This window comes from Spermophilus citellus, assembly GCF_964194105.1.
Source record: "Spermophilus citellus genome assembly, chromosome: 1".
Classification (NCBI taxonomy): Eukaryota; Metazoa; Chordata; class Mammalia; order Rodentia; family Sciuridae; genus Spermophilus; species Spermophilus citellus.
In genome coordinates, this window is record NC_138182.1 from 27,214,553 (window position 1) to 27,286,641 (window position 72,089).

Below are 72,089 nucleotides of genomic sequence, written 5' to 3' on the forward strand. Positions count from 1 at the left end.
TTTAAGTGCACAGTTCAATGAATTTTAACAAATGTATTATAGTTGTTTAAAAATCATTCCATTAAACAATGTTTTTGTCACCCTAGAAAATTATGTCGTGTCTCTTCCTTGTCAATACCAACCCCTTCCCCCAGCCAACCTCTGTTCTGATTTCCCTTTACTGCAGCTTAGTTTTTATCTTTTTCTACAACTTCATATAAATGGAATATTGTACAATGTCATCTTTTTGTTGACTTCTTTTTGCTCATCATAAGGTTTATGAGATTCAACTATGCTATAGTTTGGATCTGGGATTCCCACAAAGTCCCATGTATTAAAGGCTTAGTCCTCAGCTTTGTGCTATTAGAAGGTGGTGGGGACATTTACGAGGTGGGGCCTCATGGGAAGAAGTTAGGTCATTGGGAGTATGCCCTCAAAGGCGATTGTGGAATGTTGGTCTCTTCCCTTCTCTCTTTCCTTCCTGGCCACGAGGTGAATGGACTTCCTCTTCTCTGCACTCTTGACATTTTGCCTTGTCACAGGGGCAATAGAGACGAGGGCTACTGATCATAGACTGAAACCCCCAAACTGAGCCAAAATAACCCTTTTCTCTTTATACACCGATTACCACAAGTATTGCAAAGCTGCCTAACACAATTTGTGTTGTTGAATCCATCAGCAGTTTTATTTTCCTTTTTATTTCTGTGTAGTATTACATGGAATAAATATACTATAATTTGTTTATTCATTTATCTATTGATGGATAATTGGACTGTTTCCAATTTTTGTCTATTATGTATGAAGTTGTTAAAAATGCTTGTACAAATCTTTCATTTTATATGTTTTTCTAGGGTAAATAATCGTAAGTGGAATTGCTGGGTAATAAATAGGTACATATTTACTATTATGAGAAACGGCACAACAGTTGGTCAAAGTGGTTTATACTGTAAATGGCAATGTACAAGAGTTCTAGTTGTTCCACATGTTGGTGTTGCCAGTTTAAAAACTTTTTTACTATTCCATTGATGTGAAATCTCACAGTGGTTGTAAGGATTATGTTTCTCTGATGACCAAAGATATTGAGCATCTTTTCATGAGCTCATGGACCATTTCTGTACCTTCCCTGTGACATGCTTATTAATGTCTTTCACTCATTCTTTTAAAAACATTGGGCTATGTTTTGCTTGCTTTATTTTTCATCTATGGCATATATTTTGTGGATACGAGCTCTTCATCAGATAAATCTTATGAATGTTTTCTTCCAGTTTTTGGTCGCCTTTTCATGTTCTTAATGTCTTTTGATGAGTGGAAACTTTAAATTTTGATGAAGTTCCAGTAGATCAAGTTTTACTTTTATAGCCAGAGTAAATCCATTTCTGGGCTCTCTGTTCTGTTCTACTGATCTATTTGTCTACCTCATGCCAATTTTCTACACTTTTGAGTCATACTCTGCTACTATTATTATTATTATTAATAGTTTTCAAAATGGATGGCTCCTGCCGGGCACTGTGGTACATGCCTTAATCCCAGCAGCTCAGGAGGCTGAGGCAGGAGGATCATGAGTTCAAAGCTAGCCTCAGGCACTAAGCAACTCAGTGAGACCCTGTCTCTAAATAAAATACAAAATAGGGCTGGGGATGTGGCTCAGTGGTCGAGTACCCCTGAGTTCAATCCCTGGTACCAAAACAAAACACAACAAAAAGCCCAGGCTCCCCCAGTTCTCTGTTCCACCCTGTTTAGTGTGTGGCTTTTGTTTTCCGGGAAGCGAGATGGCCACTCCATGTTGGAACTCACATGTTAGCCCCTGGTAAAAGGGAATAGGCTAATAATCTGGTACAGCCCAACTTGCTTTAATAGAAGAAACACAAAACTAAGACAAAAACACCATGAACCTCTCTCCTAGCAGCCCCAACCAGAATTCCATTTACATCCCTGAACTGATCACTCAGTCACTTCTGAGTGACAGTGGAGACCGGGGAGCTGGGTATTTTTTCGAGGTGGCACATCCCAGAGAATCGCTATGCACACTTGGATTAGTGAATAGCTTACTGGGACAGAAAGGAGGGATTTTACTGTTAGCTTGGGCAAATCAGAAACCACTCTCGAAAGTATAGGTGGGTCAGTCTCCCCTCAACAGAGCAGACTGGTTCCATATTCCATGCTCCTAGCCCCGGCACCAAAATAAATTCTTAGGATAGAAGTTCTCCTCCTCCTCCTCCTCTTCCTCCTCCTCCTCCTCCTCCTCTTCCTCCTCTTCCTCCTCCTCTTCCTCTTCCTCTTCCTCCTCCTGTTCCTCCTCCTCCTCCTCTTCCTCATTTTCCTTCTCCTTTTCTCCTCCTTCTCCCTTTTTTCTTCTCCTTGTCTCCTTAGCCCCCCCTTCTCCTTCTTCCTCCTTCTCTTTTTCTTTCTTCTTCTCCTGTTCCTTCTGATTGAACCCAGGGCCTTGGACATACTAGGCGAGCGCTCTACCGCTGAGCTACATCCCCAGCCCCTATAGGCCTTCTTTTAAATTGAGACTTGCTCTTGTAGATAGGATCAATAAAACTTCACGAGAGTTCATAGAGAGTCATAGAGCTTGTATGGCATTTGTGTTCTATCTGGATGACACACTTGTGACTTTTGTGTATTGTGCCACCACCAAAGTGAGCAGAACTGTGACTTCGGGGTTAGTGTGGATGTGACGGATTTCATTTTATCTGCCTGTGAGGTTGGGAACTGTGCCCCTCCTCCCTCCACTCTTCAGGTCACCACGTTAGTAAATCTAAACGTCCAACTCTCTCTGTGAACATGCAACATGTTGTCATGCAGCCTCACTGCGTCAGGCCTTCTCTTGGGCCGTTTGACATTTTTTCCAGTTGATGGCACCGTTAGCAGATTTCATTATGGCCCTCCCATTCAATGACATCTCTAATGCACAGAGTTAGGACTGCAAGTGCAGCCTGCAGTTAGGTAGGGCTGCCAGGCCTGGCAAATAAAAATACGCTCATATTTAAGGAATCCTTATACTAAAAATGATTCATTGTTTGCCTGAAATTAAAATTTAATCAGGTGTCCTGTATTTTGCTGGCCAACTGTATTTGCAATATAAACAGCAACCTCCTACTTAGACCATTGATGACATTTGCAAATTTTGAATCTCTGAACAATAGTTACCGCCTTAATACCTTAAATTAATCAATGTCTCAGAGACTCAGATCCAAAGCAAGCATGATGGCAGATGTTGGTTCCCAGAGACATCCAGGAGCACAGCAATTAGCTCAGAGCCTGCCCTTTTATTTGCTTCAGGACAAAGCAGGGGACCCCTGCATGTTGATTAATATGAAAGTCTTCAGGGGTCTCCAAGCATGCATTAGCTCATTTCTCATATGGATACCATACCGTTTCTTGCCTGTAGTGTTTATCAATCCGTTTACACTGCCTGCTGTTGAGTGATTTGTTTTGCCTCTAATGGTATCCTATCCTTGTTCCTAGAAGACATTGACTTGGGTGACAGTAACTGGGAAAGAGCACAGCAGGCGCACCCCCAAACAATTTTTCATTTTGGTGGGATGAGTTGAAACACAAGTGCCTTCTATTAGGGGGAGACATGGGGGAGGTAAAGAATCTGTTTGAGCTGGTACCACTGATGTGGGCTGTTGTATTAGTTTCCTGGAGTTGCTGTAATCAAGAACCACAAACTGGGAGGATATATACTACAGGAATTCATTATCACAGCTCTGGAAGCTTGATGTCCAAAATCAAGGTGTCAGGAAGAGAGGAAGGTGTTAGGCCCCTTGGCACCATGCTGTCTCTGAAGGCCCCGGGGGAGAACTTGCCCCTCGATTTTCTCCTAGCTTCAGGTGTTGCCAGCAATCCTTGGTGTTCTGTGACTCACAGAGTACCACAGCGGTGTCTGCCTGTTATCACGTGGCTGTTTTCCAGCGTGTCTGCCCCTGTGTTTCTTCTTATAAGAACATGAGTCATACTGGATCAAGGCCCACCCTACTCCAGAATGACCTCATCTTAACTAATTGCATCCACAATTACTGTTTGCAAATAAAGTCACATACTGAGGTTCCAGGCTTAGAACTTGAATTTATCTTTTTAGGGACATAATTCAAAGGATAGCAGCCCCTAAAATGTGTCTTGGGGATTGTAAGGTTGATCCAGGCCTAAGATTATTCTGTAAAGTCCAGGAACAAAATGTTATTAAAGGAGAAACTTGTTTTCTCCATGTCATATGGGACTGGGTGCTTCCTTAGATGACAGCTGAAGAGGTCCCCTGCTGAGATGACTGTCAGCTGGGGAGTTAGCAGAAACACCTTCCACCCCCGTGGATCTTGCATGAGAGCCTCGTGCCAGGTAGAGAGAAATAAGCTGACCCACAGAGGCAGAGCGTCAGGCAGGGAGTGTCCTGAGGGCATTTGGTCCCTGGTTCTGGACAAGCCTGAGAATGACTTTCCTCCAGGACCTGAGCCCACAAGTCTTCTTTGGCCTTCTGTTTTCTCCAATCCTAAATTGGTAAAGCTTGCGCAGAGGGGAGGCTCCATGTGTGTTTGAGCAGAACCTGAGACGTTGGAGTTTCCAAGGCAGAAGAAGGGATGTGTTTGGGGGTGGGGATGGGGTACTAGCGGTGATGGAGAGGGGGGGTGTTGTTTCCTAAGAGGGGACGGTACTAGGCCCCTAGGTCCCAGGGCCTTAAAGGAGAGGCTTGTGGAAGGAGATAGGCCAAGTGAAGTGACAGAGAGGTTGGGAAAGAGGAAGTGTCCACACAGGGTGCCCTGCCACGGCCCTGAGTCGTCAGGGCTTCCTCCTGCATGGTACAAGGAAATGAGCCAGTGAGGCAATGTCGCAATTTCGAGTCCTCTCTGATGGCAGTGCCACCCACCCCACAGGTAGAAAGCTGCACCCAGCCCGATGCTGGTGTGGGTGAGTTTGGTCTGGGAGGCTGACGAGGCACGAGGCACTCAGGAAAGGAACAGGCACGAGAGAGGAGGGTGTCACTGCTCTGGTGAAGATCACGCCGAAGGGGCCCCGGCTCCAGCCATGGTGTAGCTCTGCGTTTCCCCATCTCTTCACCCCCATCTCCCATTTTAGGGCTCCATGGAAGGAGGAGCCCTGACCCAACTGGATAACCCCCCAAGAACCACAGTGAGCTTGCTTCACTGTGAACCAGATGTCTAACAATGCTAAGAGGCAACAGAAACAAAGTGCTCACATTCAACTACAACTCTCCTTGGACTCCACAGGAGACTCTACAAACTTCTGAATTGGGGAAACATTATATACACCGGGGAGCCTTGGGAACATATAAACTCTTGGGGCTGGTGTGTGTGTGTGTGTGTGTGTGTGTGTATGTGCGTGTGTAAGCATGTGGGTGTATTATGGACGTTTGAGTCTTGGATGTGAGTGTTGGATGTGTGTGTATTGGGAGTGGTGTGTGTCGCGTGTATGTGTGTTTGAGTGTTTGAGGAGGTGTTCTGTGTGTTAAGTGTGTGTACATGTGTATGTACATGTACATGTGTATGGAATTCTTTTTTGCTTTGCATTAAATAACTGATCCCTGGAAAGTGCCCAGTGGCCTAACTCCCAGCCCTGGCTCTTCAAAACATGCATGTTAAATTAGCACTGGGGAAATGACAAATGTGCTGACCATCAGGGAAGAGGCCCAGGTTGGGTGTTCAGAGTCACACAAAGCTCAGGGCTAGGTACCTTGGAGGGAGGAGCCAGCTGGTCCTTTCTGATCTCTCCTGAGAAAGATACATGAATGCCCTCTCCCTCCTCACAGAAGCAATCCAGGAATGAAGGGGACTTGGGCCAGGAGGAGTAAGTGTGAGGTGACATCCACTTGAATGGGTACCAGTGATTTCGCCATTCCCAGGGGCAATGATCCATTTTTGGAGGTATCACCCGTTTTGTTCTGGCTCTCCCTGACTGCCCCTGGCTCCTGATCAAGAGAGGCAGCCACCTGGCCACAGGGCTTGGTGTGAGGGCTCCTGTCGGCTGCTGGCTGCCCCTGAGCTAATGCAGCTCTCCCAGGACCCAGAGCTGATTTCCAGCCTGCTAGTGGCTCTCATGGATGCATCAAAGGGGAGGAGATCCTGGATTTTGGAAATATTGGTAGGTGGTTCTTTGGGGCCTTTGTGGCTTGCCCTTGAGACTTGGGATATTTCTGCTTAGCTTATCGTCTCTGGTTCCTGGTAGGAAACTCAGGGCTTGCTAAGTGTTCGTTGTCCTTTGTGGGCAAGCCCATTGCTGGCCTCTATCTTATAACTTACTGGAGAATTGGGCTGAATTCTCCTCTGGAGCTTGTGTCAAGGTCATGAGGGGCAGGTGTTTCTCACCTGGTCCTGGAGCATTGCAGCCTGTAGAAGGACTGTCCTCTTCCCTGGGTTTGTCACCTCACTCCTATTCCAGGTTGACATGTGGCCTGGGACCCACAGCCTATGCCTCATGGCTATCCATAAAACGAGTAGGTTTCACTGGCTTTGGGTTTGACACATGTGGCTCTGAGGACCATGTTTTAACTTGCTGTGGCTGTGGCCAAGTTATGCGGCTCTTTGAGCTTCACTCTCCTCTTCTGTGAAAAGGGGGATAATAATGACTCCTGTCCTACTGGGTTATGAGTGTATTAGATGAGACCTTGGATACAAGGTACTCAGTATACTTTTACTGTACATTTACTGTGCCTGATATATATTAGTTTTATTATTATTAAAAAGAATACTCTATGACTCTGTGAGTATAGTTCTGCCATATTGCACTGGCCAAGGTGACGGTGAGGAGTGTCTTTTGGGGCTTTCCTTGGGGGCCAAGATATCTCCATGCCCACTCTTGCTTTCTCCCAGGTCTGGACACTTTCTGCTGGTACCATGCAGGGGGAAAGTGGTTGTAACCTCTGAAGCCTACGGGTTGGGCAGGGAGGCAGGAAGAGCACTGACCATGTGAGAAGTGACTCAGGCTGCCAGCTGCTCCCCAGCCCTAGTGGCTCCTCCAAGGTCAAGCTCCCGTGGAGGCTCCCCTTGTGTTGGGAAGGGCCTTCCATTAGGCGGTGTTCAGATGCCTAGGATATTTAGAGAAAGCCCTCTGCTGAGTTTCCGTCCATCACGTTAGCATTCCCTTGGATTATTGGGACTTTTAAAGGAATTTATGGTCAGGCAAATGGCCCATTGATCTCTAGGGTGATCTCTTTCTGGACATCAAATCCAGCATCCAAAGTGATTATAAAGACAGGCTTAAACATACACACACACACACACACACACACACACACACAACATACTCACAAAAATACGCACACACAAGAGTTAGTCATAGTCAAATAAGAATTTCAGTTCTAAATAGGCTGATAAGACATCATGCAATTGAGTTTGGGGAAACATCTGTTTACTCTGCCATTGAGGCTGGGCTCCCCTTTGGAGATGAACCATCCAAGAGGTTTGAATAACTGGAGCATGGTAGAGCTGATTGTGGACACCATGTGCTAAGAGACCATCACAGGTCAGGGGAATCTCACATGGAGATACCTGCTCCTTTGCCAGAATTGCAGGCAAGGTTTTTATTTATTTAGTTATTATTTCTCAACTTCTTAAACAGATAGGATTGAACTTATCAATCTGGGGTTGACATGAGTTTTTAATCAAGAGCCCAGCCTGACCTTGGCCTAATTGCAGCAAACACTCTTCTCCTCCCTATAGTCCCCGCACCCAGGCCTCTGCCAATACCTGCAGCCACCAAGGAACACTTGGCCCCACACCACTAGTGCTAAATCTTTCCTCGAAGTAACAACTGGATTCTGTGTGTCTCAAGTGTCTGCAGATAGTGGTTCTCAAACTTGGCTGCACATTGGAATCACCTGAGCAATTTCAAAAATAAGGCTGCCTGAATCCCACTCCTAGAAATGCAGATTGATGTGCACCCTGGGCGTGAGGAGCTTTAAAATCTCCCCGGGTAATTGCAATGTGCAGCAAAGTTAGAGAACCATGGATTCAAAACCTTATTCCAGCATGTGGGCTCCATGGAACAGTAGCATCAGCTTATCAGAAATGCAGATCAGGCCCCCTTAGGCTTCCTGAGTCACAATCTGCTTCTTATCAAGATTCCTATATTATTTTTTAAAATTCATTTTACCATTTTTATTCCTTTTTAAAAAAGATTCCTATATTATTTGCATGCACATTAAAGCCTGAAAACTATTATTTTTAGATACTGGGTTGGTGGCGGGGGTGATGGGGAAACTGTCTAATCCACCTCTTTAGCATGGCTATGTTCCTTAGTTATTGCCTAAAGTCTCAGCCCCTTCGTGAAATGTCTACTCTCCTGCATCCTTCCATGCACATGCAGGGAGAACAGAATCTCCTCTACCTAAGAAGAGTGTGCATCCTAAGGAACCTCTCATAAACTGAAGACACATTTCATCGGTGTAACCTGCCGTACATCCTAGCTTAGACATGCAGCATACTGCAGAATGTTGTTTCTTTCCCTGGTGATGATTGGGCTGATTGGCAGCTGTGATTACTGCTGCTGCCTAACATTGTGATCCTGGACACACGAAGCTAGCCTGAGAAAAGGATTCCTAGTGTGATTCCTACTGAATGCATATCACTTTTGCAGTATTGCATAGTCAAAAATTGTAAGTAGACCTGTGGTAGTTTGGAGACCATCTGTATTGCTTACAGGGGAAGCTCCCTTGAGCTTTGGATGTTCAGAGGCTTTATTGAGGCTCCATCATGGGAAGCTCAAGGCCAAAGCCAGAATTCTTTATTGCTCAGTCCTTCTCCCCAGGTCTCTGACCAGCCTTGTCCCTTCCTCCACCCCTCCTCCTTCCCAAACCTTTCACTGTGTCCTCTGGAACATTCACCCTGTGAACCACAAACTCTTGCATGCCTCAATCATTTCTCAGAACATTCTTTGATGTTGCTGGAACCTGGCATCCCTGCACTCTTCTCAAACAAGGCCTTTTATTCTCTGCAGCCCACAACCTCAGGATCAAAAGGTGGGGTCCACACTGGGGCTCAGGTCACATCAGGATGTGGGATAGGGCAGTCCTGCCTTTCCAATGTGGCTTCCTAACCATGCATCCTCCATCCTGCTGGAAAACTCTTGACCTCTGAGGTTAGAACAGCCCTCTCTCACTATGTTCACCCTGTCCACTGACCACCTGGCTGTCCCTCCCCCAAGCTCATGGAGCATGTGGGTGCATGCCTCACAGTCCTCCCTCGGTCCAAACTCCTGCCCTCATCCTCAGTGACAGCAGCGTCTTTTGGACATCTTGGCCTACTCTATTTTCGTGCTCAGTCTATTTAAATTGAAAGAAATTTCTCTCTTGCCATCCCATTGCCATTTCTTACTGCTGCCATTGTTTCTCCTTCTGGTTGTCCCTTCTCTGTTGGTGCAGTAAGGGCTGTGGTGAAACCTTAAGGGCTTGGGGGTCACACTGTCCAGGGTCTGAGGCTTGTCTCTGTTGTTAGCTAGTTGTGTGATGGCGCATAAGGTACCTCTACACTTTTCAAGCTCAAAATCCCTCCTCTCTCTCTGAGGTGACAACAATGGAGTTTTTTTTTTTTTTGTAAAAATTAAGGGGTATGATGGAGGTGAGGTGCTCAGGACAGTGTATGGTACATGTAGAACACTTAATAAATATTGGTAATTATTGTTATGGTTAGAACTTGAGCTTTACCATATGTTGTATGACCTTCTTCTATATTTTTCTCTGTAAAATGGGGACAATAATACGTCTTCATAAGGCTGTTGCAAAGATCAAATAAAGTAATGTGTTAAGATAGCTTAGATTTAGTTGCATTCAACAAATGTTCTCATATCCTTAGTCTCATTTCCCTACTCTCTTGCTTATTCTCTGCTGCAGGTATAGACTTCAGATCACTAGGCTTGTTAAAATCATTTTAAAATGACCAGTCTCTTCAGGGCATTTCCAAGAGTCAAATGCTGTTTAATGAATATTCTGAAATAAATCTATTTTGATTGCTTGGGGTCATCTTTCGTGATGACACAATTGGTTGTTTGTTCTAGATAAGTGGGTAAATGGGGTTATGGACACGTTCCAAAGGAGTGAGGTGACATCAGGGATGCTCCGGGATGCTCTGGTGATAAGCTTGTGTCGGTTCTAATTTGTGAGTGTGATTCAAACACAGCTTGAGAACAATAGGACTGAGATTCAAATGTTTTGTTTTCTTTTTGTGTGAGAATACTTTGAATGTGTGTGTTTGCATTTGGAAAATGTGACTGGCTTTTATTTTCTAATTTTACAATATTATATACTCTTGGATGCTATAGATTAAACTCCCTGGCTACCTAAAAAAAAGATCTCTAAGTGGTTCTCAACAAGCTTCATATACAAGGTAAATTGTATTATCTTTCATGATATGTGAGAACATCTGGTTTTCTTTTAATGCAGTAAACATATAAGGGTCTCTTGGGATATCTTTTAAATAGACTTAATACAACATTCAGGAAGGATAAGCAAAAATATAATCACAGGCATAAGGGAATGTGAGCATTTCATATTAATAACATTGGAACCTTATGTTTAATGCAGTGCTAAGAGTTGACAATTAAACAAGTCGGAGTCAGGAAATTCAATTAAAATGATCACAGCAATATGAATTTAGCCACATCCTGTATTAGTTATGAAATCCATTTAACACAGCAAACAATAATGTCTTCAGCTAGTTTATTCGAAAGGAAAACAGGAACAAAAACACTTTAATGCTATATATACTCCACTAATGTGGTTAGGCTAATTTGCTGGGGGAAAAAAAAAAAACGTAACATTTGAATATTCAAATGCATAGTCATTTAATATGAGTATTCTGTCTCCTTGCTGGCTGCATAATTTCTGTCAATAAAGGAAAGAACCGGCAAAGCAGCTTCTCCTCTCCCTGCCCTTCTCATCCCTGAGAGAATGGCTCGCCTGTGCCCTGGAGCACCATCCTCGGAGCAGACAGCTTTTCTAATTTTTCTCCTCCCTTCTCTGTGGGCATAGATGCTTTTGTGGCAGAATCCAGTCCCGAGACGGGGTGTGTATGCTGCACCCCTCATCCTTCTTCTTTCCCTATCAGGAGGCCATAGGAGATGGGCATTCATTCTTTTATTTATTTATTTTTTTACATACATGACAATAGTGGAATGCATTACACTCATTATTACCCATTTTCATTCTTAATATCATACAGCTGCATCAAGTCCAATTTTGCCATGTTACAATAGCACTGCTGGATGGTCTGGGGGCGGGGCTGCAAGGCTTATTCACTCAAGAATTGTCAAAGTCAATCAAGACCCATAACTTCAACCACACCCCCAAGTGCCCCCTGACTAAGCACTGTGAGAAGGATGACAGCAAAAAGGTCCTGAAGGGATTTCTCAGGGAGTGGCACCTGTATTCGTCCAGTGGTGTAAGTCAGAAATCCGAGAGTCCTTCTATTGTGACAGTCCAGTTTTCTGTGGACAGCCCTCAGATCCACCAACTTCCACCTCATGCCATCGTCACCACCCAAGTCTTCTCCACCATCTTTTCTCCATGGTCCTCTGGCATGGGACCCCAGCTGCTCTCCATTTCCCTCCAACATGTGCTCCACGCTGCAGCCAGAGCCACCTCCTAAGATGCAAATTCAGTTGTGAGACTGCTCCTCTTGAAGTCCTCAAGTGGCTTCTCCTTGCCCCAGAATCATTTGGAAACTCCTGGATGGGACTAGCAAAGCCTTTGTGATGTGGTTTCCTAAGTCCCTTCCACACCACACTTTCAATCTCTTTTCTAGCTAAATGAAAAAAATTCCAGTTCCTCAACTGCATCATGACTTTCTTTCTGTTTAAGATCTTCGAACATATTATTTCCTCTTTCCTCATGTCTTTGTCAAGACCCGACATCCTTTGGGTAGATTTTCCTGTTACCCTGTGTGAGAAAGACTGTGATAACGGCCTATTCAATATCTTTTCCCCATTCATCTCAGACTCTATTTGAACAAGTAATGTGTCTGACTGAAAGGCTCTATTTCTGGTTTCCTCTGCAGCTAGGAATGGCCATGTAACAACAATCTGGCCAGTGAGAAATGAAAGTTCAAGAGTGGTATTTCCAGGGAAGCTCTTTGAAGAGGTAATTCTTTTTTTTTTTTCCTCCTTAATCTTTCTCTTTCATGCTTCCTAAATTCAGAGCATATGGCAGATACATCAGAAGTCATTTAAGACAATCAGGTTATGTTAAAGTCATATCTTATGATGGCGGGAGAAGAAAGAAGTCACCCAGGTCCTTGATGGCCTTCAGGTTGCCCACCAACCCTGGTTTGCTTACCACTGAAGTTCCTTTACATGAGAGAAAATAAACTCTCATTTAATGGCTTAGATGTCTAAGTGTTTAAGTCACTGCTCTTTCGTGTTTTTTTGCTTGTAGGCAAATAAACTGAAGTCTAACTAGTATTAACACTGACTGGATTTATTGCTTAATGTAAAACCAGTGCACATGGTATATATCCTTGGTGAATGAGTGAATAAATAAAAAAACACAGAAGATATAAAATGTTTAGTCCTCTTGCCTAATGTCACCTGATCCTCTTTAGGGTCTGGGTTTATAGAACTGTGTCTAATCCATGATTCTTTTAATAGATCAGTGGGAGATGTTAGATCACTTCTAACTAATTACTTGGAACTCTTCTAATCATACATGTTTAAAAATAGTTGCCATGTTGAAGATTCTGTAAGAGCATGATTTGTTTCAGATCCAATGATACATTGCTAAGAGATAAAAGAAGTAGAATATGTAGACAGAATAATGTGTGGTAAATTATGTATTGTGAAGGGCATATGATCCATGTCTAGTGTGTTTTTGTTTTTTTTTTAATGTGGATGTCTGGTTCCAGCACCATTTGTTGAAAAGACTATCTTGGTACCATTATATTTTTGCTTCTTTATCATTGATCTATTGACTATAATAGGTTATATTAGTTTATTTTTAAGATCCCTGTCCCACTGATATATATTCTTTTGTTAATATCAGATTGTCTTGAATTCTCTTTTTAGTAATTCCTGAAGAAGTCATTCGTCTTCTTTTTTCTTCTTCAATATTATTGGTTCGTCTAAGTCTTTCGCATCTCCACATACACTTTAAAATCAGTTTGTTGATATCCACAAAATGACTTTCTTGGACTTGATTGGTATGGCTTGAATCTAATGTTTAAGTTGGAAAGAACCGACATCCTGACAATATTGAGTCTTCTTATTGATGAACATGGGATATCTCTTCTCTGATTTCTTTCATTAGAGTCTTTTAGTTTTCCATATCTAGATCTGTATATATTTTGTTAGATTTAGGACTAAGTATTTTCTTTGGGGTGGATGAAAATGTAGGTGGCACTGTGATTTTAATGAACTTTTTTTTAAAGTTCAGATGCTCATTGTTGGTATATAGAAAAGTGATTGTTTTTGTATACCAAACCACTATCCTGCAACCTTGCTATAATTGCTCACTAATTTCAAGAGTTTTTGTTTATTCTTTCAGATTTTTTATGTAGACAATTATGTCATTGGTGGAAAAGGAGTTTTATTCCTTCCTTCCCAATTTGTACAACTTTTATTTCCTTTTCTTTTTCTTTATCTAGTACAATGTTAAAAAGAAGTTGTTTGGAGAGAGTTCCTTGCCTTCTTTAGTATTTTAATGGGAAAGTTTCTAGTTTGTCACCATGAGTATGGTTAATGGTAGGTTTTTTTTTTTTTAAAGTTTCCTTCAATTCTTAGTTTGATGAGAATGTGTTGATAATTGAAAATGCCCATATTTCATATTAGCAAATTGAAAGGAGAGCAGAGCTCATAAAAAGTGAAAGCTAGACCAGAAAAAAGACTCAATTACCGTTTGCTAGATGGTAAGTTTGGGCAAGTTACTGTGACTCTCAGTTTATATCTTGACAAAGTGAACTGAATAAGATAACGTATATAGAGTGCTTAGCATGGTTCTAGGCAGAAACTCAATAAATGTTATCTACTACTATTCAATATTGGGTGGGGTTCCTTTTCCTGTAAATATTACTCTGATACTCTAGGATTCAGGTTTAAAATATGACCGTTCCATTTGATTTGGGATAGTTGGTCCCTTCAAGTTTTGCTTGAGATTAAATTACACAGTGACAAAATTTCATGAAGACTTTTCTCCAAATTACTAACAGAATCAGCTAAATTCCTGTCTTTTAATTGATTGGCTCATTATTTGAGCTCATTTGTGTTTAATGCTTTCTTTTTGATGCTTTTTTTTTTCTTTCCTGTCTACATTTCTTCTTTGAGGATAATAATCCAACTTCATAGTTGGGTGGCTTCTGGCCAAAGATAGAAGATGATCTGGATGAGAGGCAATTTATAGCCATTTCATTGTTTTTTTTTCCATATAGGTGAAATTTATTTATTGTTTGGACTAGTCCAGGACATCTGATTACCTTAGAATCACAGATGGGTGATCATACCATGTAACTACTTAAGATAGAAACCAAAGTCTGCAGAAGAACAAGGGATATACAATAAGGAATGAGTGCAAGTGGTTTGACCCCATAGGCAGTATTGTTGGTCTGTGTAGGAAAAAGGCTAACAGAGCTTTCCCTACCTGATCTGTCTTCCTTCCTTCCTTCCTTCCTTTCTCTCTTTCCCTCCCTCCCTCCTTCCCCCTCCCTCCCTCTCTCCCTCTCTCTCCCTCCCTCCTTCCCTTCCTTCCTTCCTTCCTCCCCTCACCCCTTTCTTTATTCCAAGGATTGAACCCAGGGACACTTAACCACTCAGCTGCATCCCCAGCCCTTTTTATTTTTTATTTTGAAACAGGGTCTTGCTAAGTTGCTTAGAGCCTCTTTAACTTGTTGAGGATTATCTTGAACTTGCAGTTCTCCTGCCTCAGTCTCCCAAGTCACTCGGATTACAGGGATGTGCCACCACACCTGGCCTCATCTGATATTTCTAAACTAATGCAAAGCCAGGAGATCCTATATCCCATATATTACATAATGTAGTTAATATAAATTCCTTTGTTGAAACTTTATTAAATAAAGTGATTCATCTTCTGTGCAATTCACTTTAACTTGTAAGTGAAAAATGCTTCTGAGGTGACCACACATCAAAAATTTTTTTGAAATGCTCTTTAGAGTCAATTTTATTGAGATATAATTTATATACAATAAAATGTACCCATTTAAAGTATACAGCTGTATAATTTTTGACAAATGTGTACTTCCATATAATCGTTAGCAGAGTGAGGATACAGAATATTTCTGTCACTCCAAAGAAGGTTCTCTACTGTTCATACCCAGTCAAAACCCAACTCCAGGTTCAGTAACTACTTATCTGTTTTTTGTCACTATAGATCATATTTATATTTTCTAGAAGTTCATGCAATGGAATCATACAACATGCTCTCTGTTTTATTTTGTCTTTTTGATTCAGCATAATGGCTTGAAGATTCATCTATGTTGTAAGCATCAGTAGTTTGTTCCTTTTTATTACTGAATAATTCCATTGTAAGAATATACCACAATTTGTTTATTCATTCACCTGCTGATGAACATTTGGGTTATTTCCATTGTTGGGCTATTTGAATAACGGCTACAAACATTATAGTACAGGCCTTTGTGTGGACATGGGGTGGATTTGTAACACACACACACACACACACACACACACACACACACACACATATCTGAGGCCTGCCTAGGCTGAGAAATTTCTCTGGAATCCAGTAGTCTGGATCATGGCAAATTATTCATCCCAAGATGAAGGATAAGGTTTTGCTTCTGATCCTCCTGCCACAAAGAAAAAAGCTTAATGTGTAGAAGATCTATGTGAATTTTGGAGGCAGCCTACATCTCATTTGAGCATGCTATTCCCACCCATTTACTGAGTAACCTACAAAGCTTATCGTTTTGAGTGACACCAGAACAATGAAGTCTCTATAGATAAGTTCAGTCTATCCTGCAAACTGCTTTGTCACTTACGCTTTAAGACCCAACTGATATAATAGACTCAAAGTGTCGGGATAGATAGGGAAGTTGCTTGCAGCCTTTGGCAGGTTTTTCTAGGTGAGTTCCAGCCTAACCCCTAAGGATTTTGGAGCAGAGATATATCATCCTCTGAAGATAAATATTCTCTTTCTGAGAAACACCTGGCTTACTATTAATCATAAACACTGAATGTATCACTGTGGGCCACCACAGTCTGTGACCTGAGCTGTCCATCATCAACGAGCATCATCTTACTCAAGCCAGAAAGTTGGGGGCACACATCAGCATTTCAGCATCAAAGGGACTCAGGTAGGAACTGCAAGAACAATTCTGTTGCATGAGCAAATAGCACCTGCCTTTGTCCATTATGTAGCCATGTTGACTGCTCCCTCTCAATTTGCTCATAGCAATTTCCAATGACTAAGGAAGAAAAAATTGGGCTGTGTTTTCTTGGTGTCCGCACATATACTAATACTGACAAAATAGACAATTGCAGCACAGGTCCACTCTGGGGTGCCCCTGAAGGACAGTGGTGAAGAAAAATCCCCTCAAGGGGAAGAACTTTGAGCAGTACCAATAAGTATTCATTTTGCCCAAAAGAAGAGATGGTCATAAAACAGACTAAATAACTGACAGTGGCTAATAGTTTAGGCTGATGGTTAGAACTTAGAATGGACAAGATTGTAAAACTGGTGACAAGGTCTGGGTAAGAGACATATGGGTAGAATCATCTGCACAACCAAATGCGAGAGTATATATTATGCATGACTACTCACCGTAAAACAGTAGAGAAAGATCTTAATAATCAGGTAGCCAAGATCATCCATGCTGACATCATGGTCAGCCTCTTTCCTCATCATCTTGGCCCTTGTCCAATGCGCTAACAAATAATGGCCATGAGGTCAGGGCCATGTGTGGACACAGCCACATGGATTTTACCCATCAAGGCTAATTTGGCTCAACCTATTGCTGAGTCCTCAATCTGCCAAAAGTAGACATCTACACCAACATGGCACCGTTCCTGGGGTTAGGGGAGGTGATTAGAAAGCCACCTGGTGCGGGTTGATTATACTGGAGCACTTCCAATCCTGGAAGAGGCAGGGCTGCCTTTCTTCATGGGCATAGACATTCACTCTGGGTATAGAGTGGCTTTTCTCATTGTTGCTTCTGGTTGCTGCAGTGAAGATTTCCTTCCCATCTCTGAAACTTTAAGCTCTGCTCGTATAGAAATTTTAGTTCCTAGGGGGGATGTTTCAATCAGGGAACACAGTGACAAGTCCATTAAATGAACCAACGGGCAACGAAGGGGAGTTCCCTTCTTACCTGGATTGTCCTAATCACTAAGGGGAGGTTGGATACTCCATGTTCTGGATTAATGTCAACGGACAACAATAACAACCCAACACATGTAGGACTGATGATTCAGACCCTTCAGGAACAAAGATTTGGGTCACCTCACCAAGTAAGGATCTTTGGCCAACTGAGTTGCCTGCTGAGGGCAAAGGACTGTAGAATGGTTTAGGCTGATGGTTAAAACCTAGAATGGACAAGAGTGGAAAACTGGTGACAAGGTCTGGGTAAGAGACATATGGATAGACATATGGATAGTCAACAACCACCTAACCAGTTCTGGAAACAATGACGATGATAGTATTGAACATTTCTTGCTATATTTATATCTGTGTATATATTAACCATTTTTTTTTTCAATTCCTCTATTCAATTCCCTTCCTGTGTAACATAATGTGTTGATTACTATTAATTAATATTGTATCTCAGTATTTAAGTTACCATCTATCAAAAAGGGAAACTGATTCAGTTACAAGCAGAAGGAACATCACCCAAAGGTGAATGAGATTTGTACCCTCTCTTGGGAGAGAAGGTAAGTGTTTTGTTCTGTTGGATGAGGGAAGGTTTCATTAGGTTAGATGGAAGATGATTTTGCCATTGTCTTTTCTGGAAGTTAACTTTGGCGTGGTTACAGCCATGTACCTGGCTGATCAGTGCCAAGTGTGGTCAATGGCCGATTGGTTTTGTGCCCAATTACCTATGTGGGATCTGTGTTTCCTGAATTCGCTTCCCTGCATAGTTCTGGGTTAGTGTGGGACGTTTCATATGAGCTTAGGAAGGTGGAAGTGAAGGGGCAGCCATCTTGCTATGCTCAGCAGGTGTGGCGGGTACTCAGTTCTGCTGCATATTGTTGCTAACCTGCCAATTCACTGGGTTGGCTCAGGGCAGTGTCCTGCCCCCTGCTTATCCAGCTTCTGCTGGAAACTCCTTCAGTTTCTCTGATGGTTCAATAAGGGTCCCAGATTCTCTGGCAGAAAGTGCCCAGCATCAGCACTGGCTGGGTCTTTGAGTCAGTGAGTGACAGGCATGGATGGTTCCAGCCCATTCTCCTAGTTTCCAGCAGATTTCCACAGCAGCTCAGCCTCACAGGCTTCCGTTTGTCCTTGCTTCCCATTCTTCATGTCCCTTTTCCTTTCCTAACAGCCTGCCCTCCAGATTTTAGGGTTTAGCAACAGCCCACAGAAACAGCAGCCTCACTGTTAGGGAATCTAATTCTGTCCCCCAGCAAGACAAATCCTAACCCCCAGTCCTTCAGAATGTGGCCTTTCTTTGCAAATAAGGTAATTGTAAAGGTAATCAATGAAGAGGCCATACAGGAGTAGGGTGTGCCCGAGCAGAAGGTAACCCGGTGTCCTTGTGAAGATAGAGATAGGAGGGGAGAGTGCCAAGTTACCCTAGAGGTGGAGACTCCAGCCAAGGAACAGCAAGGATTTTCCCCAGAAATTAGGCGAGGGAGCACCCTCCTGGCAGACTGCCAGTGGGAGCCAGCCCCGCCCACACTTTGACTTTAGGCTTCTTTGACTTTGACTTTTGTCAAAAAAAGTCCATACTTTGACTTTTGTCTCTAGAATTATGAGACAATCAATCTCTGTTGTTTTAAACCATTCAACTTGTGGCACTTTGTTACCGTGACTCCCCAGAGATAAAAATAAAAAAGTTGTTTAACTAGCTCTCCTTATCACAAAGGTCAAATTCCTATAACAAATACCTTAAAAGTACATGCATTTATAAAGATAGATATCTAACTATATATATTAAAAATATATAATATCTCCAAGTGGTTCTGCTTCTTTAGTCAAACCCTGGCTGATACAAGATAGGTATTTTTATATCTTTTGAAGAAATTCCAGATGGAATTGCTAGATCATATTAGTAAGTAGAACTTTTTGAGAAACTGGCAAACTTTTTCCAGTGTTTGTATTTAGATGTTGCCATTTTTACATTTACCATTTTACATTCTTACCAGCAATTAGAATTCCAGTTTCTCACACCCTTGCTCACGATCCTAATGGTGCACAGTGTTATCTCATTGTGGGTTTAATTTGTATTTCCTTGGCCATTATCGATGGTCAGTGTTTTCATGCACTTATCTTCTTTTGTGAAAGGTTCTTTCAAGTCATTTACTAATTTATTTTATTTTTTGGTTGTGGAGAGTAGACCCAGAATTGACTGTGCAAAGCATACACTTTACCACTGAGCTATACCTCCACCCCAATTAAGCTATTTTAAAACGGGATTGTTTATCTTGTTATCATTTACTGGAAGTAAATTATTTATATATTCTGGATGTAAGTTCATTGTCAGATTTATGTATTGCAAATATTTTTCTCCCTGCCTGTGGCTTGCCTTTTATTTTCTCAATGGTATCTTTTGAAGATCAGAAGAGCCTTAAATTTGGATGAAGCCTGATTTATTGAATTTTTTGTTACATAGCTTATGCTTTTTGTGTTCTCTAAGAAATATTTGCTTTCTTCACGATCACAAAGACCTTCTCCTATGTTTCCTTCTAGAAGCTTTATATTTTTAGCTTTTAGGTTTAGATTTAAGACTCATATCTAGTTTCATTTTGTGTGTTTACAGGGAAGGGTCAAGGTTCGCTTTCTTTCCCATATGAATATCTGGTTGTTCTAGGGCTTTTTGTTGAAAAGACTTGCCTTTCCCCTTGAATTACTTTGTCAACAGTCAACTGAGCAGATATGAACATTGTAACTATTTTCTTTTCCAGCTCCCGCAAATGAATTCAGGGCCTCCTTCATGCTAAGCGTGTGCTCCACCATGGAGCCACATCTCCAGCCCAAGCACCACTACTTTGTTTTAAAAATGCTTTTATTAATGCATGATAGTCATACATAATAGTGGGGTTCATTTTGATAATCACACATGCATGGAAATTTAATTTGCTCCATTTCAGTCCCCAGTGCTTCCTCTTCCCTCCCTCCACCCTCCCCCTAGTCCCCTTCCTCTGTTCTGTCCTGGTCTTCCTTCTTTTTATTTATTTGTTGGCTAAACACACAATTTTTAATCCTACTTGAACTGAATGCTCTCAAGGCAGGTCATGCTCATTACTGATCTCTTCCTTAGAGGTACATGAGTTAGCACGACTAACCTTCGATTTTGTACACAACACAGTGCACACGTTGTTTTCCACACTTATGGGTCATTTGTTTAATTTTTTCTACAAACTCATGAACACCATTGTGTGTGTGTGTGTGTGTGTGTGTGTGTGTGTTTGATGGGAGAGGAAAAGGGTTTTGTGGATACTCCTCTGTTCCTTGCTGTCTGTGTGAATGCCCACGACTTGTAAAACGTCTTGCTTTGCACTGCTGTGATCAGCTTATAACTGGAGACACCAGAGAGGGGAGGTCGCACCTGTATATACCACTTTGATTTGTAAAGCACCTACCTCAGTGCCCTGAGCATGCATGGGATTTAGTCGACAGCATTTCGGGTTGTAGCAAATTCACTCTCCGTTTCCTCATCTATAGAATGATGTGAGGATTCATCTCAATTTGGTTCAATTCAATTCAGAACCACAGACTGTTCATGGAAGGAAAGGGTCTCTGATAGCAGTCAGAGAAGGAGAAATGACACTCAAAGAGTGTTGGCCTGAGACATCTGGAACAACTGGTTTCTTTGTTCATTTACACTTATCTTTCAGATCAATATCAATTTGAATATTCTTTAGCTCAACGGAAATGAACAGAAACGGTTTTGTAACTATGGGTGGTTTGTGCCTGGAGACCTGGGCTGCATCTTTACGCCTCACCTAGGGTTGACCCCACTTCTTGTGTCCCCTCTGTCACTACCTCTGGGCGGGTATGTCCTCATCCTAATGAACACTGAGGGCACCTTGAATGGGAAGTGAAAGGAAGAGATCTCATGAGATGGTAGCACCCACCCTGAGGTGAGGGTGAAGCATGCACCAATGTGGTCTGACAGGCAGGCGGAGTGGCTGCATGTTGCCATGGTGACGGATGTGCTTAGCTCTAAGTGTATGAGCAGCCTCCCTGTTTTTAAATAGCAGCTGGTCAGTGCCACTGCCGTCCCTGGGTTGCTGCCCCCCCTGAGTCACTGCTTGGCCCCAGCTGTCCTGATCTCTGTTGACAAATGGTTGTCCTTCACAGTCAAACTACTAACAGTACTCTAATTAATGAATGTGCTAATTATCCTTCCCTACTCCCGGCACATTTGTCTAACGAAGCTGTCATACACAGACAAGTGCAGCACAGGCCTCTGTACTGAGGGTCTGGGAGCAGGGGGTGGGCAGGAGAGGGGCAGGCCCACAGCCTTGGAGCTGTGGGATATTTCTTGTCAAATTATCTTAACGAACAGCCAGGTGTCTTGGGGATATGTTATTTCCTGTGATGGGTGTGTGTTTTCCATTCCTTCCTTTAAAAAAAAAAAAAATCTCTCTTCAAGAGTGGAGAGGCCATTGCTTAATCTGCCAGCCTAGGACAGGATTGCCAAGCAATGATGCGGATGGGCAGAGGGTACCAAGTTCTGAAAATGATTCCTCAGCAGCAGGCAGGGTGGTTGAAACCCCAGTCGTTAAAGCTAGGTAGGCCTGTGTTGGATCCCAGTTCTGCTCCTTGCTACATGGCTGTCCTTGACCACGATTGGGGAATGGTGGCGGTGCAGGGGGTGGGTGGGTGGGATGTCATGTGGGGTGTGTGTGTGTGGGGGATAAATCATCCACTGTGAAGCTCTTGGCACAGTGCCCAGCACAGCCAGGCCCCTGGACACAGCTGCCCAGTGCCACAGGCTGCGGGTTGCTCTGGACTGTCCCTGGCGCGGCCAGTGGTGCCCGTGTGGAGCCAAGCGCCCGGGCCTTTTTGTTCTGTCTCAGCAGCTCTCTATTGAGATGAATGGCATTTCCAGAGGCTTCACCTCTGATAAGTGCTCCTCCGTAGCCGCAGCCAGAATCTTAATGTGCACACTGTAATTTAATGGCCATCTCGGGTGGCTATGAGCACGCACTTACCCGGTGAAGAGGGCTCGCGCCACCAGCACGTGCGCTCCATTCTGGGTGACTCCGGGGAGCTCCTGGTGCGGGGGCGGGCGTCACTGAACCTCCAATCAGGCACCTTCAGAAGTGGACATAGTCTCCCCAGTTTGTGGGGCTTAGAAAGTCTTGGGGAAAGAGCAAGAGCACACCTACCTGGTCCCCTGCCTTTGGTGGGGATCAAAGGGTCCAAGTAGCATCGAGGTCTGCTTCCTTAGGTCCTGTGGATGCCGTTTTTTCTGGGTGCTGGCACGTGGGCCACACATTTGCATAACATAAACCCTCAAGCAGGATGAGATGTGGATGAGACACCAAAGTGTAAGATAAAGAAACTTCAAACACTGGAAAATGTAATCTGGGGCTATAAGTAGCAAGCAAAGCACCTTGGTAGATTTACCAGCACTCTCTCCGCACCTTTTTTTTTTTTTTTTTTTTAGGAATATTCCCCTCAACCCTGACTGTGGGAATTACTAGGCTCTTGTTTTTCTGCCATCGGTTTGGCCTCCCCAGGAATGGCTATCTGGCCAGCTTGGGCCAATGAGGTTGTTCTAAGAGCTTAGATGAGAGAAGTCTGCTCTTGACAGTTGGCAGAAGATCAAAGATGTAAAACTCCTGAGATGCAGGTGGACATATTTTCCACTTTGTGGAAAACAGAACTTTGTTCTGTGGAGAGATCTATGTCTGACATGCTAAGAGAAGCTGCAGGGGGTGGGTGGGGAGGAAGAGTGAGAAAGAGGCAGAGAGATGGAGGGAGAGAGCCCAGAGACAGAGAGAGGGCGGGTGACAGAGGCAGAGAGAGGGAACTCCCGAGCTCCAAGGTCCAACTCTGCCCTTTTCAACTTTTTTTTTTCTCAGTTTGTTGGATTCTTTGAGCTAATAAATTTCCCTTCTTGCCCAAGCAAGCTTGAACTCCTCCTATTACTTGCAACTGGACTGCCCTTGCAGGGCTCTGGCTTTTGTTATCGAGGTTGGCAATTATTAGAAGGGCTAACTCTGTATGGGAGTTCAAACTACTAGCTTCGGAAAACTGCATATTCCCTGGAGCTTACCAAATTGCATGTGCAAATGAACTCTCACCAAGGGGCATCCACAAATGTTACTAGTCTTGTGCCCCTAATTTAATCTTGTAATAACTCTGTGATGGTTAGTTTTATGTCATCTTTACTTGGTTATGGGTTTGCCTGGATAGCTAGTCAGACATTATTTCTGGGTGAATCTGTGAGGGTATTTCTGGAAGAGATTAATATTTGAATCGCTGGACTGAGTAAAGAAGATCTGCCCTGGTTAATGTGGGTGGGCATCATTCAATCTGTTGAGGGCCCAGATAGAATCAAATGTGGGAGAAGTATGAATTCCCTCCTCTCCTTGAGCTGGAAAATCTGCTTTCTCCTGCCCATGAACATCAGACTCTTGGCTCTGGGACTCAACCTGGTCTGGTACCATTGGCCTCCCCAACTATCAGGCCTTTGGACTGAGACTGATCTACTATTACCACAAGCTTTCCTGGTTCTCCAGGTGGCAGACTGCAGGATTTCTTGGCTTCCATAACTGTGAGAACCAATTCCTATCATAAGTCAATCTCCTTCTCATATGTATGTATGTATGTATGTATGTATGTATCATCTATTTATCTATCTGTATTCATTTATTCTGCCTTTCTGGAGAATCCTGACTATACAAAATGAGCCAGGCACTCAGCACCCAAGAGAGTCATGGCCAGCTTGACATGGCTACCGGCTTTTATATATCCAAACTCTGCACACTGCCTCCACCAATTTCTTTCTCTTGAAGCTGAATTGAGGACAATCCAGCTGGCCTCTGTTGCTGTAGGTATGGGGACATGATCTCTTCCCCCTCACCACCTTTTCCCCACACTGAGAACTGCCTGCTACCACCAGCAACAGTGGCCAATGTTTTCTTTCAAAGTAAGGTTTTGAAAAAGGTACCTCCTTATTAATACCAAATAGTTGAGTCTGGGACAAAGATTGTAGGAATCTTGCAATTGGAAAAGCACCAGGAGACCCCCCAGACCACCCAGGGGTGCACTCTTGCCCTTTTCCGGGACAGTGGAGTCTAATCTTACTATTAAGTTGGAAAGAATTCAGGGGAGGTGTTTGTATAGTTGCTTCAGAAAAGCCAGTTGCAGTGTTCAATAATCCTTCTTTGGGAGTTTAGGGGTTCTCTTCTTTCTTTCTCTTTTATTTTTTGGGGGGAGGGGTACTCGGGTTTGAACCCAGGGATGCTTATCCAGTGAGCCACATCCCCAGCCCCTTTTATATTTTTATTTTGAGACAGGGTCTTGCTAAGTTGCTAAAGACCTCACTGAGTTGCTGAGGTTGGCTTTGAACTCATGATCCTCCTGCCTAAGCCTCCTGAGCCGCTGGGATCACAGGCATGTGCCATCATGCCCAGCTGGTAACTCCATTTCTGACCCTTACTATGTTTCAGTTTTAATCTTTGGCTTAATTCTTTAATTCTTTTTATCACCATAACCATCATCATTATCATCACCATCAACATTTTGCAGGAAGAGACCTCAGCTCTCTCACACTCATCACCATTCATTCATTAATCTATCCAAGTCTATGCTCCTCTGAGTCCCAATGAATTAAGTGTCACTTGGTTCCCCAACCTCCCCAGGAATTCAAGGAACAAAGGCAGTAAGTACTCAGGACACAGGTCTTCCTGGTGCTATATACATAGAAGTTTTTTTTTTTTTTTTTTTTTTCCATTTACCTTCTCTTCTTTCTCGTTGCCAACATCAGAGATGACAGTCTTTTGGAGATCTCTGGTTCCTTCATGGGGCTTGCACTGGTCAGGGGCTGGGTTCCTGGGCTGATTCTGGAGACTCTCAGGGGACCTCCCATGACAAGGCAGTGCAGGCGAGCGGGCCAGCCCTGTCTGCTTCTCCTCCAAACCCTGCTCTCCTGGCAGGCAGGTCACACGGACTCAGAGCCTGGATGCTTTGGTGGCTAATTAAAAAAAAAGAAGAAGAAAGAAGAAGGCACTGTGCTGGGGACCTTCAGAATGTCTAATGAGGAAAGACAGAGCGCAGGCCCGCACTTCCCCTTCCTGCTCAGAGCAGGCTACAGCGCTGGAGCCAAACCAGTTCCCTCTTCAGAGCCCCAAACAAGCATGGATCAAGAAACCGTGGGCAATGTTGTCCTGCTGGCCATCGTCACCCTGATCAGCGTGATCCAGAATGGTAAGAGAAGCCCCTCACTCAGGGAAGAGCAGAGTTGGGGCAAGTCAGGCTTACTCTGTGTGTGTGTGTGTGTGTGTGTGTGTGTGTGTGTGTGTGTGAATGCAAACACTCTTCCTCATCTCTCATTTCTCTGAATGTATACAGGGGTGTGTATTTTTTGGGTGAATTTGAGATTTTCTTCCTCCTGGTCTTTCTCTCATTTTACTGGTGAGAGAACTAATCATGGTTTCAGAGCAAAGGCAGCAAAGTTGAGGGGCTCATGCACAACCCCTCACTCCAGCATCTGAAATCAGCCTTTTAGCTATTCATTAATTCAGCCAGGGAGGAGGTTGAAGGCAAGCAGCCTGGAAAGGGACATGAAATACATGGGGCTTCATTAATATACCTGCAGTGCCACTCAAGTTACATGTCACCTGTAGGCTAAAATAAGGAGGAAAAAAAAAGAATTAAAGAAGAGAAAAAAAAGTGAGTTTGGGAAGTGTAAGGGGGAAATCACCATATTATTTTACTTCTGAAATTTTTTCTTTCTTTTGAAGAAACTTTTTTTTTTTTGGTAGCACTTTCTTTTTGTCTAGCAATGTATGAGTTTTGAAGTATTTTTCATATTTACATACTGGGAGAGAGAAAGAGGAAACATTTTCTTATTTAGAATTTGCATTTTAATTAGCCTTGCTGTCAGGTGAAAAAAAAAAAAAAAAAACAAGCAGGTGTACCAGATCTGAAAGAGGCGGGACTGCGCAGAGCTGCCTCCTTTGAGTTCTCACCTAGGACTGCCTCTGAGTATTTCTACAAGGTTCTCCAGTGGCTTTGTGTTTTACAGTTTATTAAGACAAGAGAAAACAGGAGGGTAATTACTAAGGGCATCTTCTGTGGCTTAACGGCAATTACTGGCTGTTTATGCCTGGTCACACTTTGGAACTTGAAGTATTGAATTGCTACTCATCTTTGTCCCCATCTTGAACATGGACAAATGCTGGTGATTTTGCCTTCTGGGAACAGAACAAGGCTTCCCCTCACCTTCCCACATCAGAGGGGCTCAACTTTGCACACTCCAAGTATTTTTTTATTTTGCACCTTTTGGACCCCCCAATTTTCATACTGAATTACACACAATCAAGTTTTAGCTCAGAGAGGGAACAAGTGGCTTCTTGTGATTGCTGCTTTCTCAGGTCATTTCTGTTTTATAGAGGGTTTCCTAATTATAAATTGAGGATGGACTGATAAATATTCAGCCTGCACACACTTTCAGAGGCTTTGCTGTGCACCAGGCAGGAGACTGGATACCTGGGATATGGCAGTGAGCAAGATGGCTCTGGCTCCTGCAGTTAAGGAAAGGAAAGGAAAAGATAGCAAGCAGGAAGCCTGCAGCAGCCCCTCCAGGCTCTGCAAAGGTTGCATGGGTGGGTGAGCAGCACTAGCTCGGCTCTGGGTAGGGTCTCCCCTCTGGTTCTTCCCCACCACATCCATTTCAGTATGACTGACAGGCATTAGTAGACCAGAGATGCCAAAGCCTTTCACCTGCCTAAGCAGTTGGGGATAGACTCAGCTGGGAAGTTCAAGTTCACTCTCACTTGCTCCCTCTCAGTTCAGAGCTGAGTCAGGGGAAGCTGCAAAAAGCTCTCTGTTGTAAGAACAGTGTCTTCACCCCTACTAACCCAGAAGTCCGGGAACTCAGCCCTACTCTGTCCAGTGGGTCCTGGGCTTTTCCATAGTAACCTCACAAACCCCAGGGAGACTTGAGGTGGGTGGTAAGATTTCTGATTATTTTTGGCAGATGGGATCAAGTCTTCTTTTGTAGCACAACTGGGGAGAGTCTTCACAACCACAATCTAAAGGCTGTTCCCAGATTGGGTAAGATATATAAGAACAAAACACAGTGGCCTCGGGAACACAATTCCCTGGGAGTGGTGGAGGTTTCCTGATCAGGGAGGTACAAATATGCACTGGCACGGACCTATATTTTGGGACTGAAGATGTTCATGTTGGGCAAACACATGACCAGAGTCTGGCATGGTCGGAACATCACTGCCCTGTCCCTCCCCAGTCCCCTCGGAACCAGCTCTCATCCAAGGGAAGGGAATTTCTGTTGCTCTGGTCAAGCCCCAGAAGGGCCCCTTGGGCACCTCTCAGTGGCTTAGGATAAGTCATGCTCTCCTTTTAGGGAGGGACCTGAACTCCCTAGAAGAAATCATCTGTGAGGACTTTTTGCTGACTCTGTCTGTTCAGGGGTAACAAGAAAAATTCAGTGCTGGACTGAAATGGAGCAAATTATATTACGTGCATGTATAATTAGGCCAAAATGAACCCCACTATTATGTGTAACTATAAAAACATTTTAAAAAGAAAAATTCAAATAAGCTGGAAGATAACACCTCTACTTGTCTTTAACTGAATTTTTCAGGTAAATGTGAAGGTTCGGATACAGGTCCAAGGGTCTCTTTGCAATTCTAATTAACCTCAATGTTGCAACCATAAACCTATCTCAGAGAGTTAAAAAAAATATGCAAAAACTGTGCTCCCCTCACCCTCAAAGGTTATTCTGAACCCTTCCTATTAGTTTTGCAAAATATTTCCACGTTGTTACCAGGCACTGCACATTCTATTTGTGTCCCAAGACAACGAGGTACCATAGCGCATGCGTCCATGTCGGCATTGGCTCCATATTCTCGGTACACTGTGAGCCTGATTATCTGAGGGTGGGCAGAGCCCAGCCCGCCTGGTGCAACTTCCTGCTCTGCCTTCAAATGTTCTTTAGTCATCAAGATCTTTGAACTTGTGGCTGTCTTCCAGTTTTGATCTGCAGAATGCAGATTTGGCAGAACAAAGCAAGTTTAAAATACACCTAGAAGAATTATCAAAACCTGGTTTCCCAGGGAGTATAGAAGTATAGATAGATGCATTTTCTATGAATAGCAGGCAGAGAGTTTCCACTCTCTCCTGTCCTGGTGCCAACGACTTTGACACCAGGCAAACCTGGGGAAAACAGAGAAAGTCCCCGACTTAAGGGTGGTTCCTCTTAACAATTTTTTTTTAAACTTTATCATGGTGCAAAAGTATATCCATACAACCATTCTGTTTTTTCATTTAGAGTATGTTTAAGATGGGCTAGGCTAAGCTGTGATGGTAAGCAGGTTTGGAGGATTCAATGCATTTTTGACTTCAATTATCTTCATCTGATGATGAATTTATTGAAGTAACCTCATTGTAAGTAGAGGAGCACCTGTTTTTGGAGAAAGTCATTTTCAAAGGAGTCCAAACTAATGAGACTGGGAGAAGGAGGTGAGCTGAGAGGAGGTCCCCAGGAGGGCACTGAGCCCCGCATGATGATGGCAGAGGACTAAGAGGATGGATGACCTTCAGCAGGAGCAAAGCTGTTTCCATAGCCCTTCTGGCTGCAGGAGAAGGTGGGAAGAGTTAGCCTGCTTCTCTCTCCTCCAGAAGAGGCAGCCTCCTTCAGGTTTATTCTTGCTCTGAAGCCAAGAAGGGTGATTTGCTGGTCCTGCAGGGTGAAGTCTGTGAGCATAGTACCAGGGAGGAGAGTTGAGCTGCCAAGGTCCCTGATATTCCCACCCCAGCACATACTCACAAGGGACCTCACGGGTGCCATATTGGAAGGCTTGGCCATCCACCTTGGGGTCTGATGGGATCTAGAAAAGGCAGAGATTCATGAGTTTCCTCAATGTAAGAGTCTTCACATCACCTGTGTCTGCTCCTCCCAGAACATTCCAGCAATGGGAAACTCGGCCCACTGAGCTTGCCCTTCCTATTATTAGGCCTACAGTCAGGCGAGGTGTTTTTTGCTGTGCATAGTATTATCTCATTCTATCCTTTCACCTTATGAAATATTTACTATAATTCATTCCTATTTTATAGATGAGCAAAGGGAAACATGGAGAAGTTAGCTCATTTTGGTTGCAGGTCCCAGAGCCGCAGGGGTCAAACTGGGATTTAAACTTAAAACATCTAGCAAGCAGACACTGGCACCAGTATGTTGCCGCAAGTCCATTTATTCACGCACTCCATGCTCATGAAGTTCTTTCTTATGCTGAGCTGAAACCTGCTCCCTGTGTCTTCTGTCCTTCTGTCTGGAAACCCGTAGACTCTGACTGCTGCTTCTGTGTTACAGTGTGAGCTGCCATGTCCCTTCTGTAATGTCTTATTTCTCAAATGGCTTGGTTTTCAGAGTTCCTGGCCACTGGGTTACCTCTTGCTACCTGTGTTCTTTCTAGAATGCCAGTAGTCTTCTGAGCAAGGAAACTGAGACACTTGAGATTGAGCCACCCAGCCCATTAAAATCATCTACATTGAAACTATTCACTTGAGAACTCGTATCAACCACCCTGCTGACTCCAGTTCATTTGGTAGTGAGCTAAAATCTCAAGATCTTTTTATGTGTTTTTCAGAAACTCATTTCCCTTCTCTGGCCCTCAGTTTCCTCATCTGAGAAGTGGAGTTGTTAAGACCTTCCACAGGTGGTTGTGGATGTGTCCTGTGAGATGAGATGACAGGCGGGGAGTCAGGGGTCCTGTTGTGCTCTCTGCAGCCCTCCCTGTGTGTGCCCATCTCTCTCTCTCTCTCTCTCTCTCTCTCTCTCTCTCTCTCTCTCTATCTCCTGGTTTTAATTTAATGTTAGCAGCTAGCCAGGATCAGCGTGTTATTGGCCTTTGTGTACCTGGTTTCTGAACATACTGGAGGATTACAAGGGGTTGGGGGGCAAATGGGTACTGAGGCAGCCAGTGCTTCCAAGGCAGCTTAGAGGAGGAAGAGGTAGACCCTAGTAGAATATCGGAGGCAGATGGACTTGCTTGTGTTTTGTATTATGAGTAGGAAAGATCTGCGGGTGTTTGTAGGGTGAAGAGAAGGAGAAAACAACCAAATACTGAGAGTCCTGGAGTGTGAAAACCAGCAACAGAACAAAGCCCTGAAAGGGTGGCAGGACTGGGGTCAAGTTCACAGGTGGAGGGAGAAAACTTGGAAGAAAGGAAGGGATTGTTTCTCTCTGAGCAAGGAGGAGAAGAAGAGAGGCAGGACCTAGAGGAGTATAGTCAAGTTGTCCTGCTGGCGGAGAAATAACCTCTGGGTGTCTGAATACCGCCCTGTTTACATGTTTGGGTAAAATCTTGAATTCTGGAAAGAAAGTGCAGAATGTTCTGTAGTGCTGTGTGCTAAGTGGGGACATTCAGAATGGACAGGTTTATTGCACCCTGTGTGGCTGATGGAATCCTGCAGGGCGCTTCATGGGACAGCAAGAGAAGAGAGATGTCCTCCCTCATGCGCTCAGCTGGATTCCAATTCCCAACCTCCCTGACCTCCCCGAGCACCACCGGTGTCTATGTTTACAGAGTGGGGACAGTACTACCCACTCCACCAGCTGGTGACAGGCTCAGGAAGGGAATAATGTCAGGTGCCTCCCAGGATGCCTGGAGTGTGGCGGATCCCCCAGGGTGCACACCAGCCTACAGGTAGCTCAAACTGGGCACACTCCTACAGAAAGGAATTTTTTTTTTTTTTTTTTGCAAAAAAGAAACCTACCATAGGCCTTTGTTTACCCACATGGCTGATAAGATGCTCCTGTCATATCTTTCTGAGGAGGCTGACATGAAGGTGGTGAAAAGGACCCAGCCACATCTTCCTCTTTTTCACCCTTGAGATAGTTCAGATGTAGAACAGGAGGGGGAGAGACCTCCATCCCCCACCATCCAATCCAGTCGTGCCTGCTGGAGTCTGTCCGTCAGCATTTCCTACATGTCCACAGCCATTACCTCCATCCTGGGTCTGACCCCTCAAAAAGAACCTTCCACACTTAAAGAGAGAGTAGCTTTCTGATCACACCATTCCTGCACTCCATAACTCCTGTTGCTGTCAAAGGGAGCTAGGTTCCAAGTCTTTTCCTACAGCTCTGTCAAGGCCAAGGCCGCTCTGCTAAACCCAAAGGACACTTGTTGATGATCGCCTTGTCAAGCCCTGGCTCAGTCTCTCTTTCTCATTGAGCCTCACTCTGCATCCTATTGGGCCCCTCGATGGCCCTTTAGCAGGCTCTTCTTCCTTTTCTGTCCGTAGCTCAATGCACTGTGTAGTTTTAGTTTGTGTATCTTGTTTAGTGTGTATGTAGCTGTCTCCTCCTCCAGTGTCCTGGCCGGAGCATAAGCTCTTTACAACCGAGGCTGTTTGTCTGCTTTGTTCTTGGATGCAAATGTCTGGCTCATGACAAATGATAATAGATTTATGTCAGTGGAAGAACAATTCGCTGTCTACCCCTTTGGCCTTGTTCTACCGTGTCCTGCTCCCCAGCCCTCTTCCCTCCCCCATCTTAAGCTGAACACATGGAATCACAGACAGTGCTTGCCTCTGGACCCTTGCATGTGCTATTCTGCTGGAGTAGAGTGATCGTTTCTCATTGCCCGCTCCCTCTATCTGCTTGGTTAATTCCTACTTGTTCTTCAGATTTCATCTTAGGTGTTAATGCTTTTAGGAATCCTTCTGTGACCCAAAGGTGCCTCCTTCGATGATGTTTGATAAAGCTGTGTACCCACTCAATCTCATTTTGACATGAATCACTCTTTAGTTTTATTTCTCCTTTGTCTATTTCTTTAGAACTTACAGCCCTACAGTGGGTCTGTGTCTTGCTCGCTATCACATCCTCCAAACCACATGCAGTCATCAGGAGAGATCAGCTGCTGAACACACTTTTTGCAATGACATTTGATGAAGGACATTTAGGGCTATTTGGAGATGGAGTCAAAGAAGCACTTTGATGTTCTAGTAAAACAGTGAAATAACATATTCCTGAACATGACCCATGTGAACCCAATCCACACCTTTCCCTCTGGCAGGATTCTTTGCCTACAAGGTGGAGCATGAAAGCAAGATGCAGAATGGGCGGAGCTTCCAGAGGACGGGAACACTCGCCTTTGAGCGGGTCTACACTGCCAAGTGAGTCTAAACCCTGATGCTGCTGACTAACAGTGAGGACATGGGCCTGGGGGCTTCCTGAAGGGAGTGAAGACCACCCTCAAGACCACATATCTGCCTGGGCAACCTGGGCTAGTGTCAGAAGAAAGGAAGTGGGGACAGGAGGAGCTGGGGGAGGTGTGATTTCGGCAGCTCCAGAAGCATCTGTGGCAGTCCCTCGGTCAGGGGAGTTGACCAACTTCCTGTGGGTTGGTTGGAGGCTCCATGGTGAAAACCAGCCTTGACTCATCAGCCAGCTCTGGAGCAACAGGCCATGCACACGGGCAGCAGCCTCCACTTACTGCCCTGGCTGTCCCGGGTGACAGTCTGGAGGTGACGCCAGTAAGTTTCATAACTCTGGGTCCCTTTGAGCCACCAGCACAAGGACAGAAAGAATGGGGCATATGCAGTTGTGTGACCCCCTCTCTCTGTCTTTACTTATGAATAAAACAGCAGTTTGAGAACAGGAGAACAGCTAAAGGAAGAGGGTATGCTTTATTTGGGATGCAAATCCCAAAGGACAGTTAGTTATTCAAAGATGGCTTTACCTTCATGGGGAGTGTATTTAAATAGAGGATCAGCGGGGGGGGGGGGTGGGGGGTGGGGGGGGGTGTCCTGGCCTGCCTCTCCAGGCTTCTGACAAGAGGCCTGTCGGAAGGGAAGGCTCCATGCTGGGGAGCTAACTAGAGAGCTGGCCTTCAGTTCCAGCCCAGAGGTGACTTCCATGTCCCCAGAGCTCCTTCCAAAGGGGAGTCACAGCACGGAATACAGTATGTGTAGAATGACAACAGTAGCCCAAGCAAACTCAGGGACACAGATTCCCAGGGAAGGTGCAGGAGGCCCTGGGCTCCCTGCAGGCTCTGTGGGAACTTCTGGAGGGAGGGGCCCACTCAGGGGCAGGGTCAGCTTTCTGTGGGTTAAAGTGACTCCAAGGGGTTTGGAGGGTACTGCATCACCGTCCTCAGGCCTTCTCCTGAGTCCTCTATGTCATCTAGATTTGTTTATTTTTCCTGTGGGGCATGGTCATGCGGGAAGGACTAGGGGAGTCTTCCTCTTGGCAAGTTTTTAATCATTGGCTTCACTTTTCCCTTAACTTCTGGATAGTTGTATATCTTGTCCGGACCACTTCTAGATATATTGGCAGGGTGGTCTTGGGCTGATTTTTGACCTTCACCCTTTCTGGGCCCTTGGCCTTTTGGGGTCACTCCCGAGTACTTACACTGCTCTGTAGTGTACCCCCGGACCTCTCCCTCTCCGTCCCACTTCATAGCAAGCATGACCAGAGTCACTCCGTCAGTGATCTCAAGGAAATCCTTTGCTGAAGTCCCCACAAGGAAATTTCTACTTTAGCATCTGGACCTTGGGTGCATTAATTCTCAGAATCAATTTAAGATTATGGATGTCATTTAAAAGACATGGTAGACCCATTTGAGGGAGGGCGGGGAGAATACACAGCTGCCATCAGTCCCATCAGTCTTTCGGCCCACTTGCTGTGGGGGGTGGGGGGTGGGGGATGGAGGGATGAGGGGTGGGGGGGTGGCGAGTCAGCACTCAGAACATCATGCACAAGAGGCACAAAGATGGCCTCTGATCAGGGATGGGCTCCAAACACCTCGGAATTCCAAGAATTCTTTCCACCAGTGTGGAAAGAGCAGCTTCCTTGCGTCCAGAAGACTACATTCCTGCCAGGTACACGGGGTTCACTGGAGTATTTAGCTCCTCCATTTGGGAGAAGTTATGGTGGAATCTCACCGTACCTTCTTAGAAGTTAAGTTTCCATTTTGCTGGCCATGCACAAGAAATGGAGCGGATGGGGCCATCTTGTGTCTGCCCCTCACCCTACCCCACCTCAGGAGTGAAATAGCTCTGTTTTGAAGACGTCAGTGTAGCTTACACCTGGACTTGTTGATTGTCAGTCTCCAAATTGCAGAAGTGCAGTTTGGCTGGGTTGTACTGTGTTGCTGGAGAACGTGGTTTGGAAGTTCTGCAATCACGTAGGTTCCAGGGGGAAGAAGGTGAAAGAGGACGGTGGTGGGTAATTGCTGCTTGGGATCCTCACCATGTGGGTGCTGCAACCCAGTTCTCAAAACCCCTGTGTTTTTACCAGTTAGCCTCCATGAGAGGGGAAGAAGAACGAACGAGGGGAGAGGAAAGATCATGTGGAGAGGGAGAGGTAGGAAGTCAGGGGGTGGGGAAGAGAACTTTCTGTAAGATAAAGGTTGCTCAGACATAGCTGTGGTTCTTCTACAACGACCACTTCCTCCCTGGCCCGACAGCAGTACATGTGTGCCTGTGTGGATCGTAAGAAGGGGCCAGAGATCCATGCAGCAGGTTCAAGCACTAACTAGAGGTAGCCCTGCTGTTGGCCTGCACCTGAGACTCCTGGGAAGGAGATTATATGTGGTTCTAATAGAAAGTCATTCCTAGCAATTGCATTTGGTGTGTGTGTGTGGTGTTTCTGAAAGCACCAAAATGGGGTGCAAGATGATCCATGGGGGTGCAGGAAGATTTAATTTAATCTTGCTATCTAAAACATAAGAAATGAAACTTTACCCATTTTGAATACACAGATTGACAGTGGCACCTGTGCCATACGTAATTTATACATAAATGTACCTATCATAGGGTTGTATGATCAGAACTTTTGGTTGTTGGGGTCCAGAATCATAAATGTTTAGAGGCCCTGGCTATGAGGGGGAAATAGCATAAAGGATAAATGATACTGGTGGGTTGAAAAACTGATGCATGTTTTTCAGCATAAAATATGACTGTTGACAGATAGGGATTGCTCAATATTCTGAGTTGGTGCATTAACAGACATCCCAGGTGGCGTAGTGTATCAGCACAGACTTGGCCTTGATTAATGACCTGTCCCACCACCCATCTCCCACTAGGGCAGTGCTGAGTCAGAACTAAAAGGAGGTGAACCTTGACTCTCTGTTCACACAGTCCAAATGTAGTTCTATGCGCTGTTCCCAGAGGATGAGTACAGCTAGTACAACCTTGGTCAAGGTTTGGTTTTTGGAGACAAATCCTAGTTAGCTAAACAAAATCTAGAGTTTCTCCCTGTGACTGAGGTGAGTTGAGGCGAGTACAGGGGATAGGTCTTTGAAGACGTGTAATTTCCTGAAATGTGTTCTATGGATTCCAAGTTCATAAGTCATTAACATGTGTTGCAGGGAAAAGTTCTTTATGGGCAGATGTTTTAATCAACTTTTCCACTACCGTGACTGAAACACCCGACCAGCACAATTGTAGAGGAGGAAAGGTTTAATTTGAGGGCTTATGATTTCAGTGATCTTAGACTACAGGAGGCTGGCTTCATTCTCAGGTGAGGCAGAATATTATGGTGAAAGAGTATGGCAGAGGGAACCAGCTCACTTGAGTATCAGGAAGCAGAAAGAGAGAGTCTTCACTTGCCGGATACAAATATATACTCCAAAGCCACGCCCAATTCCCACCTCCTCCAGCCACACCCCACCACTTCAGTTACCACTCAGTTAATCCCTGTCAGGGGATTAATTCACTGACTGGATTAAGACTCTCACAACCCAGTCATTTCTTCTCTGAACCTTCTTGCATTGTCTCACATGTGAGCTTTCTGAGGGACACCTCACATCTAAATCAGAACACCAGACTTTTGAGAACCCATAATATACCAAGCAGTACTTTAATTCTTGGTTCTCCATAAATGCTACCTCCTCTCCCAGATATTTTTTGCAGATCATTTTGGGAAGTGCCACCCTAATATCACTTTTTCTGTCCATCTCTTGGCATCCACTGTAGACTCACTTTCAAGTAGTGAAAATTAGAACAATTATTTGAAGGTGATACATTTATAATAATCCCATTGATTGGTATTGGTATTATTATCAACTCCTTTTCATGATTTTATTGATTTATTTGGTACCGGAGATTGAAGCCAGGGGCACTCGACCACTGAGTCACATCCCCAGCCTTATTTTGTATTTTATTTAGAGACAGGATCTCACCGAGTTGCTTAGTGCCTCGCTTTTGTTGAGGCTAGTTTTGAACTTGCAATCCTCCTGCCTCAGCCTCCCGAGCCCCTGGGATTACAGGCTTATGCCACAGTGCATCTTTCCTTATTTTAAATCAACCCAAGCCAACTAGTGAAACATTAAAGTTTTTCTCTATCATATTCCCAGAGGTGGAGAAAAATAAAGGGAAAATAGCACAAGTCCTTTTTTCTGTAGAAGCAGCAAGAGTGCAGGGTGCCAAATTGAACGTAGCTCAGTGAATTATTGCCAGAGCTGCCCAGAAGCTCCTATTTAGATATCTAAAAATGGATATCAAAATGGGTTTGTCCGTTCTGTTTTGCAGAACGAAATGGCACAAAACTCCTCAAAAGAAATCCAGAATAATAATCGTGTGTCAGTAGGAAAAGACATTCCCACTGGGTGAAGAAGGAAGATGCTGGAGCGGTAATAGCCACCACTTACTGAACATTTCCTGTGAGCGTGCAGAGCTTTATCTCATTTTATTCTCAACTGTTTGGGGGGTAATGACTAATGTCTTCCTTTCCCCCTTATATGAACAAATCGAGGCTCCATGAGACTAGGAAATGCACCCACATCCACACATCCAGTAAGTGGCAGCTCTGAAATTGGATCCAGGTCCTGTGAACCTCTCAAGTAGCCATGAGACTCCACGGCAAGGTGACCAAGGGTCCTTGAGCTCAGCCTGGCAGCAGCCCCTTCTCACAAAGGGGTATATGTGGTTGGAGCTTTGAATGGAAGGTGGGCTGGAAATTCTGGATGGGGAGAGGGACTGGTTTGAGCTAGAGCAAGAGGCAAGATCTGAGAATATCCTGGAAATCCCGAGAAAGAGACCATTCTCTGACAGTTCAGAGAGCTTCATTCAATTCCAGACCGACTATGTTTTTATTAGGAACCAAGGTAATATAAAATAATAGGAAGGAACAATTGAAGGATTTTTAAAAAAATTTTTTTATTGGTTGTTCAAAACATTACAGAGCTCATGATATATCATCTTTCATACATTTGACTCAATTGGGTTATGAACTCCCATTTTTACCCCAAATACAAATTGCAGTATCACATCGGTTACACACTCATGTTTTTACATAATGGCATATTAGTGACTGTTGTATTCTGCTACCTTTCCTATCCCCTACTATCCCCCCTCCCCTCCCCTCCCATCTTCCCTCTCTACCTCCTCTGCTGTTGTTCAATTCTCTCCCTTGTTTCCCCCCCACCTTTCCCCTCACAACCTCTTATATGTAATTTTGTGTAACATTGAGAGTCTCCTACCATTTCCATATGCTTTCCCTTCTCTCTCCCTTTCTCTCCCCCCACTCGTCTCAATTGAAGGATTGATCTAACGTTGAATCACTGACCAGTTCTCTCTAATCAGAAGATTCCTGGACAATTAAAGATTTCTTTTTCTTTTGTCATTACTAGACAAAACTACTAAAACCCCAAACAAACCCCCAAGAGACATGGGAATGAGAAATAAGCAGGGTAAATTTTTGGTATTAGTATATTTTTTAACTATAAGACCATCAGAAATTATTTCCCGTCAGACATAGCATTTTTCAACCAACTGAAAAAGGAATTTTTTTCCTTCTCGTTTTCTTGAGCTTGGAAAGGAATCACATTTTCTCAGTCCTGAGGCTATAATTTTTGTGCCTCTAAAAATGTGTAAGAATAGAAGTGAGGTTGGTATTCAGTGGCTGCTGCATTTGTAATGTTGGGCCTATTTATTTCTGAGTATGTCATCCCCCAATGACGATTTGCAAGGGCCTCCTGCCTTCTGGGGTAACTGGTTCACTAGATTCATGAAAGTTCTAGGGTCCAGAGCAACTAGCAAAGCCAGCAGGGGCCTCCTCTTCTTGCCCTGTGCCTAGCTTTGATTGTGAATGTCTCCCAGGACAGGATACATGGATTTCTCACCTATCACATTTACTGACTTGTCTAGAAAAGACTCTTTTTTTTAATATTTATTTTTTAATTTTAGGTGGACACAATATCTTTACTTTTATTTTTATTTGGTGCTGATGATCGAACCCAGTGCCCCATGCCTGCTAGGTGAGCAGTCTACCACTGAGCCACAACCCCAGCCCAGAGTGGTTTGACCACTGTACCAGGTGCTAACTATAAGCTGGTAGGGTGTGGCTGGAGGAAGTAGGTCGCCAAGGGCATGTATTTGGGGTTTACATTTTGCCCTGGCACCTCACTTGCTTTCTCTGCTTCCTGTTTCTCATGAGCATAGTAGTGCTTCTTGGCTATGCCCTTCCACCATGATGACCTGCCTCACCTTGGGCCCAGAGTCACAAAGTCAGCTGACCATAGACTGAGACCTCTGAAAACCATGAGCCCCAAATAAACTTTTCCTCCTCTGAATTATACTTATTCGGTATCTTGGTCACAGTGATGAAAAGCTGACACATGTGGGCCTTTGGAGGACACTCCCCATATTCTAACCTTAGCTCCAGAGTTCTCATGTACACTGAGGTGCAGGACCTTAGCAGTTAGAACAGTGGTTTAGAAACTATACCTTTGCTTGTGCCTGTATATTTTGCCTTCCACTCACTCATGGTTCCCAAACTTCAGCATGCATCAGAATCACCTAGAAGGCTTGTTAAAACAGGTGGCAGAGTCCCTTCCTCTGAGTTTTAAATTCTGTGGGTCTGAGGTGGGCACAAAAATTTGTATTTCCAACAAGCTTTTGGGGTATGTCAATACTGCTGGTTCAGGGACTTTGACTCCAAAATGTCAGTGGAGTCTCTTAGATTTTTTTGTCTCTTAGTTTTACAGATAAGGAGACTAAGTCTAGACAGATTGCTTTGCCAGGGGTGAATAGCTGGTTTATGTTAGGATGAGGACTGTCCTAGTCGAGTGCCCTTCCATTGCACCACATCGCCCTTCCCTGTTTGGGCCTTTCATATCTTGCTTTGTTGTTTTCCCATTTTTACTGCTTAGCTCTTGTCCTGTTCTAGACTGCAGACTCCTCACAAGGACACTTCCTATTTAATTTAGTATAGTCCAATTGTTAACAGGCCTGGCTTTGGAGACAGAATGACTAGGTGTGAATCCTGGCTTTGCCCCCTGCCCCCAGGCTGCGAGACCCTGGTCTAAGAGCCTCAGTTTTTCATCTGAAACAGAAGAATAGTAGTGGCAGGCCGAGTAATGTCCATGATCTAATCCCAGGAACCTGTGAGTAGGTAGTTTCATGCTAACCAGTTGAACTTGAAATAAAGAGATTGTTTTGAGTATCTGAGTAGGACTCCATGTCATCACAAGGGTGTTTTAAAATGGGGAAAGAAGAAGTGATTTATATCAGAAAGGCTTGGACTGGGGGTTGTAGCTCAGGGATAGAATGCTTTGTCTGGCTTGCTCCAAGCCCTGGGGTTGATCCCTAGCACTGAAAAGAACAACCATATGATTAAAAAAAAAGAAAAAACCCCACAAAACCCACAAAACCCTGTCAGGCTCTGTGTACCTCCCCAGAAAACATCAGGAAGACTCCAGCAGCCGTCACTGGCTTTGAGGTTGGAAGGAGCGCTGAGCGGGGGGATGCCAGGTATCTTGAAAGGCAAGAAAATGGACCCTTCTCTTGAGCTCCAGAGAGAACCCAGCCCTGCTGAACCCTTGCCTGTATTCCAGGGAGATCCATTTCAGACTTGTGACCTCCAGACCTGAGAAAAAATGACTTTGCCTTGTTTAAGCCACCAAGTTTGTGGCCACTTGTTACAGCAGCCAGAGGAAACTGATGCAGCTGTCCTGTGTACTCACAGGCGAAGGCCATGAAACACCAGCTCTGTGCCTGGTGTACAGTGATGTCCCCGACCCCAGGGCAGCGAGGATTGTGCCCAGCACACAGCCAAGCCATTAGCAAGCTTGCTTTTTTTTGCATCGGCTTTTGTGATGGGAACCTGGTTTCTTTACTGCTTGGGAATCTCCTTTCCTGCTCAGCCTGGGCTGCAGACAGGGGCTGATCTGTGAGTCTGACATGGAGGTCAGCTCAGGTGGGCTTTCCTCTCCTGACACCCCCATCTGCTCATGACCACACCCTGCCGTCTGCTTTGCTCACTTTTCAATTCCAAGAAGCACATGGAACAGGAACCCTGCCAAAGCGAATACATCAAGAAACCAGATCTCAGATCGGCTTCGCTGTAGGAAGGGATTTAATGGATTCTGAACATGTGTTGGCTTCACCCCGTGGCCTGTGGCCGGCGTGGTGGCTGGCGGCCACGTCTTCCTGGGTAGATGTAAGTGGAACGAGAGGCGTTTGCGCTCTTGCATGGTGGTGATTATTAGCTTGAGGTTTCAGGTGATTTTCAGACCACATCGCAGTAACGCGTTTCCTGATTTCTTTCCTCCTTGTTTATTCCACAGCCAGAACTGTGTAGACGCCTACCCCACTTTCCTGGTGGTGCTCTGGAGTGCAGGGCTACTTTGCAGCCAAGGTAACTTCCCTTTGTGTGTTCTCTTTCTATAATGTGCATCTCTCAGAGGTTCAAAGGGCGGCCGTTTTGTTGAAAAGATTTTGCCTGACCTCCAGCGCCGACCCTCCAAGCTCTGCAGAGGCCAGAGCCCTTGGGAGGTTCTGTTCCAGGCTCCCTCTGCGCCTGCGCAGCGTGTGTGATAATGCATTGCTAATGCTAGCTCCCTGGCGGCTGCTTGAGAGCAGCGGCGCTGACAAGGGTGGTTTAAGGCTAAATGTGACTCAGAATCCTTAAACAGCGTTAGCTCAGATACAAGGGCATTATAAATGAGAGCGCCGGAGGGATCTATTCTGGGACTGCTGTTACTTGGCTCTTCTGCTAATAAGCTCCCTGCATAGTAGCCCTCCTCTGGGCATGTGTCCACAGAGCCCTGGGCTGGATTCCAGGACCTCAGCCTACCTTGGGTTATCAGCAGCCCACAGTCTTGACTTCAGCAAGTTGGGAGAACAGATCAACTCCCAGAATTGATTTAAAGTTAAATTGGAAACCAGTCTTTTTTTTTTTTTTTTTTGGGGGGGGGGGTTCCTCTTTGGAATTTTAGCACCAGATAGATTTGACCATGACTGGCATATGTCTGGTGGTAGCTGGGTGTGAAGGAGGTTGGCTTTTGTGGCTCAGCAGGGCCTATGCAGAAAGGCCACAAGCAATCCTCTAGGGAACTATTTAATTCTTATCACACTCTCCACAATTTATAAAGCATATATATATATATATATATATATATATATATATATATATATATATAATTTTTTTTAATTTTTTAAAATTTTTTTCCCCTATTACCTTTGCAGACCCTTTGGCTCAGGAGATAAGTCACTTGTTTGGGGTTTCTCAACTAAAGAGCCACACAGAGAGAATCAGAGCTCAGGTTTTTCAGTTCTAAATTCACAAGCATCTTCTTACTTTTTTTTAATTTATATAATAAGTACACACTGAATTTACACTAAACCACCTGAATGGATAGGGATAAATAAAACAGGGGTGGTAGTGAAGCTCATTACTGATTGTCAAGATGGACACAGAAAAGTAGGTGAACAGATGCATTATTGACAAGAGTGAGACACGCCATGCCGGATGGAGGGGCGGGATAGACAGTGGAAGCCACTTAAGGGACCCTGTGTACCCCCTGGGCCTGGAAGGCCGCCAGTAAGCTCAACACATATGTTTTATTTTCTATCTGAGTGAAGTAAGAAACATGTCTGGCATTACCTGAAAAATCAAGTCAAACTACGCTTATACTAGGAGTTATGATTCCTTTTATGTCCTAAATGATACTTGATGGAGATGAATCTACAGGAGTGCTAGCTAGGTAAACACAAAGGGAGTTTGAAGGCTTTTCAGAGCCTGGAAATATGCATCTCCTGTCAAAACAAACATTGGCATTTCCAGGACTAGAAACCATCAGTCATCCCTGGTGGATAATTGTCATTTCTTATGAATATAGTACAGTGCGGAATTTTTTAGCTGGAAAAAACCCTAGAGATTATTCTAATCCAAAACCCTCACTTTCCAGAGCAGGAGTCCAAGCCCTAGAGGGATGAGTGGCTTGCTGAAACCTCAGAATTTTAGATCCCAGATTTGTCACCTTTGTGTGGTTCAGGTTCCCACGGGAGGCCCCCCGCCATTCCCTGGAGCAGGGCAATGGGTACCGAGCCTTTCCACTCCTGATTTCTATTCTCATGTTCAATTGAGTTCCCATCGAAAAGGAAATGGGTCAATAAACGAGAACCCAGCCATCCAGGTGGGAAAACTTGGTCCAAAACAAACCAGGGATGGTGGCAATCTCCTGACTTCCAGAGAATAACAGTTCTTTTGTGTTCCAATTTTATTATCTGTCTTACAAAACATAACAATTATGTTTTGTAAGGCAGGTAGAGCGGTGGAAAGAATTGGATGTTGGGGAGTGACAGATTGGAAGCAAATCCAAGGATGTTCATTGCCGGTGTGTGACCCAGGCTGTAACTCTGCTTCTCTATGCCTCAGACTCCTCATTGTCAAACAGGACCATGGTCCACGGTCCACCTGTTGCATTCCTGTGATGAGGAAAGGAGATGATTTGCATAAGGCCCCTGACACAGTGCTTGGCATGTGCCAGATTGAGCCTTATATAACTGCCTATATCGGGGCTGGGGTTGTGGCTCAGTGGTGGAGCGTTTGCCTGGCATGTGTGACACACTGGATTTGATCCTCAGCACCACAGAAAAATAAATAGATAGGTAGGAGTATTGTGTCCATCTACAACTAAAAAAACTGAAAAAAATAAAATCTTCCCATACCTGACTTTTTATGACTCACAAATGGCACTTTTGTATGGTTCACTTTAACAATGGAAATTCAGTAAATGTTATTATTATTTATTATTTTTTGTACTGGGGATAGAACCTAGGGGCACTTTATCACTGAGTGACATCCTCAGCACTTTTTAGAATTCTGAGACAGGGTCTCGCTATGTTGCTGAGGCTGGCCTTAAACTTGTGATCCTCTTGCTCAGCTTCCCCAGTGACCGGGATTTCAGGTATGCATCACTGTATCCAGCTGTAGTAGATGTTATTATCAGTGGTGCTGCTGGTGGTGATGCTTGAAATTAGAGGACCCGGTTTGAAATTCCACCTCTGAGATTACTTGCCTGACTTTTTTTTTTCATTCATTTGAAAAATATATTTTGAATGCCTATTATATGTGCCAGTCACTATTCCAGGCTCAGAGTGATCTAGCAAAAGGCAGCTGTGCTCACAGATCTTTTGGTCTGAACCTAAATTTCCTCTTCTGTTGTATGGTGACAATGAAGTGCTTCTTACCAGCAGGTGGCTGGGAGGGTTGGAATCCAAGTTTCCAGAATGCCTGGAGATGCTTGGCATGTAAAAAGTGCTCATCGATGGCAGTTAATTTGTCATTTGAATAGTGCTTAGATTTCCAAATCATTTTTATATCAATGGCCGCATTTCACTCTCACATTAATTCTTCAGAGGTGGGAAAGCTGTAATCAGCTTTTGGTCCACATGTAGAACAAGTTCAATGCGTGTACCCGATAACATTAGTCCTAGTGGAGCTGGGTTTCCAGCTCCCCACCCCAAGTGCAGAACTCCTTGGGGTTATTGGGGTGCTGCTTATGGCTATTTCCCAAGGGGCTGGAATGCAAAGGGAATCTCCTTTCCTAGAGATCATCAGGAGCAATTGTCCAGAGAGGGTAAGCATTGTGCTTCTGGGAACCCCTGTTGGGGGTTGGGGGGTGGGAAAGATGTGCTTTCAAGAGAAGCAACCTCAGACCCGGGCTTGGGGGTCAAGTCCTTCCCCTCTCTCTTTACCAGCTGCCAGCCTTACACAAGCCCCTTTGACCACCCGGATCCAATTTTCCACATCTAGAAGTAGGCATGTTGATCCCAGTTATGTCCAAAGGGGTCACATCCAGTGGTAGACAGGCAAACATTCTGTAGGAATCCACACAGACCCCGTGGGGGCTGGTGGGAGGCGATACTGCTGTTGTTCAAATTCTCAAGTTTCTCCCAGCCTGAAGTCCACACCAGCCTCCACCACTGGAACTTGTGGCCTCCACTGGACATTGTGACCAGAGTGGCCGGTGATGTCTGTATTGCTGTTGTGCTAACAGTGCATGTTTGGGTGACGGTGAAACTGACGCAGGTGTCTCCCCTTCTCCACTCAGTTCCTGCCTCCTTCGCTGGACTAATGTACCTGTTCGTGAGGCAGAAGTACTTTGTCGGCTACCTGGGGGAGAGGACTCAGAGGTAGGTCACTGAGACTGTTGAAGAACCATGAAGGGACTCATGCTTTTCAGACGTGCCTTTTGAGCAGTGACTAAGATCTCCCATCTGGGTCTCCCTGCATTTTGAGGGCTGTGAAGGCATAGACTCATCTGGTTTTCCCACTGAACATTCCTCTGCCTGGTGTTGCATTGATCCAGGGTGCTTTCCCACCCTTTCGGGTCTGGGACTGGGATGAATTTTTCTGTCTGGCTTTCCAGGTCTCCTTTGTGTGAAACAGTTCATTGCTGGTCTAGAGAAATGAGATCTAAAGTTTTCCCCTTAGGGTAAGTTCCCCAGATCTTTTGGAGACCAGCACAAAAGATGCTAAGAACATAAGATGCAGGGAATCCCAGCAAGGAGATTGTGGATAGAGGCACCATTGCATTATTTACAGAAGCTTCCAGAAAGGAAGCCCCCAAAGCAGCCCTATACTTCCAGGTCACCCAGATTGGGAAACCTGGATACAATAAGCCCTGATAGTGACGACAAGGCATTTTGGGTCACAGTTTGACACCAGTTCTTAGAGGCAGGAGTTCCTGGAGGTCTGGAGGTCCCCCAGACCTGCCACCCACTGTGCCCCTCCCAGACCTCCCTGTTGTCCTCGTCTACTTTACTTCCTGCCTGTTACAATAGCACCCTTCTCTAGTGGTTGGTTTGTGGGCTGTCCCTTTAGACAGGCATCCTTCAGTGATGACAGTAGACTGACATCTGGGGACTTTGGCAGCTGAAAGTATGTCATAGGGGGAGGGGTACCTGGGAAGCTTCACAGTTTGAGGGAGTTGATGGTGAGCTGGGCTGTAGCCAGGAAGACATGTCCACTGTTCCTGTGGCCCTTCTCCCCCACTCTCCCCGCTGTGGGGAGGTGTTCTCATTCCTCCTCTCAACCCCAGCTCCACTACCCCTCTTTTTCTTATCAACACTGTCTTTCACCCTCAAAGGCATCTATCAGGCCTTTCCCCAGATGGTTACCTGCTGTTACCAGTGGAGGGGGGCAGGCTGTCCAGCAAGGACGTGAAGGGCTCCCCTCTCTTGGGCTGGTTCCCTATGCAGCCCGGTCCCCCCACCCCTTCAGTTACTGATCTTCTGACACTACTTGATTGAAATACCATGAATGCTTTAATTCTGGGGCAATCTGTGAGGCATGACATCTGTTCAGCTACCCACAGGCCCTTTTAATTTTGAAGGTGGTGTTCACTGATCACTATTAGGCCATGTATAGATATTGGTGAAGATAAATGATAGGATATGGAATCACAGTCAATCTTAAAAATACTTGGTTTCTCTGGATTTCATGGAAATACAAATGTCCCCACCCCTTAAGTCTCCCTGGGGTGTCTCTCATCAGATGGTGGTAAAATAATCCCATTTTAATGCCCTCCCAGTGGGTGCATGTTCTAAGCCCCCTTCACCTCCCCTGTAGCCATGGTGGGCATTATTGATGTGTGATAGTGTTCTTTCTTTCTTTGTACTGAGGATTGAACCCAGGGGCACTTTACCACTGAGCTACATATATTCACAGTCCTTAATTTTTTTTTAACATTGAGACTAAATTGCTTACAGCCTTGCTAAGTTGCTGAGGTTGGCTTTGAATTTGCAGTCCTCCTGCCTCAGCCTCCCAAGTCTCAGGAATTACAGGCATGAGCTATTTCATCTCTCCTCTCTTACTCCCTCCCTTCCTTCCTTCTTTTATTTCCCTTCTTTTAAAAATATTTTTATTTTAAATGGATGCATATTCATTGTACATATTTATAGAGTACAATGTGATTTTTAATACATGTACACAAATTTTTAATACATGTACACAAAGTGTAATGATCATTGGGTAATTGGCATATCCATCACCTCAAATATTCATCATTTCTTTGTTTGGGAAACATTCAAAATCCTCTCTTACTAGCTACTTTGAGAGGTTTAATTAATTCTTGTCAGCCATAACTATCCTCCTGTGTGATAGAATATTATGACTATTCCTCCTTTCCAATGGTTCTTCTGTACCTACTAAATATCCTCTCTCCACCCCTCTCCCAAATTCTTCCCAGGATCTGGTAACTGCTATTCTATTCTCTACTTCTTTGAGGTTGTTTTAACTTCCACATGAAAGTGTGAACATGTGATAGTCATCTTTCTGTGCCTGTATTTTACTTAGCATAGTGCTCTCCAGTTCCATTTATGTGGCTGCAAATGAAAAAATTTCATTCTTTTTTGTGGCTGAATAATACTCTAGTGCACATATACCTGCTTCCCTTTGTCCATTCATCTATTGATGGACCCTTAGGTTGATTCCATATCCTGGTAGTTATGAATAGTGCTGCAATAAACATGAGTACAGAGGTGTCTGTGTTATAACAGTGTCAATTCTTTGGATACATACCCAATAGTGGGATTTCTGGGTCATCTGGTAGTTCTATTTCTATTTTTTTCCCTAATGGCTATACTAATTTACTTTCCCACCGTAGGGCTCTTTCTTGCTGAGACCAAACCTGGTTCTGAGCAGCAGTCATCAATAGAAGTGATAGATACTAGAAGAAAGGTGTAGTCCTACTCTAGACCAAAATATAGCCTGAGGTAGACACATGACCAAGGGTCTCTATGGTTAAGTCCAAGAGGATTTTCAATTCTACTCTCTAGAAATTAGTTGCTAATATCCTCTTCAGTTTAGGACCCACTTCCACCAAAGTCCCCATCTGTCCTGTGGGCTGTGTTCGACTCTACAGACACATTATGCCCTGGTGCTCTTGGGAACTCCTTTGCCCTTGGCCTCACCAATCTGGGAGGATCCAGCTCATGAGAATTTTCCTAAAGAATTTCTTTCTTGGGCTCCAGGTCTTCTCTTGCTCCTTTCCAGTACTTGCTTTGGCCCTGTCCACTGTAGAGTTCTGGTCTCATTCTTGGTCCAGTGGGTGGGTAGGACACCCTGCCATGTATCTCCCACCTTATCCTAGAGATTGCCAGCACAGTCCAGATGGAAATTGTTTAGCATAATACCTCTTTTATATTTCCATGTAAGCTTCATGCAGCTCGAGGTGGGCTGATTTGTTTCAAAACTAAAACCAAATCCCAGCCTCCAAAGTCTGAAGGAGTCTCCAGGAAGTCACTATGGTACAAAAAGCAGGACTGCAGCCTCAGACAGGCAGGTTTCAGTCCCTACTCTACCTTTTCCTGGCTGTGTGATCTGAGGCAAATCACTCAACTTCTCTGCTCTTGGTTTCACCAGTAGGAAAATAGATTAACAACACATTTTCAGAGTGGTCGTGAGAATTAAATGACAAGGATATAAAACACCTGACTCCAACAGATGCTTAATAATTTAATTCTGGGCTGGGGATGTGGCTCAAACGGTAGCGCGCTCGCCTGGTATGCGTGCGGCCCGGGTTCGATCCTCAGCACCACATACCAACAAAGATGTTGTGTCCGCCGAGAACTAAAAAATAAATATTAAAAAATTCTCTCTCTCTCTCTCTCTCTCTTTAAAAAAAAATAATTTAATTCTCACCTTCTCCATACATTTAGAGAGAATTATGTATCAACTTTTAGAAACAATGAAAGAGAGATCTGGGTTCCTCAAGGGCTGTGTGGGCACTGTCTAGACTCCCAGCAGCCACTTCTGCCCTCTGGGTCATTTTAGGCTTCCTTGGGTGGTCTGCCTAAGCTCCCACCTCTGCATGCCGTGCCCACCTCCCAGGACTGGGCCCCTCTTCCATTGAGCTCTGAAGGTGATGGAGCCCTGGACTGAGCGGTTGCCTTCCACACTCTGCCTGGGACGAGTGATAGTGCCCTGATCCTGGCTCCCACAGGAGCTCGTGTCTTGAGAACTTTGAACAAATTTTACCTAAGGCCAAGAACACCACTATTTCACCTTTCACTGCGTTTTTAGCTCAAGCACAAAATGAGTCAGCAAATCACTTTTTCTTGCTTCTGGAATGAGCATATGGTAGCCTCATTCTTGTGCTAGATAGATCAGAGCCACGGCAGTATTTGACGTGTCACAATTTAATTTCTCAGAACCCTTTATTCTCTAGTTAAAAATATCCCTTGTGTGGACTCCTTTTATTTTCTTCTCCTTCCTTTACCAGCGCTAGCAGGTGGCTCCCTGTCTTGGTTCCCTGGAGCTATCATAACAAAACACTGCAGACCGGGTGGCTTAAATAACAGAAATGTACTGTCTCACCATCCTAGAGGCTGGAAGTGCAAGGTCAAGGTGCGGGCAGCTTTGCTTTCTCTAAAGCCCTTCTCCCTGGCTTGTAGATGGCCATCTTCTCCCGGTGTGCATGTTTTTCCTTTTGTACCTGTCTGTGTGCTACTCTCCTCTTCTTGTAGGAACAGCAGTCTGCACAGATTAGGGCTCACCCGTACGACCTCATTCTATCTCACTGCCTCTTTACAGATGCTATCACTGGGAGGGCTGGGGAAAGGCGAGTTGCTGATCAAAGGGTACGAAGTTTCAGTTAGACTGGAGGAAGAAGTTTTGACTCATCTGTTGTATTGTACAGTGATGACAGTTAATAATAATGTATTGTGTATTTCAAAATTGCTAAGAATAGATTCTTAACAACCTCACCACACACATACACACACACACACACACACACACACACACACACACGGAAAGTTGGTGAGGTGGCAGATACGTTAATTAGCTTGAGTAGAATCTTTCCACCAGGTATACATAGAGCAGAACATCACATCGTACCCCACAAGTAGACACAATTATTATTTTTCAATTAAAATATTAGTAAAGAAAGACCCTGCCACCGAACAGAGTCAGATTCTGAGGTACTGGGGGTTAAGACTTCAGTCTTGACATTTATTGGTGACTCAATTTAATGGTGACACAATTCGGCCATAATACTTTCATTTGGGACCAATTTTGCTCCCTGGTAAGGAGTCGGATGCCCCCACTTCCTGAGCAGGACTGGGAACAGGCACCTAAGGAGACAAAAACAAAGCTGGCCAGGAGCAGGGGTGGCACGGGCCAGTGGTGCTTTTCAAATCCTTACGGGTCCTTGAGTTGTACAGGGAGTTTGTGGAAGTGCAGCTTCGGATTCCCTGGGTCTAAGAGGGACCTGCCATTTTCCATTTCTGACGGACCACACTTTGAGTAACAAAGAGGTGGACACTTAACTGCTGAGTGACTTCCAAACTTTTGCTGTAGGAAAATTCTGAGTTATACTAGGAACCTTTGGGGTGGCCAAATTCTGCTTTCTTTCCCTGAGTCCAGCAAGAAACAGGTTGTAGAGGCATTAACTCACCCATTAGCTGAGTGGCTGGTCTCTGAGTGTTCTTGATTACCAGAGGATGCCCCTTGCCAGGGTCTTTGCTAACAAGTCCACTTGACAGGACTTTCCAGAGATGCTAGCTCCGTGCAGATGGGCCCAGACACGGCAGTCAGGAGAGAGGCCTCAAGGGCAGCCTCTGCCTGCAATTCGGTGGTCACCTCTCACTGGGGAAATGCCTCCTGACCCAGCTGATGATCTGCCTAAGCAGCTTAGGATTTTGAGCCTTTGAGAGAAAGATTTGAATGTATTAAAAAGTCCCTCTTCCTCCACTCAAAATAGTAAGGTCCTGTTTCCCCCGGGGTGATGGGTGGTGGAGGTGCTCAACTCTCATTAATGCAAACATGAATCATTCTTTAGGGGAAGAGATGGAACTCTCAGATGCCGAAGCACCTTTGAGATTCCACCGGCTTTGCAGGCTCATTTAAAACATGACTTCTAGCACAGTCCTGCATCATACACACGGCCACCAGCCCCAGCATGGGTCTTATCGACCCTCCTGGAGAGCGGCTGATGTAGAGAGGGTTTTAATGAGGTGATAGTGTTCCTTATCCTTGGTGGGATTGCCTGCCAACCAGCAGGACCTGCCACCCTCCCGCTGTAAAGGGGCTGGCATTAAGGACATGGGGAGAGTGCAGAGAAGCCGGCGCCACTGAGCTTTAATGATGATGGGTTCTGAGGTCTGGGCTCCTTCACCTTGGCTTTGAAATGTGTTCAACGACTAATAACATCCAAGACACTTCCACCCTTTGTATAAAGGAAACGGGTAAATGGGAGCACTGGGGGGCCAAAGAAGCTATAATTCAGATCCCACGAGGCTGAAAGCGATGACATGCTTTTGGGAAATGGGTGTCACTTGGGCTGTGTCTATAGTTTTTTCTCCTCTCTTCTTTTCAGCACCCCTGGCTACATATTTGGGAAGCGCATCATCCTGTTCCTGCTCCTCATGTCCCTGGCTGGTATACTCAACTATTACCTCATCCTCTTTTTCGGAAGTGACTTTGAAAACTACATAAAGACCGTAACCACCACCATCTCCCCTCTGCTTCTCATCCCCTAACTCTCTGCTGAATACGGGCTGCTGCTCTCATCTAATCAATACCTAGAAGGCCTCATAACTCAGCCCTCTAAAGGATTCTGCTCCCCTCTACATAGCTGTAAATCTAATGGCCATCTGGGTTTTGCAGCTTCAGTTAACCTTGCTTTTCCGGGAAGAAAAGAATTCCGAGTCAGCTCTGCCCCTTGCCCGTAGCGTGGCCCCCAGATTGTCATCCGGATGTCTCGTGACCAGATACATGTTTTCCTGAAATAAAATGCATGGACAAGTTTTAGGCTGATGGCTCATTTATGGGGGGTTTATCTTTATAGAGGAACTCCTAGTTTGTTTTCTTCAACATAAATGATGATAATAAAAGAGACACTACCCAGATTATAGAAAGATAGGCCTCCTTAAGAGTCTTCTATTGATCAAGTACCTGCCACCACAAACACCCTGTATGGATTAGGTTGGCATCTTTTTATGCTAGCATCGTGCCCAATACTTACCGTATCATGCAGTTTAAAATGTGTTATAATTCCCCGTGAGAGCCTAAGATAATGCCAGGTGCCTCCAAATAGTGGCTGCACAAAACAATAATGGGTGGGTGAGTTCATAAATTGCTGGTTGTATTTAATAAAAGATGCATATTGAACCGTTTCCCGTTATTGTGGGTAGATTTTTTTTCTTTTTTTTTTTGGTACTGGGGATTGATGCCAGGGGTGCTTAACCACTGAGCCACATACCCAGCTCTTTTTATATTTTGTTTAGAGACGGGGTCTTGCCAAGTTGCTTAGGCTCTCACTAAATTGCTGTGGTTGACCTTGAACTTGTGATCCTCCTTCCTCAGCCTCCCAAGCTAGTGGGATTACAGGCATGTGCCACCACGCTCAGCCTGTGGGTAGATTTGTAGTGATCCAACCACCATCCCACTTGATGCCTCTTGACATCCTAAGCACAGCTAGAAGATGGGGGGATGTTAAGGTTTGGATATGGGGTGTCCCTAAAAGTCCCTGTGTTGAGGCAGGGATGATGGAAGGTGAAGCGAATCGATTGTGAGAGCTGTGACCTAATCCATCCATCCTAGCTTGGACGGACTGACTGGGTAGTAACGGTAGGCAGTGGGGCATGGCTGGAGGAGGAGGTGGGTCACTGGGGGTCTTCTCTGGATGGGTTCATCCTCTCTATAGCCCCTTCCCCTCTCTCTCTGCTTCCTGGAAGCCTTAAAGGGAGCAGCCACATCCATCTCCCATGATCTTCTGCTGCATCTTGGGCCCAGAGCAATGGAGTTGGCCCACTCTGGACTAAACCTCTGAAACTGCGAGCCAAATAAACTTCCTTCTCTAAGTTATTCTTGTCAGGTATTTTGGTCATAGCAACGAAAAGCTGACTAACACATAGGGTGCGAACATCCAGGACACTCAGCAGAGAAAAGCCAGGGGAGTTAAACTTGAGCTTCGGTTGAGGCAACCAGCAATAGGATGGGTTCTCTCAGTCCTCTAGTGAGTATCATGATGATCACAATCTTAGGAAGGCCCTGAACCTCCCTGCAAGCTCTCCCTGAGCTGCCCATGGGGGAGTGGGGCTGGTTGAACATGGAAACAGGTGCAGTCTGAGGTCTGGATCACTGGGCCTCCTGTGTAACCCTCAGGACAAGAAGACCTCTCAGTTCAAGGGAGAGGCTCTGTCTTAGTCTGTTTTGTGTTACTGTAACAGAATACCAGAGGCTGGGTAACTTATAAAGAACAGATTTCTTATAGTTCTGAAGGCTGGAAAGTTCAAGGTTGAGGGGCTGGCTCTTGGTGAGGGCCTTCTTGCTGCAGCACCCAAGAGAGCACATGCCAGGGAGATCAAGAGACAGATGAACTTGTAAGAAACCCACTCCCTCAACAATGAGCCCACTCCTGATAGCAACATTTATCCCGTCTTCAAGGTCCCACCTCTCAGTACTCTCACATTGGGGGATTAAGTTTCCCACACATCAACTCTGGAGGACACATTCAAATCACAGCAGACCCCCAGTGGACCTGGCTCCTTAGGTCATTCTGATGGTCCAGGCTGAAGTTCTTCCTGCACTGGGCCTGCACTGTCCACCTCATCCAGCTGGATTGTTTGCACTGACTGCTTTAGGACAGCTGCTTCTGCTCTTGCCCTCCAGGAGCAGGATCCAATATCCAAGCCAGGCATTCCTCTTCTTGGTGACAGAAAGGGCAAGGCAGGTGGTAGGGTGGGGTGGGCACTAGGCCTTCTCCTGCCTGGACTTGGTTTGGAGGATAATAAGGTGATCACTCACCCCAATTTGCCCTGGACTGAGGGATTTCCTGGGATGTGGGGTCTTCTCCCTCTCCCCTCCCTCTTCCCCTCCCCTCCCCCTCCCACCTTCTCCTCCTCCTTCTTCCTCTTCCTCTTCTTCCTCTTCACCAGGGATTGAACCTAGGTGGGCTTAACCACTAAGTCACATCCCATCCCCCCCCCCTTTTTTTTGAGACAAGTTCTTGCTAAGTTGCTAATGATGGTTTTGAATTTTCGATTCTCCTGCCTCATCCTTCTGAGTTGCTGGGATTATAGGCATCACTTGAGATTTTCTATTTTAAAACTGGGATGGTCCTGGGGAACCAAGATGAACCTCTTTTCCTAAAATGGGGCTAGGCCACAATATGCTTAATGAAACCTGGTAACACCTTAGCTGTTGGATGCTATGCTGTTCAAACTGACCATGGCACCTCTAAAGAGCTAGGAGAGGAAATGACTCCTGGCTGACCTTGGTGTGGTTGGGGGCAAGATAGTAGCTGAGGATACTAGGGGATTAAGATGGAGGGAGAGTTGCTTCATAATTAGGAAAGAGGAGGGGCTCAGGCACAGAGCTCCTAAACTGGAGACCCCTTCTCTAAGCAGAGGTAAGCATCACATGGTGGTCAGACTCCTGCCTTCAGAGTTCCAGGTAGGGAGTGGCATCCCTGCTCCCTTCCACCCTCACTTCTGGGACTTCTCTCCCCAGGCCTTAGTTCTGCATGTGTTTGCTTTAGCATACTCCCTGTGGCTACTAGTCCACTTGGCTCCCTAGCCCATGAAATCTGGTTCCTCTAAACAGAGATGTAAAATGCACTCCGGAATTTGAAGACAATATGGAAAGAAATGAATGTAAAATATTGCATTAGAATGTTTTCTGTATTGATTAAATAATACAAAATTGTTTTCTTTTAAATATACACTGTTAAGCAAAATGTACTATCAGAATTAATTTCATGGGTTTCTTTGTATTTTTCTTAATGTGGCTATTAGAAAATCTTAAACAACACAGGCAGCTTGCCTTATGGTCCTGTTGGAGGTGCTGATCTATAAGTTCCCCAGAGCCGGCAAGTCCTCATGACTGCAACAAAGGCTGGGCCTCGTTCTCAACACTCATCTTTAGGCATGATTTCTTGCAGACAAATGGAAAAATTGGTCTAAGAAAGTGACCACAAACAACATACTGGTCCTACCTAAATCTGGAAAATAGTTCTTTGAAGCTTGTTACCCTATGATCATGAGAGTGTTTCATTAAGTATTTCTGATCACAGATGTGGCACATTATTAAAATATCATTTTTACAGTCACCCTAGAGGCTAGGGTTATCTGAATATGGAAAGAGAAACAGCTTGTGGAGCGGTTGTATAAATGAAATTACTAGAAAGCAATGCATTCAATTGCATATTGGCTCGGGGGGTTATTCTTATTAAAATGTTTAGAGAGGAGTATCTGTTCATTTCTGCAGAACTGCTCTCCAAATTAAAAATTTGGCTTGGCACGCCAATAGACCAGAGTCCCAGGAGACGTGTAGCTTCCTTTTTTTCTTGTTAGCCTCGCAAAAGTCTTGGATGCGGTGCTCATAGGTAGCACATATTGTCTGCATGGAGCCTAAGTATTAAAATTGACCAGAGTCCTGCAAATGCACATTGGCCTAAAAGAAATCAGGGCAGGTTTCCTGGATTGAAAATATCAACTCCTTCTGATAATGTTTGGAAACAGGTTTAATAAAAATTGGCTTAAATAGTTGAGAAGTGACTGCAAAAATGGGTTTGTTATTAGCAGATGGAACCCACTGATAAACACAATAAAATATAAGTCTTCTGAGAATTCAAACTACTAAATAGCTGCTCAGTCAATCAGCCAGAGGGCAAAAGAAAGAACCTTTGGTGCATATACATTTGGGTACTTAGTGATAATGTGGTGGCAGCCATGATGCGGCCACAGTGATTATCTGGAAAAGCCTTTTCTTACCTGGAGACAGGGGACCATGTGCCAATCCTATAATCTCCCTCTGGCCTTACTATTGTTTTGGGGGGGCAGTGGTGCTGGGAATTGAACCAAGGGCCTTATGCATGCAAGGCAATCACTCTACCAACTGAGCTATATCCCCAGTCCTCCCTGTGTCCTTACTAGGATCTGAACGTTTGTGTCCTTCCCAAATTCTTATGTTGAAATCCTAACCCCCAAGGTGATGGCATTAGGAGTTGGGGACCTCTGCAGAATAATTAGGTCAATGGAGTCCTCATGAATGGGACAGATGCCTTACAAAATAGGCCCAAGTGGGCTCCTTTGCCCCTTCTACATTATGAGGACGCTACAGGGGGGCTTCATCTATCTACCAATAAACAGGATCTCACCAGATACCAAAGCTGTCAGTACCTTGATCTTGGACTTCCAGCCTCAAGAACTGTGAGACAAAAATTTCTGTCATTTACAAGCCATCCGGCCTATGATACTTTATTATAGCAGCCCAAATGGACTCAAATACTCCCAAAATTATGTTTAAACTTAGTGCATTGACCAGTGACAAATTAAAATGGTGCCGGCTGCTGTGATTGACACTGCAAGGCTGGAGAGTCCTTGCGATTTTCAGCCTCAGAAAAAGACTGGGGGAAGGGACTGGAGGGAAGGGTGTGTGTGTGTGTGTGTGTGTGTGTGTGTGTGTGTGTGTAGTGGGCGTCTGCTGAGAGGAGGAGAGTCACTTGGGCTTTGGCTGACACATCATTTCCATCTCCCCTTTCAATCACCTGGGTTAATGGGGACCACGGAAAGCACAGCTAATGCCTGACCCTCACCTCATTTTAACCCTTACTCTGAAGCCCCTCCTTCCATGAGTTCCCTGCCTTCGCTTCTCCTATGTGGTAGGGCTCTACCCAGACATTAGCTGGGAGAGGCCAGGCGGAGAAAGGAAGTAGGTCATCAGGAAGTGGAGAATTGCTTATGCATTTTTCTAGAATGTTCCACTTTACCTTGGTGAGGGATTCCCAGCTGGTGTGTTATGAAACAAGGCAAATAAAGCGCTGAGCACAAGTCCTGACCTTGATGAAATGCTACAAAAAAGAGGCATTGTTTATGATTCTTATTACTCGTTTTACTGTTCTGTTTGAAGCCTTTTAAAGCAAAACATCAGCAAAGCTCCTATCAAGGAGCGAGAACATGGTGTTTGGTTCACTCAGACTTGAGAAAGGAGAAGGCAGTGCTATGAAAGAGGGGTAGGAAACGAAGAGGAGAAAAGGAGAAAATCAATATAAAATGGAAATGTTAAAGAGGCACTTGAAAGCACACGAGGCATGGAGGATGCGTGGTTGAGAGTTGCTTGTATCCAAAGCTCTGTGCTACATCAGAGGGAATAAATGCTGGTGTGACTAAGGGTCCTTGTCTCAAGGAGGCTACCTTCTATTTGGGGGAACGTCATTGTGTATGAAAAGATTGTCAGCTAGTGGGGGCACTAGCAGCATGGACCTAGAAGCCAGTCAGGGATCGGGAGGAGGAGCTTCACTGAGGCCCAGTAGAAAAGACTGTGGGTGGGTCTGGCAGAGGTGATGCAGGAAGAGCAGAGCTCAGGAGTGGAATCATAAAGGATGCACAAAGCCACAGGCTTAACCCCACATATCTTCCTGATGCAGGAGATTGGACACTTCCAACATTGCTGGATGGCTATGATTTAAAATGTTTATATATTAAGACAAACATGGATAGACTATGAGACAGAACTGCAAAGCTTTTTTTATTTTAATACCTTCGTTTTATTTATTTATCTTTATGTGGTGCTGAGTATCCAACCCAGGGCCTTGCATGTGCAAGGTGAGTGCTCTTCCACTGACTACAACCCCAGCCCCCCCCCATGGGTTCTTAATAGGAAACACAACACTTGAAAGCAGCATCTCCTGGTAGGTACTACCCTCCTCTGTCATCCAGGGAGAATTTGGTGGAAAAGTTTCAGAGACGCCAGACTGTGAACAAAGGCTGGGACTGCAGGCATGGGTGGAAATAATGAGGAAACATTCTGATCGGAGGGATCGGAGGGAAGGATTCCCTCAAAGAAGATCCCTGAGTGAGATGATGGAGACTTTATTTGCTAGTCTATAGGATTCGGACGCTCTCAGTAGACAGTTGTTAAAAATGTGTTTTGGTGTGTGTGTGTGTGTGTGTGTGTGTGTGTGCGCATGCACGCACGCGTGTGTGCACAAAGCAGGGCTTTAATAGAAATAATTTGGCAGCTTTGTAAAGGATACTTTGAAGACAGAAACCAGGTAGACTGGAGACAGTTCATAAGCAACAATTTCAGTGGTCTAAATACAAGATGGCACCCAAACTTAGGCAGGGACTGAGGGTGGAATTAGGATGGAATTAGGATGTAACATTATGAAGGAACAACAATCTGTGAGCATATTTTGTTGGAGGGGAACAAAGAAGAGAGAGAGAGCATAAAGCAGAATGCCCAGTTTTGAGGCTGGGTGATGAGGAGAATCATAGAATAGATAAATCTTATTTGTGGCCTTGCCGTTTACTAGACACAGGGCTAGATGCTGGGCATCAACAGTGACGAAAGAGACAGGGTCTCTGATCTCACGGAACTGTCATTGCAATGCAGGACACTAAGGAGAGAAGCAGAAGATACCAGAGGAAAGTAAGTCACAGAAGCCAAAGAGTGTACAGTTTCAATTTACAGCTCCAGATCTTCATGGAAAATAAGTCAAAGAACATTGGAAAGCCATTTGTAATAAGGAGAAATAAGAATTCCTACACACTTGATCATCATTATGGCCGTACTTCTTTTACTGTGTGCCAGGTACTGTACTATGTGCTTCTCCAGGGTTCTCTAGAGCAACAGAACCAATAGGATCGGTTAACTGATTGATTATTGATTGATTGCTGTGAGAATTAGCTCACACAACCATGGAGGCCAAGAAAACCCAAGATCATCTGTCTGCAAGCTGGTGGTATAGTTCGGTCTGAGTCCCAAGGCCTGAGAAGCTGGAGTGGGAGAGGGTGATGGCAAAGTGAACAAGCCACATGGAGTGTGAGGGCCCCAGAACCAAGAGCACTGACGTCTGAGAGTAGAAGACGGATGTCCTAGCTTAAGGAGAGGAAGAGCTTTTCATTTCCCTTCTTGTTCTCTTTGGCTCAGTGAACTGGATGATGCCCACCCGCCTTGGCGAGGGCAGATCTTTTTTATTCAGTCCTAGTTATTCTTGTGTTAATCTCTCCTGGAAATGCACTCACAAACACACCCAGAAATAATGTTTTATTAGCTATCTGGGCATCCTTTAGCCCAGTCGGATGGATACATAAAATTAACCATCACATATGCATTATCTCCTTTAATTCTTTAATAACCCAATGAAGTGGATGATATTAATTTCCTCATTTTATGGGTAAGGAGATTTGTCTAAGGTCCAAGAGCTAGGGAGTAGCATGTCTGGAATCCAAAGCCTGTCTTATCTCAAGCCTGATGTGAATTGAGAGAAGATAAATCCATCTATGACTCCTGCGTTTTGGGGGGGTCCATGACAACACAGAGATGTTTAAGTCTGGACAAATTCTTCCCCAAACACACACACACACAGACACACACACACACACACACACACACAATTTTTTTTTTCCCCCCTGGGAGCAGATGCAACAATATTCCTGCAGAGGCCCAACCGTGATACCAGAGGGTTGGCATTAGACAACCAGAAATCCTCTGAACTAGTGGCTGGTCATGGAGTTGTTTGTGAGCTCTCCCCCTGGGCATGGTCACAGGCCTCACTGGATGTCTTCCGCCTGTTTGTGCACAGGTGAGAAACACCTTGACAATATTTTAGGCCTGTACCAATGTCACCATTGAGAGTCTATTTCTGGTAACTAAGATTGTGACTAGCAAAGCCTCTGACTTCACCCATCAAAACCCATTTCTGACACTTGTGATGCTAATTTTCAAAGCCTTAGGGGATGACTGAATTCTAAAGAGCATGCCCTTCTGATATCATACCAGATGAATGCTCTAGATAGTGAAGTTTCTATTAGAGCAACTAATTGTCCCTAGAGGTGAGACTTCAACAAATACAAACTCTTGATTCCATTCTCAATGTCTAACAATTCTAAAGTAATTATGGATGTATAAAGTAAATCCATACTCTTCACTGCTATCCCATAAACCCATAATTGAGATTGTTTCATTGAATTGATAGAACAAACTATAAAATACCCAATATTCTTTTTGACCAGGGAATCTTTTTTTTTTTAAAGAGAGAGAGAGAGAGAGAGAGAGAGAGAGAGAGAGAGAGAGAGAGAGAGAGAGAGAATTTTTTAATATTTATTTTTTTTTAGTTTTCAGCGGACACAACATCTTTGTTTGTATGTGGTGCTGAGGATCGAACCCGGGCCACACGCATGCCAGGCGAGTGCGCTACAGCTTGAGCCACATCCCCAGCCCCTTGACCAGGGAATCTTAAACTCATAACCCAAATGGGAAACTAACCAATGCCCTAAGAATGGCCAGCTTTTAAGATGGGCAAGAAATTATACCAAGTGCTTAGACACATCTGTTTCTTTAATATTTCAAACAAACTTATGAGCCAATATTTTAGTTCATTTGTTACTATAGCAAAATACCAGAGGCTGGATACTTAATAAAGAAAAGAGAGAGTTTTTTTTTGTTTGTTTGTTTTTTTTTTTTTTTTTTTTTTTTTTTTGCTCACAGATCTGGAGGTTAGATCTGTGGCCGCATCTGGTAAGAATCTCATGCTGTATCATGATGATGGTGAATGGCATCACATAAAAGGAGCATGTTGGGCAAGAAGAGGAAACAAACCCGTGAAGAAACCAATGATATGGAGTGGCCTTACTTTATAACAACATCCTTTCACATTCACTAATCCAGTCCTGCAAGATATAACCTATTTTTCCAGAGATAGGCATTAGTCCTTTATGAAAGTGGTGCCCCATGACTGAATCACCTCCTTCTGGCTTCTGGCACGTCTCAGTATTGTTCCATTAGAGACCAGGCTTCCAGAATATCAAACTGTTGGGGACATATCCAAAGGAATGCAGCCAGGGGCCATTGTCATACACCCAGAGGAGGAAGTTGAGCTGTGAAGAGAGAGCAAATAATTTGTCCCAGATCACACAGCTAGGAGCTGACAGAGAGGCCATCAGGGTCTGGACTCAGGGACAGGGAGGTGTGAAGCCCCTGAAATCGCCCTCAGAATTGTGTGTGGTAGAGGGGGCATCTGTGTGGTTCACCTTGCTTCAGCCAGGGGATGGGGAGGGTTGTGGTCAGGCTCTGTGACTTCTATCAGATTTCAAAGGTTTTCAGCACCACTGTCTACCCCAGCAGCCTCGGGATCCAGAAGCCTCACCTGACAGCTGCCTGTCCTAAGTCATCCTCTAACCGGGCCCCAAGCAGGATGCTTCATTTCCTTTCTGCAGACAGACATATTGAGCTGGTCTATTCATTTAAAAGCAGAGCAGCATTGCTGTAATTTATGAAAAACGTGTCAGGTAAGAAAAATCACACCCGCGAGAAATCAATTGATCCTGCGTAATTTGTCATTTATTTTTTCTGCATTTTCCAATTTTGGAACTGGACCCAAAGAAAACAGGATGGTTTCACGCTGTGAAAAATAAAAACAGGTCTTTCTGTTCATTTGTTAAACAACAACAACAAGAAGAAAACTTTAAGGAGTTTTCCTGATAACCCCCCCCCCCACACACACACACACACACACACCCGGCAAGCCATTAGGATTTGTGTGTAATTTCCAACTCTGGAGTCCTTTGCTATTCGAACAAATAACTTACTCCCATAAGATTTTCACCAAAGCAAAATGATCCTGTTTCCTTTGACTTTGGCATAGTGTTGACAGAAAGGAGAATTGAACTATCTTACTGGTGCTAAAGCAAACTGACTTGAAAAGGGAGGAGAGGGGACAGAGGAGGGGGACATTTTCTTAAAATACTTTACCTTCTATCTTCCTTCTGAGGTATCTTGTGTTTTAACAGAATATATTTCAAGAATTAGACAAAAAGAAAATGCATATATATATATTTTTTCATTTCCTACTCATTTGCATTTACCTTAAAATCTGCTAGAAATTTCTAGAGAAAAAGTTGTATGTATACTGTAAGTACTGTCCAGCCCATACTTTAGAAACTAGGCTAAGATGAACAAATGCCTGATTACCTTTCAGGGTCATTTAGCTTTTTTTTTTTTTTTCCCCATCAGCATTTTAAAAAGAGTTCCTGTGAGTACCGAGGCTTTGAGTGTAATGTGAAGATTTGCTTATATTATGCAGAAATTCATGCACTGGCCCCTAGAATACTCATGTATGCAGAATTGAGAAGTATTTCGGGTTACTGTATCCGAACTGAGGGAGAAATTGGTGTGGAAATTGATTTTTCCAAAGTCTCAACATTTCAATTGCAAAACCCCTTTTTATCTGGTCACTTCTGGGGAGGTAACAGTCAGGAGCTAATGAATGAGAAAAGAGACCAAGACGTATCAGCTCCATGTTGGCCCTAACTCCACTTCCACCTCCAGTCCTGGTGGAAGCTTAATCATGGAGCTGAGCATCTAGGAAAAGCCTTCTCTTACAGCCAGTGGGTTATCGGGGTGTTCTGGGGTCCCTTTCTTGGAGGCTGTCTTGGTCTTATGCTAATATATTCACGTCCTCTTGCCAGGTCCTCAACCTCCTTGAGCGTTCCATTTTCCCGTGCATGCGTGAACCACAGCGAAAGGTAGCATTTCAGGCTAGAGATCAGTAAGAGGAGCTTTCAACATGAATGATTCCCTTTTTCTGCAAATGCCTGGTGCATTTACACTCTGCACGGTAACTATGCCTTTATTCCTACTCTAAATATTTCTTTTGAGTTGACTCCAGTCTCCCCAGCTATATTGAAAATCCGTGAGAGGAAACAGCTTGTCTGACAGTTCTCTTTTATATTTTCAGCAACAAGCAGAGTGCTATGAATATAGCAGACAATGAGTCTTGATGGATTAATTTCTTCTTTGGAGGTTGCGGAAGCTTTTGTGGACGGGGTGTTTTCTCTGAGAGGAAGCTTTGTGAGGACAGGAGCTGTGTATTAATCACTTTTGCATCTTGCACAACATCTAGCTCAATTTATTGCTTAGAAATACCTAATAATTACCCCTGACTGAATCACCCTGTTTTATTCAGCTTTTTCACTGCTGTGACTAAAAGACATGACAAGAACAACTGTAGAGGAGGAGAGTTTATTTGGGGACTCACGGTTTCAGAGGTCTCAGTTCATAACAGCTGGCTCCATCCCTCGGGGCTCCAGGTGAGGCAGGACTTCATGGCAGAAGAGTGTGGTGGAGGGAAGCAGCTCACATGATGATCAGAAAACAGAGAGAGACTCCACTCGCCAGTAACAAAATATATACCCCAAAGGCACGCCCCCCCAGTGACCCGCCTCTTCCAGCCACATCCCACATTTCTACAGTTTCCACCCAATTAATCTCTATCAGCAAATTAATGCACGGATTAGGTTAAGGCTCTCATAATCCAATCATTTCTCCACTGAACTTTCTTTCATGGTCTCACACGTGAGCTTTTGGGGGACACCTCACAACCAAACCATAACACCCCCATAAGAGAGGCTGAAAATCCCTGGAGAGATGGTGGGTTTATTACTGAGCAATGAGGTTGCTATAAAGTGAGTTTACCTCCATGCACCCTCTTTCTTTCCATTGTGAAGCATGGCAGCATGAGGCCACCACTAGATGCAGTTGTCTGACCTTGGACTTCACAGCTTCCTGAATGAACCAGGTTGTGCCAATGCCACCCTGGAGAAACTGGTCATTTGAACAAACAGGGTTGTGGTGGGATTCAGATTTTCTTCCTGGCATGGTCTGATCACTCTCTCCTCTTGGAGATTCAGCCTTCATTTGGCCTCCTGCCCTCTTCCTGTGCTTGTCTTCTCTTGCTCGTTGGTCTCCAGTCCCCATGATGGGAGCTCAGGCTTGCTGCATGTATGTCTTCTATTTGCAGAGCCCCCAGGTGATCTCCTTCACCCTTGACAATTTCTGAATGTTATCTCCTACAAAAGAGACCTTTCTCTTTTTTTTTTTGACCTCCAGACTAAAATACCCAATTGCCCTTATTTCCAGTTATTCCATCCAAAACAACACCCCCGATTTTCCATCCCCACCATCCCTTTCTCCCCTGGAGGTTCCATCTCAGTGCATGATAACTCAGTTCCAATTGCTCGAAATGAAGCCCCCCGGGGTTGACGGACTCCTCTCCTACTGCAGCACTGTTCTCAGCAAATCCTGGCAGTTGACCTTCAGATGTTTATAAAATCGGATTATTCTCGCCACCCCTGCACCCCAGCCTCTTCTTGGCTTCCACCATCACTGCCACACAGAGCTCCGTGAGAGCAGACACCTTTGCCTGGTTTACTCATTGGTGTGTCCTCAGTTCTGGGAATGGTGCCTGGCACTGCCTAAGTGCCCAGAAGCTATACAACAAGTGACTCTTGCCTTGAAGATGGCAGTAATCCCTAATTCTGGATTTCTCATCCCTGGCATTATTCACATGTTGGGCCCATAATTCTTGGTGGCAGGAGCTGTCCTCTGACTGTAGGATGATTAGCAGCATCCCTGGTGCTAGGGTTTGAGTATGTCTCCCAGAAGTTCACATGTTGGAACCCTAATTCCCCAGTGGGGCAGTGTTGGCACCTAGTAGTGATGTTTGGGTTGTGGGATGAAGCCTTCGTGAATGCCTTTCTTAGAAAAGTAAGCTCTTGCTCTTGTGGAACTGGGTTTATTACTGAGCAATGAGGCTGCTATAAAGTGAGTCTACCTCCATGTGCCCTCTTTCCTTTCCATTGTGAAGCACAGCAGCATGAGGCCACCACTAGATGCAGTGGTCTGACCTTGGCCTTCACAGCTTCCAGAACATTAAGCCCAAACGAACTTCTTCTCTTCATAATTACACAGTCTTGGGCATTCCGTTATAGCAATGAAAATGAACTAAGACACCTGCTTCAACCCACTGGATGCCAATAGCATCCACCACTTTCCCCATTTGGGACAACCAAAATCTTCTCAAGAAATTTCCAAATGTCCACTAAGTGGCAGACCTACTGCCATGGCTGGTTTACTCTTCACACTTTTGTTCCCATAGTCTCTGAGTGGCCAGAGTGACAGTCTGCACATGTAAAACAAGCCACGGCTTCCCATCCACAGAGAGTAAAATCCAAGCACTGAACAGTACCTATAAGACCCCCTCCCTCCTCCTCTGACCTTAGCCCTCTGCACTTGCTGTCGCAGGCCCGCCTCTTGTTCATCCTTGGAACACTCCCTGCACCTGCCTGCCTTGGGCTTCTGTACACGGTCCCTCTGCCTGGAGAGTCTGGTTCCCAGATGCCACATGGAAATTCCGGCCAATCTTCACACTGTCTCTCCTGTGGAGCGGCACCTTGCTCTCCGCCAACGCCCATCCCTGCCTCCCTCTGTCTCTCCACCGTACTCACCACCTCTTGGCTGATGAGTGTGTCTAGAGTAGTGGGCAGCTGGGAGTTGGTGCTTGCAAACTTGTGAAGTGATTGACAGACGGATGGTGGGTGTCCATGGAAGACCGTGGGTCTGCAGAGGCCTCCACTCACCTCTTGCATCCTCTGTTCTTGGTTTTCTCTTGGTCCTATCCTAACACTGAACAGATGAGCAGAAATCAACCAATAGTATAAAACAAAGCATCACAAACAACCAAAAGCCTCACAGGGGAATATCTTCCAGAAACCAGTTTGGACCAGGCCCCTTCACATGCTAGGATTTGGGCTTTGGTTGGGGTGATCACAGTGCAGTGATCAGTTGGAGTTGGATTGCCTGGGTGCACCCCCTGACTTCACTGCTTACCCTGTGGGATTAAGAGCAAGTTACTTTTCCCATCTGGGTTATATTCTCTTATCTCTAAAATGAACAATCAGAAGACACAATTTTCAGGGCTAATTACATGTGGCTTATACTTGTAAAGTGCTTGGGCATGTAGTAACCCTGGGTCAGCGTTTGCTATCATTATCAGCAGCTCTGTGGACACTGTTTTCATGACGTTTTGATGCCTGGTGATGTGCTGAAGCTTTGAAACTTTCTGCATCAGATTCATTAATTCATTCCTCATTTATTGACAGCCTACTGTGTGCTTTTCTAGGGACTGAGGACATGGGTCAAATTTGATAAACGGATTTTTTAAAATGTATTTGAGGATAAAGATAGTATCTAAAGAAAGAAAAAAGCAATCAAGTAGTGGCATGTACCCTGATAAATGGGGGCTAAGGTGGGGAGGCTGGGGAAGGGGGGCTACTTTGGGTTTCAGGATCAAAAGTTGTTCTGAAGCGGGGGGGTGGGTGGGAATGGGAAAGACTGTCGAATGAACTGGACATAACTTTCCCATGTTCATATATGAATACACGACCAGGGTAACGCCACATCACGTACAACCACAAGGGTGGAAAGTTGTACTCTCTGGAATCACCAGAAGGTTAAACCAGGGGAACGGCGTTTTACGAAGCCCTCTCTGGTGTTGGTGGAGCATGGCCCACAGAGACACAAGCATGTAAATAAGGACACTGGCCGAGAGAGAGATGACTAGTGACACAGGTGGGAAGTGGAGGTGACGGTGATGGAGGTGCTGCTGTAATGTGGGGAAGCAGTCATCCGTTCTGTTACTGACGCTGGGTGTCACACATTTGCCAGGAATGGTGGCAGGGAACAGGACTGTCTTTCACCTGCCCTGGGAAGTAGGGGTGGCTGATCCCTTCAGCCCTCTCGTCCACTTTCTTTTTTTCCTTCTCTGTGGAGGTTTAAAAGTCAACTTATGATTAGTGCAGGAGGAAAGGGGGGAGGCAAGATTTCCTTTACTTCTAGAATGTTCTCCCATGGCTCCTGGACATATGAAGAAAATAAGCTTAAAGTGGTGTTTAATTTAAAGAGAGAGAGCAAGGCACCTGTGCTAGGGCTGACCAGGACTCCTGTTGTGACAACCATCCGATGCTCCACAGCGACAGTCACTGCGTGTGAACATGTTTGTTTTAAGAATCTTGGAAAAAAACACATGAAGACTTTCTCTAAAGGTTCAAAGTAGAAAGGCCCTCTGTGCTCGACTTCTGCAAATCCCATTACAAATGAAACTTTATGTTTCACATTTAATAAGTAGTCGCTGGGTTGGATGGTTTCCTTTTGGGATCTGGTGGACTGAAGGTCAAAGGCGTCTGTGTGTTTTTTTGCCACTCTAATTTACACCACTATTTGTAGACCTGCCACATTTGGCACCCAGAATCCTTTCTATAATGAAGGAAAGAGGTGAAAGCAGTTGTTGGAGGTTTCTTTCTTCCTGGTCTTTAAGACCTATCCCTGACAATAGGACATGAGTCCTCGAAACACTGGTCTTTTATGTGCCAGGATTCCCCCCATCTGCCTATACCAGGTCATTTACCGGGTAGCCTGGTTTAGAGTTGTCAGATCAAGCATAGTGTTCTCAGGGAACTTTAATTTTAGGTGGAAGATGAACCATTTTTTAGTATAAGAATGTCCCAAATATCACAAGGGCAGATAGTCATTCCACAACTAAAATTCAAATTTAATTTAATTCAGATTTAACTGTGTTTTCATTTGCTAAGGTGGCAACCCTAGCATAGGTGGAAGGCTGTCCCAAAGCAAAGGCCACTTAGGCCACACATCTGCTAAGTCCTGGGACTGCCCATTTCTGGTCTCCTACTCTTTTCTACAAAACTAAACTTGTCAACATTTAGCAAGAGGATATGATCACTGGAGTAACTCTCTCTCCTTACCTCTTCCATGAGTGTCTCTATTGTACTCCCATGGCTCTATCCACACATCCATCTATCCACCCACTGACCAGCCTATGTATTCATCCATTCATCCATCCATCTATCCACCCACCTACTCATCCATCCATTTATCCATCTACCCACCCATCTATTCAGATTAGTATTTATAGGATACCTTTCAAGTTCAGAAACCATGTAGCAAATCCATGATCTCCCTAAAAACATATTCTGTGAATGATTCATGTTCTGTCTTGGGGGTCAATATCTCCTGATCCCAGGAAGCAGCTGTGGTGATCAACAGTATAGCTCCAATTCCAGCATTGCCGGACATGTCCACCTCTATCATATGTAAATCACACGCCACCAGTTGCCCTGGAACCAATGTTAATCTCTGAGATGTGGGAAACCAAAAGCTAGATGGGACTGTCCTCCTGTACCAGTTAGGGAAGGATAACTGGGGTCACAAATAGACCCCAGTAATGTGTAGAGTCCCACTCAAAGTTCATTTCCTGCTTAGGTTATAGTGCTGAACTGGGGAAGGGCAGCCCTCCGCAGCACGGTCACGCAGAAATTCAGACTGGCAAAGACTCTGCCATCTTTAGAAGGTCATGCCCAAGTCCCCAGGGGTCATGGCCATTTCAGCCTGACAGAAGAGAACGAGAGCATGTGGAATCCGCAGGTGATGAAGACCGGCCTGGAAATGGCCTGCATTGCTTTTTTCTCACTAGAAAACTCACAGGTAGCTTTCTACCTACCTGAGAAAAAAAATACCATCCATGGGTGTTTTAGTCAGTTTTTTTTTTCACTGCAGGGACCAAAAGGCAGGACAAGAACAAATTAGAGGAGATAAAGTTTATTTGGGGGCTCATAGTTTCAGAGGTGTCAGTTCACAGATGGCCAACTCTGTTGTTCTGGGCCTCAGGTGAGGCAGCACATCATGGAGGAAAGGTGTGGCACAGGAAAGCGGCTTGGGACATGACACCAAGAAGCAGAGAGAGACACACAGACCCCCTTACCATGGACAAAATATATACCCCAAAGGCAAGCCCCCAATGACCCACCTCTTCCCATGACACCCTTCCTGCCTATGGTTACCACCCAGTTAATCCCCGTCAGCAAATTAATGCACTGATTAGGTTAAGGCTCTCGTAACTCAATCATTCCACCTCTAAACTTTCTTTCATTGTCTCACACATGAGCTTTTGGGGGACACTCCATATCTAAATCATAGCAATGGGTCTAGCCACTGTGCAACTCCTGGTTGCCAGGGAGACCTGGCTTTGCACTCCCAGGAAGAAGATAAGAATGTGGATTTGAGTAGCTTTCTGAATATCCGTTTCCTCACTTGTGAAATGCTCTATTGATTGCCTTTCAAAGCCGATTGGGAAAATCCTGAGTCCTCCTCATCCTCCTGTTCATGTCTTCCTTGTAAGATGGGATGGGATCCCCCTGCATTCTACCTGAATGCTGAGCTCACTCTCTAGGCTGGGAGCCCTGTCAGTCAAAGGCCAGTGGCTGGATCTTTTTCCCAGGGTCCCAGTAGCCACCACAGTGTTTGGCTTGCAAATGCTCAAGAAGTGATAGTTTCCAGGAAATGGAAACAGAACAATTTAGGGCATGTCAGTGCTGCAAATATCCCATCTCAATCGATGTTCTGCTCCAGGCTGCAGACACAGACAGTTCCAGGCTTCCAAACACTGAGCTTCCTGAAAGCTTCTAGCCTTGGCTACTGGGTTCCTGGCTGTTGTGGAGGCGCCTTGCAGTTGCCATGGGAACTGGCCACTCACAAAGCGCCCTTCTCTTGGGCCCCTGAACTCCTCCCCTCCTCCCTGCTGCCTGTGCCTTCTCAGATGCTGCCATGGGAACTGCCCAGGTGCCAGCACCTCCCTCCAGCCCACCTGGGGGCAGAGTGCCTGGGGCCACAAAGTGGGGGCTGGGCTGCTGGGGCATCTGAGCCACCTTACCTATGTACGGCTGCTTCTATGGAGAAATGCATTCAAGTTCCAAAATCGATCATCCGGGAAATGTGCTACTGGAGCACATACCAGCTAGTTAGAGAATAGTGAGAACCCAGGGAGCAGGCAGAATGGGAAAGTGAAAGGGGGATCCGTTCTCCTCCAAACTCAGAGTAGCTTTTTGGGTGGAGGGGTGATAATGGTCAGTCAAATGCTTTGACTCCATCTCTGGGATGGTGCACGGTTGGCAGGGTGATCACCATAAAAACTCCAGATTACGTCTTGGTCCCTGAAGCATTCTCAGATGGGAGCGTCTGCAGAAGATGAGTCCACCTGTGCATATTTTCAAACACTTAACTAGTTTTAGATTTCTTGGATTCGTAAAAAGAGATGAAAACCCAGGAATGTTTCTTTAACCTTTGACTAGTCTTGCCCAACAGCCACTTCTGCCCACACCCTTCCTTGGTCCAAGTTGTATCCTGGCCTGGAGACTGAACTGAGGATCCCTGAGAAGCAGAAAACTTTACCTTTACTCTCGACACTGTTGACAAAGGAAATTTTGACCCTCACTGTCCTGGAGTAGGAGAGGTATGCTATGGCTTGTCATCGTGTGGACGGGGTGTTCTCTCCCTTGCTCCATGCGGCCTGTGTCCACTCTCTAAGCCTTGGCCCACCATTATATCCACCTGTCCATGAGAGGTGACCAGCTGTCTGAAGATTCCAGGAAAACCATCCATCCCAGTACAAAGAGGAAAGACTTGGCCAGATTGACAGGCAGGAGCTGGCTCTGGAGCCAGGCTGGCCAGCCAAGACTTGCTGCCTCTCTACTCAGCTGCAGGATGATGAAGTTCACATCTTTCAAGCCTCCTTTCCCTCATCTCTTGCAGGGAGAAAGGGATACCTATCTTATGGGATTAGAAAGAATGTGAGTTAAGCCCTTTCACATGGGAAGTGCTCAATCAATGACAGTTACTTTCTGGGGGCAGGCATTTCAACAGTCACGAGGTAATGGGTAAAAGCTGTATTGAACGTCTATCTGAAATGCGGAGGGCCCCAAGGAAGAGCATGCCATCACCTAGGGTGGCCACGGAAGTCTTAAAATTGCTCCCAGTTACTTATAGGACTCCCAGGTGGGGCTCTTCTGCCTCTCACATCCACTGGGGGTGTGAGGAGGTGAAGGTAAGGTAGAGTGAGACTGTACGGAGGAGCAAGAGAATCTGAGCTGTGACTGTCATGGAGACAGTGAGCACTCTTCCTCTCAGCTCCAGTCCAGTTCATGTGGGAAGAACCTGGAGACGGAGGTTGTGAAGCCTCCAAGTGCACTGAAGCAGAGAGCTGGGCTGCCTAATAGAAAGGTATAGAAACTTCTGGAATATTCTAGTGTATTCTGGAGTGCTTTCCCTGTGAGTGAAGCCAGAGGGTAAGGAGAAGTATGCAGGATTCTGCTTGTGAGGAAAATTGGGGCTGCTGATGCATCTGTCTGTAAGGTGTCCCTCTGAGGAGGCCACAGTCATCCTGTCACTACATCTGGATAGACTGACACCTCCAGAGAGTCCAGGAGTCCAGGCAGAGGCAAACCTCCTCCCAGGAAGGGTCAGGCCTGCTCTTTACTGTGATTTCTTCCCTGGAAAGTCTGAAGAAGGTGAAATGTGGAAAATCAGAACTCCCCCCGTCCCCAGCTGCTGTGTCCTCTTGGAGGTCATCTTTTGTGCTGAAGCTGTGGGAACGCTTTTCTTTCTTGTTCATGAAGCACGGTTCCTAGACTCCTGGGTTGTGTCAAGATCCCCGAGAAGCAAGCCCTGTGCTGAGAGCATCACATCACCAGCAATAATACTGAGCTAGAGTTGGGATGAGCAGGTCCTGACCACTCAAGAACATTCCTTCCTGCAGGACCCATGGCTCTTATTATGGTGCTGGGGATGATGCAGATGGGACTGCAAAATACAATTATGCTTTTAGGGAACAGCTGATCCGGTGACACCGACTCTTCTATCATATAAAACGCTAGAGAATTAAATACCAGCCACTTCCTAGAGCTGCATGAGGAGGAGACTTATTAACAAGACCGTTCTGGGTCTATTGTCCTTTGGGGACCAGAACAGATATTCTGTCTTCATTCTCCACTGAATCATTTTCTACCACTCACCTTGGTGAGGGACTGAATGTCGTCACTTGGGCCTTTTGCATCTTCTTTAATTGTTGCCCTCCACTTTGGGGACACTGATGAGTGACAATGACCCAGTGGCATTTATCTGAGTTCTTGAACACTGAAACTTTCTTAGCAGATGCATTATGCCAGAGTTTCATCTCACCAAATGTGGCCACCTGGCAGAAGGTGGACAGTGGGTTTATATATTTTGCATATTTTAATGCGCACTTTTTAAGTGTTTGATAAAATGGTAGATTCCTAAGTAGGAACCAAATATTCAATTCCGTGCCCTCCAAAATGGGCTTTTGTTATAATGGGGTAGATGAAATGATCAAACGAGTCTGCTGTAGAGGGCAGGAATCAATACCCCTCACTTTATATCCAGCTGTGCATTATCACAGAAATTCATAATGTACAGAAAAAAGATATCATTTCCATTAAATATAAAGCAAAATTTATCTACATTTTGCAAATGTGGATAGTGTGGTAATGAGAAAGAAGGCGTTTGGGACAGAGATAGATCATGGTCTGAGCTGGGAAAGGGGTCCTGGGACAAGCTTAGATTTTAGATGCTGTGACTCACATACTACCATCCTTTTTGTGTTACCCATTCGAGGCTTCATGGACGGGGATCAGACGGACTCTGGTGCACACTTACGAGCCCTAGGGTCAGGCAGTGGGGTGCTGGGGCAGGGAGCCCCTCAGAACAGTGCTTGCCTCCACTCTCCAGGGGCCTGCCGGGGCTTCTGGATCTCATTAGGCCACAGCTGCTCTGCAGCCTGGACCCCAGAGTGTGCGCCTGGTTTCCATCACTTGACTGTTGATTTGGCCTGTAATCATCATCAGAGGGCACATTCCAGGTTCCTGGTTTAAGAGAAAAGCATACTTGAGCCTA

The 72,089-nt window shown here is 45.0% G+C and overlaps 1 protein-coding gene across 1 annotated transcript; it reads left to right on the plus strand.

The window, feature by feature from the left end:
• The first annotated feature begins 25,371 nt into the window (after nucleotides 1-25,371).
• On the plus strand, nucleotides 25,372-51,292 carry ALOX5AP (arachidonate 5-lipoxygenase activating protein). The gene is made up of 5 exons (XM_081302719.1): nucleotides 25,372-25,492; nucleotides 32,326-32,425; nucleotides 40,822-40,892; nucleotides 44,593-44,674; nucleotides 50,863-51,292. The coding sequence occupies exons 1-5, from the start codon at nucleotides 25,423-25,425 to the stop codon at nucleotides 51,023-51,025; spliced, it is 486 nt and encodes a 161-aa protein (XP_081158845.1). The 5' UTR covers nucleotides 25,372-25,422; the 3' UTR covers nucleotides 51,026-51,292.
• The last annotated feature ends 20,797 nt before the right edge of the window (nucleotides 51,293-72,089 follow it).

Excerpts from the sequence above, each read along its gene's own strand:
- ALOX5AP (XM_081302719.1), top strand. The coding sequence starts at position 25,423 with ATGGATCAAGAAACCGTGGGCAATGTTGTCCTGCTGGCCATCGTCACC. Across the intron at positions 25,493-32,325 it reads GATCAGCGTGATCCAGAATG|GATTCTTTGCCTACAAGGTG; the intron begins GTAAGAGAAGCC and ends TCCCTCTGGCAG. Across the intron at positions 44,675-50,862 it reads CTGGGGGAGAGGACTCAGAG|CACCCCTGGCTACATATTTG; the intron begins GTAGGTCACTGA and ends TCTTCTTTTCAG.